Source organism: Cyrtonyx montezumae, unplaced genomic scaffold, assembly GCF_038088225.1.
Source record: "Cyrtonyx montezumae isolate F1298 unplaced genomic scaffold, pur_monq_1.0 scaffold_10, whole genome shotgun sequence".
NCBI classification, from domain to species: Eukaryota; Metazoa; Chordata; class Aves; order Galliformes; family Odontophoridae; genus Cyrtonyx; species Cyrtonyx montezumae.
Window position 1 is genome coordinate 51,675,233 of NW_027071826.1, and position 71,519 is coordinate 51,746,751.

The 71,519-nt window shown below is 42.0% G+C and overlaps 5 protein-coding genes, 1 long non-coding RNA gene and 1 pseudogene across 6 annotated transcripts; 4 read left to right on the forward strand and 3 right to left on the reverse strand.

Annotated features, from left to right (window-relative positions):
- Nucleotides 1-5,071: 5,071 nt before the first annotated feature.
- On the forward strand, nt 5,072-6,043 carry LOC136060813 (olfactory receptor-like protein COR4). The gene has a single exon (XM_065755611.1). It carries the CDS (start codon nt 5,072-5,074, stop codon nt 6,041-6,043), a length of 972 nt encoding a protein of 323 aa, XP_065611683.1.
- A 3,191-nt stretch (nt 6,044-9,234) lies between these two features.
- LOC136060814 (dnaJ homolog subfamily C member 17-like) lies at nt 9,235-15,890 on the reverse strand. The gene is made up of 8 exons (XM_065755612.1): nt 15,786-15,890; nt 14,187-14,256; nt 12,957-13,015; nt 11,567-11,654; nt 11,277-11,359; nt 10,785-10,881; nt 9,796-9,845; nt 9,235-9,291 (listed from the first exon to the last, which is right to left on the reverse strand). Exons 1-8 carry the CDS (start codon nt 15,861-15,863, stop codon nt 9,235-9,237), a joined length of 582 nt encoding a protein of 193 aa, XP_065611684.1. The 5' UTR covers nt 15,864-15,890.
- A 1,939-nt stretch (nt 15,891-17,829) lies between these two features.
- On the reverse strand, nt 17,830-19,287 carry LOC136060648 (olfactory receptor 5J3-like; annotated as a pseudogene).
- A 3,310-nt stretch (nt 19,288-22,597) lies between these two features.
- LOC136060815 (transcription factor E2F8-like) lies at nt 22,598-28,330 on the forward strand. Its single transcript, XM_065755613.1, has 7 exons — nt 22,598-22,632; nt 24,920-25,496; nt 25,616-25,772; nt 26,226-26,531; nt 26,847-27,005; nt 27,631-27,863; nt 28,181-28,330. The coding sequence occupies exons 1-7, from the start codon at nt 22,598-22,600 to the stop codon at nt 28,328-28,330; spliced, it is 1,617 nt and encodes a 538-aa protein (XP_065611685.1).
- A 158-nt stretch (nt 28,331-28,488) lies between these two features.
- Nucleotides 28,489-34,208, forward strand: LOC136060816 (olfactory receptor-like protein COR8). Its single transcript, XM_065755614.1, has 2 exons — nt 28,489-28,503; nt 33,273-34,208. The coding sequence occupies exons 1-2, from the start codon at nt 28,489-28,491 to the stop codon at nt 34,206-34,208; spliced, it is 951 nt and encodes a 316-aa protein (XP_065611686.1).
- Nucleotides 34,209-61,810: 27,602 nt separating this feature from the next.
- Nucleotides 61,811-62,782, forward strand: LOC136060817 (olfactory receptor-like protein COR4). The gene has a single exon (XM_065755615.1). The coding sequence runs from the start codon at nt 61,811-61,813 to the stop codon at nt 62,780-62,782; it is 972 nt and encodes a 323-aa protein (XP_065611687.1).
- A 3,230-nt stretch (nt 62,783-66,012) lies between these two features.
- Nucleotides 66,013-66,987, reverse strand: LOC136060948 (uncharacterized). Its single transcript, XR_010623406.1, has 3 exons — nt 66,919-66,987; nt 66,527-66,576; nt 66,013-66,030 (listed from the first exon to the last, which is right to left on the reverse strand). It is a non-coding gene; the product is annotated as an uncharacterized LOC136060948 (long non-coding RNA).
- Between the last annotated feature and the right edge of the window lie 4,532 nt (nt 66,988-71,519).

A 71,519-nucleotide genomic window follows, 5' to 3' on the forward strand; every position in this document is an offset into this window, starting at 1 on the left:
CTATGCTTTTGTTTGACTGCTTAACGCTAGCTGGCAGCTCCTGCTTCATTTTCCAACCTAATGAACTTATGAACTTATGAACTTATGAACTTATGAACTTATGTGGCTTCAGCGTAGGAATCAGGCCCCAGCACATGACATGTGCATCCTGAGCCCTACAGGTCTTTTTCTGATGTGTAAAACACCTGGACAAACACATGGATTACTAGGAAAATGAGCTGCAATGACTGACTCTACCCCTTAGAGGAAAGGTGGCTCTCTCTAGCATGTCTGAATTTCCAACCTTTGCCTTCAAAGCTTTAATTAAGCTTGATAGGAGCTTAATGGCTGGATCTCTACATGCTGTGATTTAAGTACAAGTGATAACCCATCATTTCTGTTTTTCCTCTCCCTGCTCAGGATGATGCTAAGAACGCTTGCCTAGCAATGCAAGTGGAGGTGATGGGAGAAAGCATGCCAATATCTCTGCTTTGACATTTCAATTCATCTCAGTGTGAGACCAGCCCACAGCTCTGCTGTTCCAACGCCTCAACAGCGAGCTGATCTCACTGGCATGCTCGCCTCACCTTGTGAACACAGCTTTCTGACATCTGAGCCTTCCTTTCATTAGGAGAGAGGCGTGCTGGGACAGCAACCAATTTAAAATACCTCTACTCGACTGCAATAGATGATGAAAGATAAAGAGAGAAGCAGGGTGTGACTAAAAACACCTTGAAAAATGACACCAGAGACACCACCGATGTACATACGTACTGTAAAATGACAGCTTGAATCACCCGCCTTGCAGCTCCTTCTATGGAGTAAGACACATGGAAAGAAAGAGTAAAATGAATTCTTCAGCTATACAGAATGAACACGGAGAGAGACAATTCCTATAATTTATCATCTGGTTTTAATCACAGAACAGTAGAGTCATTAAAGGTTGAAAAAGACCACAAATACCATCTAGTCCAACCGTTAACTGCTCCCCACTGTGCCCACGAAACCACATTCCACATCGAATCCTAGAATTATTGAGGTCAGAACACTAAGATGACCCAGCCCAACCTCAACCCATCCCCATTGTACCCACAAACCACGTCCCACTGGTGCCACATCTCCATGGTTCTTGAACACCTCCAGGGACTTCACCACCTCCCTGGGCAGCATGCTCCAATGTGTGAGCACCCTCTCCTAGAAGAGATATTTCCAAACATCCAACTTGAATGTCTCCTGAACAATGACAGTAAGTATCAGACTAGAAAAGCATTTATCACACCGAGGTGGATTTTTATTTATTAATCTATTTATTTATTTTTTTTACCTTGTTTTCTGGCTTTTTTCTTGCCTCCTCTACATTCTACCCTTCTGCAGTCTCCTCACCAAGACTTTTCCTTTGGCCACGTAACCACCAACAAGCAGTAATAGCTGCTCACTGACTGTGCAGCCTACTCTCTACTCCACAATCTGGTTGGTTTCCTGTGAGAGCACTAAGATTTGCCTACTGAATAAAAGCCAATTTTCCCAAAGTTAATCTTATTGTTTGGTTATTGTTGACTGCTGATGTCAAAGTTATTAAATTACTTACACACTATTGGATGAAGTGTGGAATGGTTTGTGGTTGGATGTGGGCACATTGCTTTTAACAACTGCATTTACAAGTTAAAAATAGATGGCAAAGTATACAGGATATACGTATCAGATTGCTCATGTGTATCGACACATTTCAAAGTTCTTTCCCACGCTCCTTCTGGATTTGTGGATGTTGGACCGTGGACCGTAATCCTGATAGAGTAAGTACCTGATGTATATCGTAAGCTCTCAAAAACAGCACCAGAGAGGTACACAAGTACACTGGTAGCAACATTCCATAGATACGAGGGTCAAGACAGAAGACACCCAGTTTATGAATTGATTATTACACTCCAAAACTTTGAACAACAGTTTCCGCCATCACGTGCTTCCATTGCAGCTGTGTCAGCAGTAGCAAAAAATAGTAGGTGAGATAAAGAAGACCCAGAAAACTATACTGGAGGAACTGTCATTACTGATGAATAGGGATGAACCTGTGTCAGTATTGGAAACACCTGATGAAGACGAGCATGACCCAAAGAATCTGATGAAGCAATTGATCAAACTGATGAAAGTCTCGGCCACCAAAGGCAACCGCCTCTCTGCTCGAGCAAATGACAGCAGTAACATCGTGTCACGTGTGGCCATGTGGAGCTTCTTAGGAGAAAACGGAGAGGACATGAGGAAGTGGCATAAAAAACCCACTCCTGCACTGCGAGCGCAGGTGAGAGAACTACAGCAGAGATCAGCCACCAATGAAATTGCTCCCGTCACTGCAGGTAACCAATAGAGGGGCCCTGCCCTCCGCTGGGGGGGGGAAAGGGATAATAGAGTGTATTGGACTGTGTGGATTAGATGGCCTGGCACATTAGAGCCACAAAGATATAAGGCACTGGTGGACACTGGTGCACAGTGCACTCTTAATTCCCTCGAGTTATAAAGGGACAGAATTGATTCATATTTCTGGAGTGACTGGGGGTTCTCAGGAACTGTCTGTGTTGGAGGCAGAAATAAGCCTCACCGGTAAAACCTGGCAGAAGCATCCCATACTGACTGGACAGGGGGCTCCATGCATACTCGGTATTGACTATCTCAGAAGGGGACATTTCAAGGATCCCAAGGGATACCGATGGGCTTTTGGAATAGCTGCTGTAGATGCAGACAACATTCAGCAGCTGTCTATTTTACCTGGCCTGTCAGAAGATCCGTCTGTTGTGGGGGTATTGAAAGTGAAAGAGCAGCAGGTACCTATTGCTACAAAAACAGTCCACAGAGGGCAGTACCGCACCAACAGGGATTCCTTGCTCCCCATTCATAACTTGATCCGTCAGCTAGAGAGCCAGGGAGTGATCAGCAAAACTCACTCACCGTTTAACAGCCCCATATGGCCAGTGCGTAAAGCCAGTGGAGAATGGAGGCTGACGATAGATTACCGTGGCCTGAATGAAGTCACACCCCCACTGAGTGCTGCTGTGCCAGATATGTTGGAGCTGCAATAGGAACTGGAGTCAAAAGCAGCCAAGTGGTATGCCACCACTGACATTGCCAATGAATTCTTCTCTATTCCTTTGGCCACAGAGTGCAGACCACAGTTTGCTTTCACCTGGAGGGGCGTTCAGTACACCTGGAACCGTTTGCCCCAGGGGTGGAAACACAGCCCAACCATCTGCCATGGGCTGATTCAAACCACACCGGAACAGGGTGGGGCACCTGAGCACCTCCAGTACATTGATGACATTGTTGTGTGGGGTGATACAGCAGAGGAAGTTCTTAAAAAAGGAGAGCAAATAATCCAAATTCTTCTGGGTGCTGGTTTTGCTATTAAACGGAACAAAGTGAAGGGACCTGCCCAAGAAATGCAGTTCCTAGGAGTAAAATGGCAAGATGGACGTCGTCACATTCCAGGAGATGTGATTGACAAAATCACCAGTATGTCACCACCCACTAGCAAGAAAGAGACACAGTCTTTTCTGGGTGTAGTAGGTTTTTGGAGGATGCACATCCCAAACTACAGCCTCACAGTAAGCCCCCTCTTTCAAGTGACCCAAAAAAAGAATAATTTTGCATGGGGTCCTGAACAGCAGCAGGCCTTTGAGCAAATTAAGCAGGAGATAGCCTGTGCTGTGGCCCTGGGGCCAGTACGGTTGGGACAGTACATAAAAAACATCCTCTACACTGCTGCTGGAGAGAAAGGTCCCACTTGGAGTCTGTGGCAAAGAGCCTCTGGAGAGACCCGAGGCCGACCCCTTGGATTTTGGAGCAAAGCATACAGGCTGTAGTGCTGTGTTAGAGAGACAGGAGCTAATTACATCACAATGACATCTTAGGAAGCTTTACAGTATTTCTGATGCATAAAGGTGCTGCTTGTTAGGGCATGTACTTGATCTCATCGATGCCGTGCTCTCAGGAGACAGAAAGTACAGTATAATTGCCATGCTACTGTGGTCTGGCTGTCAAACATATAATTGCTTCAGACTTTCTCTGAGTGTACTAACACCGCACTACGGCTAAGTGCCTGCCTTCTGGAAATAAGGATTAAAAATCAGAGGAAACGAGCAAGGCATGAATAAGCTGGATAACTCTTGTTACTCCCTGTAAAAACTAGTCCTTACTGAAGTTTGCTTTACAAAGTAAGTACCTGCTGAATGTTGCATGTTGGTTGATTCTCCAAAACTACGGGGCTGAGCAGAGTCCTAGTGACAAAGGCGTGACTCTGAATTAAGTGGTCTGAGACACATTAGAAGAGAATAAAGAGATTTGTCTTATTTTCTAGAAAGGCTCTAATCAGTAACTGGGAACCTTCTGGGCTTTTTTCCTTTCCAGCTTGGATTGCTTAAATGTTTTTCCTGTGCAACTAAAAGGAATAAGCACAGGATAAGAACAGCTACGGAAAAGCACGAGGCTTTAAGATTGATCTCAGCTGTCTTGTCGCTGAGCTTCATAGGCAAATGTTGTAGGCTTTATGACCTTAGATTCTCATTCTCAGATACGTATCACAGGATTACATGGTGTAGATGCCACCCTACTGGTGCCTAACTTCCCACTGGTAAATACAAGAAGCTTAAAAAGTCTTTGAAGACAAATAATTTTGGCTGCCTGTATACACAGAGTGGGCTTTATATTGATTTGATGACAGATAAAATCACATCCCGTCCAGGTTCTTCTCTTCTCAATAAATCACTTTTGTTTTCACCCAAGAACATGATTCGTCTGAAGTCTCCACTCACTGTGGAGAAAAAGAGCCTATGCCACTGTCTCCTATTAACCATCAAGATTTTAGATAACTGGTTCAAGTGGAATAAATGAATGGGTAAATAAGATTGCATTATCTAGGAGGAGCTATTTCTCTTATATAGCAAAATGCATTTTAGGCAGGGACTTGGGGTTTTCTCTAGTCTCTGCTACGTGCTTGGATGTGAGCATTACATGTTTCTCTATCCCATTAATTTTGAAGCATTTAGAAACCCTTTATCACCTCTCTTCCAGCTTCTGTCGGCGGCCAGCACACCAGTGAAACCCAATGGCTTCAGGAAACTGCACCACACCAACCACGTTCACTCTGTCTGGGCTGACAGACAATCCAAGGCTGCAGATCCCTCTCTTCATGGTGTTTTTAGCCATCTACACCACCACTTTGCTGACAAATCTGGGTCTGATTGCGTTAATCAGCATCGATCTCCAGCTTCAAACCCCGATGTATTTTTTCCTCCAAAATCTCTCTTTCACAGATGCTGTTTATTCCACAGTCATCACTCCTAAAATGTTGGTGATGTTCCTGGGAGGAGCAAAAACAATCTCATATGCAGGTTGCATTATGCAGTATTTTAGCTTTGTTTTGTTGACAATCTCAGAGTGCTTGCTGCTAGCTGTGATGGCATATGACCGGTGTGTGGCCATCTGTAAACCTCTGCTTTATACTGTCATCATGACCAAGGAGCTCTGCTGGAACCTGGTGAAAGGTTCGTACTTCTTGGCCTTCCTGAACTCTCTGCTACACACCAGTGGCATGCTGAAACTATCCTTTTGCTCTTCAAATGTGGTGAAGCATTTCTTCTGTGATAACAGCCCGCTCTTCCAGATTTCTTCTTCCAGTATCGCCCTCAATGAGCTGCTGATTTTCATTACCGGCAGCTTTTTTCTGATGAGCAGCATCATTGCCATCCTCATCTCGTATATTTTCATTATTCTGACTGTGCTGAGGATCCGCTCTACTGAGAAGAAATACAAGGCCTTTTCCACCTGCACCTCTCACCTGATGGCTGTCTCCTTGTTCCACGGAACCGTTGTCTTCATGTATTTGCGACCAGTCAGCAGTTTCTCTCTGGACACAGACAAAATTGCGTCGTTGTTCTACACTGTGGTGATCCCTGTGCTGAACCCCCTCATCTACAGCTGGAGGAACAAGGAGGTAAAGGATGCTCTACAGAAAACCATAGACACCAGCACGTGGCTTCACTTTCTCTTGGGTCTGTCCAGTGTGATTTCATTTTGATTTTTAAGGGATTATTCAGAAAAAGTCAATATTGGAGACCACATAAACACATATTCAATTTTTAAATGTCCATTCTTTTTGCATATTAAATGAGTTTTGTATGTATTTAAGTGCTATGTAACAGCATTCATTTTACTGTACCCATGTCAAAACATATCAATAATTTCAACATATGTTGAAAGAGGGTTAGTGAAATCTTAACATGATTGATAATTAAAATTGCTGAAAAGAATGCAATGAAGTCATTCTGCACTCAAAAATTAGCTACAAAAAAGATGATTATTACAAAATAAACAAAATATTTGCTCTATGTTCTTAATGTTTAATTAGATGCCTTTCCACACCTTTGAGTTTGCTTAGATCTGTCAAATTTGTTTCATATCACAGCCCTACATAAGGCTGTCTTGAAGTTCAGCAAAGAGTGTTATCTATCATGAATTGAATATTCCTCAGTATCACACCTTTTTTTACTTCTGACACAATTTGAGGTACTGTTTTCATTTTTAAGTTTCAGGTGGACAGTATTCTTTAATGCGCAGAAGAGCACGAACCCTCCTCTCTGCTAATGTAGGAGGTATTTTTCTGGTCCCAGTTCCCTACTGTATCCAAGGAAAGTCTCAGAGGATATGCTGTCATTGCTGTGTCCAACTCTGTGTTCAGTGCAACAGAAGTGAAATGAGTCTCTACAAGTCTTGGACATCTCTAGTGAGAAGAAAACTGGAGGCACTCAAATCTTAACCAGGAAGCTCAGCGTAGTGATGCAGAGGAGAGGTGAGTACATCCACAAAAACAGCTTGTCTGTAAACAGAGATGAGAAGCAGAGATCTCCGGATTGAGATACAGAGCGAAGAAAGGGAAAGAAGAAAATAGATTCATATAGATTTTGTTTTTGTATTTTGTATGTAACGCCATTGCACTTGCAATGCCAGGAAATCCCAAGCCTCTTCATCGCAGAGTTCACCCATCCCCTCTTTGAAGACTTTAGACACCAATGTGGGATTAACCCTTCGTAATTACATGTTTACATTTGGATATGTCTTGCAAACTTGCTCCATTTTTGTAACCAATGAAGAGAAATAGGCACACTAAAATTTGTCTTGCCAAGAAAGGTGTCTCAAAACAGATTAGATGCACTTGTCTTTGAAGCTGCCTATTTCCTCTGTGGGCTGTAGTGATCAGCCAAGGTCAACATTTTGGATTTTTGACTGCCCAAATTTAGGTAACTTGATTTCAGGCTTTAACTATTCCTTGTGATTGCTGTCATCATTAATAGCTGCTGTCCCTAGAACTAATGCAAAGCTAGAGTTACTATTGGCAGTACATTCAAAGTATTTGGGAATGTTTTGAAAATACAGCAACTGGGTGATGAAAAAGTTGACCCAAGCTGTCTAAGAGGGAAATAAAGAGAGGAAACTCCATCTTACTTACCTTGGAAGCAGGAGACATGGGCAATTATAGTGGAAACCTTCCAGAAAGTGGAGGCTTATACAGTGGGGTGTTGCTTTGCTCACAGCATGCGTGCTTCGAGGACCACTGTGTGATTTCTTTCTCATACACACATCAAAGCTTCAGTGAGGAAAAAGAACAACCTCTGTCTTGCTGAAGTCTCAGAAACTGAATCTTTACCATCTTGGTCCACAGCAGCTGGACTAAAGCTGTTGAAGAGGTTGCTAGAGGTCAAATGGAATCTGCTGATGAAAGGAATGAACCATATGTGAAACATGTCCACCTCTTCCCTGTGGATTTTTTCACTACAACAGAGTTTGTGTTCTGCTTTCTCTTTGCTGTACTTCCTACATACAGAGTAAGCCTGGCTTTCCAGCACATAGTCTAAGAGGTCTCAAAGGCTCCTGACAGTGAGAGCCCCCATTTCTTTCCCTGCCACTGGGACCCCCAGATTTCAAAACATTTCCATGACTGAGGTTTCTCAGGAGCATTCCTTCCTCCTCCTCAAACTCTGCATCAGGCAACTGTATGCAAAAGCAAGCAGTACAAAGAGCTATCGAAGAGAGATTGCTTCTGAAGGTCACTGAAAAGGGACTAAGGAAAAATAGAAAGGTAATGACTAATATTACGTTTGGGCTGGAAACATGATCTTCAAGGTCCCTTCCAACCCAAACCAACCTATGGTTCTCTGATTCTATGCAATGCTTTATAAATGCTTTTTCTTCCTATTTCAAATGAGAATGTTTCTTGGGCTTTGTGAATTTTGTTGGTGTACGTCTCTGCTTTACCTCTGCTCAGCTCATCAGACATCTATTTACACCTTCTTTACTCTGCCTTAGACTCTTGGTATTTCAAGAGACAGCCAGATCTCACCTGAATGAGAGAAATGTAATGTGAAAGTAACATGAATCATCCCTTCAACTTTTCCATCTTTCCGTTTTTTTCTGAGCAGACCTGTATGAGACTTGTGGTGGTTTGCTTGACAACAAATCTTTTCTTTTTGTCCTGTGGTCACCTGTAGGTTCCTAACTCAGGGGTACACATGCACTTCATAAATGTGAGCAGTTTGGTGATTCTCAGCGGGATGAATAAAATCTGTAAAATATTCTTTTTGTTATTTTCCAAAAGAGAACATCTTTTCTCTTACACAGTCAGCCTGGGAAACAGACGTTTCTGAAATTACACGCTGTTTTGCATGGTTTCAGCAGTACCTGTAATCAACCAAGTACAACCTTCCACTTCTAATGGATTCTCCATCAGCTGAAGATCTTAATTTAGGATGGTCTGAAAAGTGACCACCGCCAGTTTAATAGCCCTAAATGTCTGTGCTCCTTAGTGTTCCATTGATTTCCAGTGTCCTACAGACATACAATATTCCTCAGGTATCTTTCACTCGTCCTTTCCCTTAGTAAAGCAAAAAGGATTTGCCCTAAGTGGGGCTGTAGAGGACTGTAAGCAGCTGTGGGAGACAAGACCTCTGTCTGCCTATTAGAGGAGTCCCACGAGGACACTGTAATTATAACCTTTGTGTTTGATCTGAAAAATATTAGCCAAAGAGGACTCAGCTGTTTTTTCAGTTCCTAAGAGCCAAAGGAGCTAATTTTTGCAGAAGTGGGTCCTGACGTGGTCTCTCAGGCTTGAGGGATGAGTGGCTTCTCTGTGCAACACGCCAAAGGACAGTATTTCTTCTTTTCTGTGGAGGATTATTGTCTCTCTCCCCTGATGTCTTTAGACACCTCTCACTATCACGTCAATGCAGTGAACTGGTCACACACATCTTCCTTCCTGCATTTCCATTTTAGCTGGGAAATAAATGTGAGAAGTTAATTTTGTCCATTTGAACACGTTTCCATGCTGAACACGGCTCACGCCACCTGCAGACTAGTCAAGTTTGCTACTTACAGCTACAGTCCCAGAATGGCCAAGACAATCAACATCAGAGCATGCGAAGGGAACAAATTATTTGGGGAACAGTGAGGAAGGACTCACGGGAGTTAAAAATTGCACCTGAAGGGATATTAATGGCCATATTGGGGTAATAAACAGAAGTTTCTCAGGGCCTAAAGCACAGATGACACAATTTCAGGCTCAAACGTTTAAATGAGAAAGTAAGTGAAGGACAGGGGAGGAAGGGTATTTTAAAGGCAGGGACAGGAGGTGTTGGTGTGTATAACGTGCATTAAATAGAGGAGCTTCACTGCCACTGTGCAAAGGAGCATGCCAGCTCAGCAAAGGAGTCCTTTCTGTTTTCCAAAGATGCAAATACTCTGTTTTTAGTCAAATCTGTTTTCGTAGGGATGTCTTACTTTGAGTTTGGGAGTTATTCTGCCTTCTGCTCCACTGTCTTCTCGCTTATCTAAAGAGTGAAAAGAAAAAAAAAAAAAAAGCCACAAAAAAAGATGTAAGAACACAGGTGAATGGGTGAAAATTCATCAGCTAAAAAGCATAAGCACAAAATTTGCCCTGAGAATGCACTTATGGAAACAATAAGTGCACAGCTTAATTTTTGTTGCACTTGATTTCAGCACCCCAAAAGTCTTATATGACAGTATCAGTAGACATTGTAGTGTAAAGCGAATACTGGGTGTTATCGTCCTTCCCTCACATGATTACGAGACATCCCATGATCAAGGGTAGAAAACTGCTAAAGAAGAAAACCCCAAGAAGGAGATCTGTTAGATACTGTGCCATTTCTCCCTCTAAAGGGGTTGGTAGGGACAAGCATGGAAAACCAAGGACAGAAAAGCCCACCAACATAAAGACATTGCCTAACAATTTAATCTGGTCTTACAACTCAGTAGCCAAATACTTAATAGTGATCTGCTCCTGATCCAAAGACCTCCTTGAGGTCTCAGCCAGAACGATCGCAGTAGGAAGCAAGAGACAATAAACTTCTCTACTGAACTGAAACAGCAAGCAGAACAAAACTTTCTGAAACAAGGATGTGAACTGGTCCCTGTTTTGTGCGCAACACTGACTGTTCTCATTACGATGGACAAGTAAGACTTCAGGCTCCCTTCCAGTACAGCTGTGGGCTCCACATCAGGCCACCTACATTCAAAGCTTTAGAATATTTATTGAAGAGGAGCAGCGATAAATTAAAGAGCAATCTGTCACATATAAGAAAAAAAGCCTCACAGAAATGCTACTCTTATTCTCAATAAAAGTCTAGGCAGGGTCCTATATGTGGCAAGGTGACCAAAACAGAAGTACGCAACCCCTGCTCCATCAATAGAGAATTTGGAGACCTAGGGGCACTTAGTTTGGCTAAGCACTCCAGCCTCACCTATCTCACCTTGGAAGCGCTGCTGTCTCTCAAGCTGGATCTGCTCTCGAATGAGTCTCTGCTGCTCTTCAAGCTGACGAGAGCCTTCTTCACGCAACCGTATTATCTAGAGCAAAGGTAAGACAGCACAGGAACACTTCCATGCTTGACTCATGGCAGCTGAAGACTGCCAAGGATGGTTTTTAACTTAGCCCCATCTTCTGACATAAACCTTCTGCCAGCTCCCCTGTGCCAGCTCCAGTGCTCATTTTAGTTCCCTCCCGTTCCTAGTGACACAGATAGCCAGCATCCAATTAGTTATTTTCTGCTACACCAAAAAGCAGGAAAGCCATTTGCCAGACTGTCCCGCATGCCTCTCTTTTCAGAGCCCACTAACCCTAAAGTCTGAGGGACAGAGAGCTACACAGAGTTGCCACAACTCATGTGGTTTGAATTATGAACATGAAAACTTTCAGTAGTTACTCTCAAAAGCAGTATACAACTCTAAGAACGGATCGTTACTTCTTGTTCTAAGGTCCTCGTTATCCGGATCTCTTCTTCTTCACTGTCACGGGCCTGGGCCTCCCGTTCCCTAGCTTCAAGATCTGCAGAGAAAGAAACAAAATGAAAACAAACCAAAGAGAATTTTCACTGCTGACACTGCTGTCCAGAGGAGGGTGCAATGATCCAATACTTGGCTATATCTGTAACAAACTCAAAGTAGAGCCCTAGGTATTCTCTGCTGTCCCTCCTCCACCCAAGCACAGCAATATATTAGCAGTCCAAAGAAAATGAAGTTTTGATTTCATTACCAAGCTTTACTTTCTTTCGCTTCTCATCAAGCTTTTGTGTCCTTTCTGCTGCTTGCTTTTTGGCTTTTCTCACTTTGTCGTATGCCGCCTGTCAAAGAACCAGCAGAACAGTGTAACTATGTAAAGCAAAAGGGATCAAACACAAAGCTGTGAGTAGAGGGGAGGTCAGCTACTGAAACGCTCTAAGAAGAGGTGAGGCGTTTTCTGCTTCTTGCTAGTACTTTCAAAATGCTGGAGTTAACACAAATATCCTAAGAACATGAGAAGGACCTCCAGATTGAGCCCGGAAGAGCGAAGAAATCTAGGAGTAACTGTGAAGTGTACTGTAGAAAAAAAATCTCACCCATCTTCAGAGGTGAGAAGAAAAGTTTGTTTTTCCCTCTGAACAGGTCAAAAGTAAATTCAGGGGCACCGGAAGCAAAGCAACTTTGATTCAGAGCACATCTTCATGATGAGAAAGGTTTATTTTATGTAGAAGATTTACTGATAAGACAGATGGTTGACTCACAGGAACATATCAGAGCAAAGAACACCAGAATTCCTCAGTTGCAATAACACAGTTACATTCACTCAGTGACTTAAGAACTGGGGTAAACTAGCAACTCTACTGACATCTGTTCAAACCATTATCGTTATCCCTCATATCATTATCCTTTACAATTTCTGGCAACATTTGAAAAGAAGGGTTAATTCATGCTTTTAAATCTCATCTGAAATTTTAATACGCCTTCTCTCCTGAGATTATCTAGATGGTATTACTTGCTCATGCTGACCCGCTTTCATGCCTTTCACATGTCTGTATTACTTTCAGGCCTTGCAGCAGGCACTCACCTTCCTTTCAGGAAGAACAACAGCCCAAGCTACATATGGCAGCCTGAAAAGCTTGTGTAGCAGAAGGACAGAGATCGCGACTACAGTTCAGCTTTGCTGTTCACAAGCCTCTTGTGCCCCACTGAAAGAAGGGCTCTGAGCCTTAGCAATCCCATATCTAGATGCTATTTACTTGTCACATCTTGATTTCGAGGGAACCACAAATGCACTGCTGCCACAGAAACTGAAAGCATCCCTGAATCAATCACTGGTGGATATTTAATTCTGTAAAAGAGATACGTCCCAGCTGAGCACGTTATTAAAGCCAGCATCTCTTACTCACTGCAAACAGAGCTACTCCCAGCACGTCAGATCAGAAAAAACATTTATCAAAGCTCTTATCTGGCACCCACTATTACATCTCCTGGAGAGATACAGGGAGCAACAGACAAGACTTGCACTCACAAGGGCTCAACTGGAGAAGAGATCAGGGCAGATGGGATGAGAGTTTCCACTATTTCTCCAGCATGTAGAGTAACACCACACAGTCCCAATATAACTAATGGATAGGCATCCTTACCCTTGCTGCTGCATCAGTCAGCACAGCTAAGGCCTGAGACAGCTGGTGGAACACTTCCGCTGGGAATGAGAAGAAAAAAGGGTAAGATGCAGAAAACCACGCTAGTGGACTGGAGACCATCCAGAAAACACAATCCCTTCTGAAAGAGACCTGCAGAACATCAGAAAGAAAAAGGATCCTTTCAAAGTGTTATGCAAGCCAGCTTGTAAACAAAACCTGCACAGTTGGAAGAACACTTGTTATATAGACTTTAGTGTAGATTAAGATACAAAACCAGCAGATGTTTCATTTTAAAAGAAACCATGCAAACATGCCTCAATAGAACCCATCTACAAGCTTGAAATTCTTCAACCTGCAGTCAGCCGGAGTGTTACGAACAACCTCTCCATCTCATTAACAGCTTTTTAGCCTGAGCTACAAACTTCCCCTTTTACATCAGTTTTGCTGACCCATTTGCTGGAGGGATACACGTATTTGCTGGAGGCCTCTCCACATGCTTCAGACCACCTCCCAGCCTTCTGCTTACATCCAAACCTCCCGCTCTACTCTCACTTCTGCTGAAGACCTTTTTTCTTCATAGTGGCAATCCCCATACCACATCTACAAACCTTCAGTTTGTAAGACTGTAGCCTATCAATCTGGAAAATGGAAGATACAGAATAATGTTGATTTTCAGGAGTCTTTGAGGAACAACGTCCTTCCAGTTATCAAAGTTATTTGCTACCTATAGCTACAAAACTTAAACAGGTGTAGAAAGAACAGACCTTACTGAAATTTTGGATGCACTCAGTTCCACAGCATTAAGGCTAATAGACAATAATGAGTAACGCTGATATGAAATACTGATCGATAAGTTTGCTACTGAAGTTTTGACTGAGAGAGGTATCGATTAAAATACTGACTTACCAGTAAACATTTAGAACAGCCTCCATTCTACAGTTCAGGTACCACGTGGGCAGATTTTGAGAGGTGCAAACAAAGTTTCGGTATTCACATAACACTCCTATTTTTAAAACCAACATGCATGCACATTCAACTTTAAAAACCAGAGCTGGCTAACAGTGATGCAAGTAACTCCTACTCTTGCATACACGTACATTACATGACACAAATCCAGGCATTCTCCTAATTGCATGCAAAGACAGACCTGAAGCTAAATAAAGACACTTCCACGAGTCTGTATGTGTAAAAACAAACTGTATGGCTTGCAGCCATACAGTTCCATCTCACCTGCTCGGGGATTATCTGGGTTCTTATCTGGGTGACAAGTCAGGGCCTTCTGGCGGTACGCTTTCTTAACCTACAAGAGTCAGAGATCCGTCAGTTGGTATCATTTACTCCATGCTGAGAAACACAATTTGGCTAAAAAAATAAAGTTATGCTACAGGAACAAGAGTTACAACTCAGCGGGCGTTTCCATTTCTCTGTTTTTGTTGCTCTTTCTTTTGTTTAGTTTAAACCACATCTCTCCCACGCAGAAGGCTTGGTTGAATCAACCTTTACCTGCATGACTCCCCATGCCTGATAGAAAAGTCCACTTCTAGAGTGCTGACAGCATTATTAGTCCATCGTGTCAGAATACCTTCCACTAGTATACCGTAATAGCAGGAGACTTCTGAAAAGCTGTTTTCAACCTCAGTTCAGCAGCCTGTCCTTTCTAATCACACTGTACTACAAGGACAAGCGTCTGAGCCCGGGACACATAGTAGGCAGGCAGCCACGTTTTGAAAGAGCTCTCTGCTTTATGAAGCTTGATGTTTTACTTCAAGGTACACTGTATTACAGCAGTTAAACCTCATGATCATCAAGGTCAAGTCTGGATCACAGATGCAGCTTTCTAGCCAGAGGGATGCTCTATTCTTCGCAGTGATATGAGACAGTGTTGTTCACTGCGTAACAGCTGAACTTGGTAAGGTGAAGAAATGTTGACCAAAGGCTGTTTACTCGCTTCTACACATTAGAGAAAAAAAAATACAGCTTTATGGGCCAAGCCACTAGTAAAAGTTTTATTATGAGAAGTATAAAGATATATAAAGACAGATATATAAAGTTTTATTATTTCCTTCCTTAGTGGAACAAGAAAGTGGTATGCAAGAAAGGAAAAGTTCAGCTGCCAAACAGAACTTTCAGATGGGATGGAATAAGAGATGTCTCAGCACCGCCTAGTGGATAAAACAGATGGAAGGGAAACGCAGCTGAAGTCTTACAGACATCATCCCGTCTTTTCCATAAGCAAGTAAAGAAAGTCAGGTCTCCTCAACATGCCATAAAGCAGATATGAGTGGTTGAGGCTGCGAGTTTAGATAAGTCTTCTCTAAAATATGAAGTTATTCAGCATTCGTACTTCCCTTTGTTTGTCCCTTTTGGCAAAGCACCTCCGAATAGAAAGGGGCTCTGCATCACTTCAAGTATTCTACATCAAGGACCAGCGCTCTACATTACACTTGTCAATTTATGTCACATCGCAACACTCGCTTTCGTCACTTCCTCATCCTTTTTTCCCATCCTAGCAATCACCTCGACAGCAATGTCCTTCCTGGGGCAATTAGCCCCGACCTAACTATTAAATTAAGGAGAAAGCATTAAACGCGTCATTCAACAAGCCACAAAATGAACACGCTGGCTTATGACGTCAGGTACCCAAAACGCCCTGTAGTCACTGGATTTCTGCTAAACGCAGCGGAGCCCTGAGAGCTAAGGCAGGAAACAAATGGCTGAGAGCAGCCCTGCAGCGCACGACAGCTGATTTCACCTTCCCAAACCGAGATCCAGCCCCACGGCTCTGAGGTGAGAAAAGAGAAGGGCAACGTGATGCAATCGAGCCCTGACCTCCTTCTCCGACGCCTTCTCGCCGACCCCCAGGATGCCGTACAGATCCAGCTGCACCAAGTCCTTATCGACCGCCATTTCGTCGCCGAGTGGCTTCTGCCCGCGCCGCGCGCATTGCCTGCCGGGAAACGGAGTCTTTCCTCACCGCCTCCCCGCGCTCGGGGCTTGGAGGGGTCGGGGAGCTTGACTATGCGTACCAGAATGCACCGCGGCAACGGGATGGGGCGGCCCCTCCCAGCGGGCAAAGCGCGGCGCGAGGCATGCTGGGGGGATGTAGTTTCGTGCTGGCTGCCGCCATGGGGGCGGGGCGGCAGGGGAACTACGAGTAGTTTGGGGGGCGGGGGGCCGGTTTCGTTCGGTGGCGTAGCCGCTCGCCGTGAAGTTTTGTGTCATGGAAATAAGAAAAAGCAAACCTACCCTGCGAACCAAACCGACTAACCAAAACCGAAAAATACATTAAACGAAAGCGTGAAGAGACATCCATCCAGAAGGTGTGCCCTGCGTCTTTTGGGTAATGGATGCGAGTGCTAGCACCTCTAATGGCAGTTGCATTATGAAACATGCTCTTTTGCCAGGCTCTCACACAGTGTGCATACAGTCATTTTATTTCTATACAGCGACCATAAAGCAGGGAGGAGCAAGAGATGGGTATAGAGGCAGATATGGGCTGTGATTTTGGAAGAACTTCTCAAAACTAACTTCAAATTTGAATCAATCTTCCCACCTTTGGCTAACCAGTTCCCTTACGATTGAGTTTCCCTCTTACTGTTAAATGAAGGAGTGATATTCTTGTCCTTAGGGATTGTTTTCTTGGCACACACACCACCCTTTGCAGGAATTGCGTGTCACTGTGTTTTGTTGCACTGTACCACGAGCAGACTGTGGCTCCAGCCAACAGTGCAATTTGGGGAACATCACTGAAGATGCTGATTAAATAGGGATGGCTGGTTACCTTCCAGACAACATGGCCCTGTGAACAAGTTATAGACCTTGAACAACGCAAACACAAATACACAACCTACTCTTGGATGCCAGGCATTGTCATGGTGACAAGGCAGTCCAAGTCCAATTCACAAGTCAGGGTTAGGATTAGACCTAGGAATTGCCAAGCGTGTTCAGAGGAACAAGGCATGCCTAGGGTCAAGCTAGAAACTCAGCTCACATGTTGAAGTCTGGATCAAGAGGCTTCATAAGGTATGCAGAGTTCAGTGCTCCTGGGACACGAGTCAAAAGCAGAATAGAAGCCCGGAGCTGAGTAAAAGCACCGGAGCCTGTGACAGTGGGAGAAAGGTCCCTGATGAGGCTGATCAGGTCACTGAAGACATGTACGCACACTGTGGGTCTTAACCTTTGCGGTGGCTGATGCAATTCCTCTTGATCTGAGGTGTGAGTCATGAGGGCACATCATCACCACAGGAGATCCCTGTGTTTCTCACCTTGTTCAAAAGAGAGGAAAGCAGGAGGAAAGGCTGAGGAACCAAGAATGAGCAGCCAGCAGTAGATCTTCCTTATTTCAAGGACTAGGTAGAAATATCTGAAATAAATGTTCCTGTGCACATTTGTTCAACCTGGGTGTTCTCCCTGGCCAACGTGCCTCATTGCTCAGCAGTTTGCATAGTTTTGATAATAACACTGACAAATAACATAGACTGGATTCTCAAATGAGGGTAGAACACCTCTGTGCAGGGATGAGACCTCCTTCAACATGCTGCACTTTCAGCTATACTTATGAAACCCTTTAAGATAATCACAAAAAGTGCAAATGTACACAGCCAAGTTTTTAACAGAGATTATTTCACTCCTACTGAAAGGGATTTATGAATTTTTTAATACAACATTTGTTTCAATTAACAGTATAATTGACAACGTATTATGAAATAGTTAAGAGCTTGAGTTGAGCGGCATTGGGATACCACAGAAGAAAATTAAATATGGTATGCACAGTATAATCATGTACGTTTTGCCATTGAATTTTGCTATTTGGAACCATAACCCCAAAGTCCTTTCTCTCAGCTTAGCATATTATGCAAGGTGCACGCAGTAATTAGTGGAAAAGCACTCTCAGCCTTAAAGTCCTTCCGAAGCTGCTCCTCACCTTCTTGTTTCTCAGGCTGTAGATCAAGGGGTTCAGCATAGGGACCAGCATAGGGTGCATAGAAAACCGCTGAGACTTTCTCCTCGTCTGTTGAGTAGCTGGAGCTGGGCTGGATGTAGCTGAAAGGGATCCAAAGAAAATAGTGGTGGCCGCCAAGTGAGAGGCGCAGGTGTGGAAGGCTTTCTTCCTGCCATCATCTGACTTGATCTTCAGGATGACAGATAGGATAAGCATATAGGAAACAGTGATGACAAAGAGAGTGAAGCTGATGATGACTGTAGAGAAAGCTAATAGCAAAGTCTCATTATGATGGGTATCAGAGCATGCAAGTTGCAGCAAGGGAGGAATGTCACAAAAGTAATGATTGATGACACTGGGACCACAGAACGTCAGCCCAGGCAAGCCGCAGGTGTGTGTCAGTGAGTTCAGGAGTCTCATGACTTATGATCCCACCACAAACTGTGTACAGACTCTCTTGGTCATAACAGTGCTATAGAGCAGTGGGCTGCAGATGGCTACATAACGGTCATATGCCATTGCAGTTAGCAAAAAGCCCTCCGTGGTGATGAAAACAGTAAAAAAGAAAGTCTGGGAAAGGCATGCAGAGTAGGAAATGGTTTTCCTCTGCGTGAAGAAGTTCCCCAGCATCGTTGGAGGAAAGATAGTAGAAGAACAGAGGTTGATCACAGACAAGTTACTGAGAAAGAAATACATGGGAGTGTGGAGCTGGAGGTGAGTTCAAATCAAAATGATCATCCCAAGGTTCCCCAGCACAGTGATGTTAACTATCAAGGGGTTAGCTGAACATCCAAAGCCATTTTCTGACATTAATAATAACAGAAGAAAAGATTCTGTCCGCCAGTGTGTGTAGAGCTACCTTTATAATAGAGCTCTTTGTGACCAAAGTGCATAATAAACACGAAAAGAGAACTCACAGCTCAGGAACAACAAAACCCACAAAACTGAAGGAAATAGGAAACTTCTGTTTCACAGAGTCAATGCAAAGCAAAGAACTAGAGGGAAAGAAAGGCAAAAGTAGAAAGAGCTTTGCATCCTGGGAGGGAATTATCTTAGCAGCACATCAAGAATATTGCAGCCACACTGCTCTCAGACATAGAGAAGGTTGGACCAGATGATCCTTGTGATCAACTCAGGATATTCTATGATTTTAGGAGTGATGACTGTGGAATAAGCAGCATCTGTGAGAGAGAGATTTTGGAGGAAAAAATACATCGGGGTTTGAAGCTGGAGATCGATGCTGATTAACGCAATCAGACCCAGATTTGTCAGCAAAGTGGTGGTGTAGGTGGCTAAAAACACCATGAAGAGAGGGATCTGCAGCCTTGGATTGTCTGTCAGCCCAGACAGAGTGAACGTGGTTGGTGTGGTGCAGTTTCCTGAAGCCATTGGGTTTCACTGGTGTCCTATCATACATCAGGTGCAAGAGGTCATCTGATATAGATTTTATTAGTGCTTAGAAATTAATGGGGTAAGGAAAAATGCAATGCTCTCATCCATTATCAGTGATCTGGTAGAAGGGACTTGAGAAAACCCCAAGGTCCTAAAATGCTTTTAGAGAATGAGCACTAGCCAGATACTAAATTTTTATTGTTCATTGTGATGCATCTACCAAGTCATGCATGTTCTTCATTAAGATACTGAAAACTTCAGTACTGAGAACCTTTAATTAATTCTGTGGTGAAGGCATCTGCTGTGTCACCAGTCTTATACAGTGGAAAACAGAAGAAAGACCATGAAAGGTTTTATAATTTGCTAATGCTTGCCACTATGATCCCGTCATCAAAAGTTCAAGACAGAGAGGACTGACTTCCTGGATGTCTTCCTTAAGTCAGTGTCCTGTAAAATAAACATAGTTAATGTCAGAGACCCACACTGGCAAAACGTCACGCACACACACAAATCAATCACAGAAAAGAAATGGGTTCTCTTTTTCCTGTTTTTTTTTTTTTTGTTTGTTTCAGAACTGGTTCTGTACCTGTGTTTGAGAAAACAAGTTCATTTGAGAAACTGCACATAGTAGAGGAGTTCTGTATGCTTTTTCTCTGGAAACACTCAGCATGTTTGGGAAGAAAACAATTCCCAGAGACAGAGGGAGACAGGGAGAGGGAATGGATGGATAGAATTGAAATTCAGTGCTTGTTTTGGTTGCACAAAACTTAAATGAATTTCTTACCTCTCTACAGTCATGTCTAGGACAAGAAATATCAGGACACAACAGTTATGTCATTCGCTGGTCACCTGTGATTCATACTTCCTGCTGTAAGTCCTTGCTGCTGGATGGAGGGAACCAGTCCCAAACTGCCTTTAGAAAATCCCCATCTCGGATGAAAAAGCGATGAGGTGTAAATAAATGCAAAACCGCAATTGAAATTCTCCATTCAGATACCTGAAACAACTGGCCTGTACAAATGAAGATTACTGTTTGAAAGCATGCTTTTATTGCAGAGCAATTGCTCTCAGTTGAATTGTCCCACGAGAAAAACAAGCAATGTTTACAACTGCTTTTGTTATTATCAAGCGTCTTGAGATTCTTTTTCCACAAGATAGAACTAGTCAATACAGTCAAAGCCACTTGGACACTGAGACAACTCATTTATAAGCAACGGCCATGAGTACACTGAGGTCATATGCATCTTGGTGACATATAGACACCTACATGTCCCTTCCCAAATACGTTTGTTGTTTGAGCTGAGTCACAAACCACGAGGTGTGACTATACCCTGAGCATGCCTCTAGCACTGATTTTCTGGCATTGGAAGTGCAACGGTATTACAGAAACATTAATACCACACCCCTGTGAGTCTATACTCTTCCTTACGTTTCTTTGCTCTGTCTCGAGCCCAAGGTCTCCACTTCTCAAGCCTGTTTATAGACAAGTTTTTTTTTTTAGATACTTGCTTAACATCTGAATGCCTCCAGTATCCTTTTCACATCCCTGGTGTGAAGAGAAGAGATTGACTTCACATATGTTGGATTAAACAGGAGGGTGTGTGCACCAAGAAGAGTTACCTTCACTGAGACTTACCTTGGAGAAAGCAATGAACTTGTGGCAGAAAAATTCTTAGCTGCTATGCTAGTAAAGTGGGTTTGTGCTCTTCTACACGTTTAAGGATAGAGTTCATAATACCAATACTTTAAAATTAAAAGAGTGTCTCAAATTGTGTCTAGGGGGAAACACAGAATATTCATTTGGAATACAAACACACAGGGGGATGAGAGAGAGAAATTGGCTGATACAAAATGGATTTCCATCAGGCCAGTGGCCGCTCACCAGAGGGATTCCCCAGAGCTCCTTTCAGGTTCAGTTCTCTTTAACGTTTTCATTAATGACTTGGAGGTAGGACTAGGAAGTGTCTTGAGCATGTTCGTTGATGATACTAAATTGGGAGGAACTGTTGACACCACTGAGGGCGGAGAGCCCTTGGAGAGAGATCTAGAAAAAAATTAGAGAGCTGAGCAATTACCAACCGCGTGAAGTTTAACAAGAGTGCCAGATTCTGCACCCGGGAAGAGGCAGCCCTGGCTACGCAATATAGACAGGCAGGAGAGATGCTGGAGAGCAGCCCTGCTCAAAGAGATCTGAGGGTCCTAGTGAACAGCAAGGTGAATATGTGTCAGCAGCGTGCCTTGGAGCCAGGAAGACCAACCATATCCTGGAGCAAATCAAGCATGGCGTTACTAGCCAGGCAAACTAGAGGATTTTCCTGCTCTACGGTACACCAGTGCAGCTTTGCCTCAAGTCCTGGGTACAATTGTAGGTGTGCAGTACGAAAAGGACATAAAACTACTAAAGAGTGTCCAAGGGAGGGTTGCAGGCAAAGTGAATGGACTTGAGGGAGAAACATGTGAAGAGCAGGTGAAGTCCCTTGATTTTTTAAGCCCATAAAAGAGCAGACTGAGGAGAAACCTCTTGGCAGCCCACTGCTTCCTCAGTGGGGGGCTACGGGGGGAAGCACTGTTCTGCTCTCTCTGGAGATAGTGAGAGAGCTCAATGGAATGGCATGGAGCTGTAGTAGGGGAGGTTCAGTTTGGATTTCAGGATAAAGTTCTTCTCCAGCAAGGTGATCGGGTACTGGAACAAGCCTCCCAGAGAAGTGATCGTGGCACTGAGCTTGCCAGAGTTCAAGATGCAACTGGGTGACTCTTCCAGACATTTGGTTTAATTCTTAAGTAGCCCTGTGTGGAGCCAGGGGCTGGACTTGATGATCCCTTACAGGTCCCTTCCAACTCGGGATATTCCTTAATTCTATGATTCTAACGTTCACTGATCTTTAAAGCAGCTTTCTTTAAAGCAGCTTTACAAAGAGCCATGATATTAATCCAGTTTAAGGGAAATAAGCAAACATAGAAGCGTAGAAAAGCTCTGGTCAAAACTGTCTTCAGACTCCACATCCTTAGTAAAGCACTTATAATTGAGTTTTTCTTTAAGGAAATCTCTGGCTTATAGATGGATACACAGCTCCTGCTTCTCGTTCATCTGCTAAATGAAAAAGATTGCAGTGTCCCTGAAACACCACATGTGTAGAATTAGCTCAGATGCAACTGCCTGTGGGACTGTTAATAGGTGCAGATGCTTTGTTTTCTTCTTTTTTCCCTTAAGTCAGGCAGACCCTCATTCTTCACGTCTGCCCTCTTTCCTACCAGTTAAATCAATCGATTCACTGAGAATTGGCCTCTTCACCATCCCTCTTAGACTATGTCTGTGGAAATCCACATAGAAGACTGCAAGATGTATTGTTCCAACAGCTCTTTGATGTGGGGATGCGGTTTCAGAGCTGCAAGTCATCGCAAATCTATGATGTACATAAGCAAACCAGAAAACACTACTTCCCAAATCTACTTGGACAGCATAACTGAATTGCACTTCTACCATCCTTATGACTAATATTAGTAGTAATAATCATTATTAATAATAATTTCTGCAAAATAGGAAGGCCTTCAGGGAAAACAACTGCAAGCAAATTGCGTTCTTATTCTTCACTACAGACACCTTCCATTAACTGCTCTGTATATTTAACAGAATGATCAATTCCAAGTAGTAACGTAGTTCTGATGGCATTCCACAGATTGCATAACTAGATAACCTTTCTAGTTAAAGTTTCTACTGGAAAGAGAAAATATAAAACAAAGGAAAGCTCACCTGGGGCATAGGCTCACAATAGAAAACTCCAGAGGGAGTGATCTCCAGAAAGAGATTGAATTCCAACAAGATGACCTTCCCCAGTGCTAGTCAGACCTTAAATGGGGTCTAGGAGAGGTAGAGCCAAGTTCCACCCTTTCCAGTCACACAGGTGCATTGCCTTCCACCTGTGCTCCTGCAATTGACTCAGTGCTCACCTCAGGTGATCAATCAGTGGATCGGGCCATGATTCAACAGTTCCCATACACTGCTATAAAAGAGAACATTTCTTGCTTTGACGCATATGTTCTGATGCTGTTATAGTACAGAGAAATGAATTGCGTGTGTTTTGCTGTCACAGTGGAAAGCAGCTCTGCTAATGCTATAGGTACAAACACAAAACTAAAGCTCCTTCTCTTTCACGCTGCATTTACTTTTCAACCAGCATGATTAACAACTAATCCACTTGAAGTATTTTCACCTTAGTCATAAGCAATCTTATCACAAATAAAGAAAAGCAAGAAATATTTTATTAACGATCTCAATAATATGTTGTTTCTATAGCTCATCCCTGATTGCAGCATGAATTCACTGCATTCTTCTCAGCAATTCACCTAATAAGTAAACCTTGGTAACATTTTACAACATACATCGAAATGGTTTTCATATTTTGAACAAGGTTAAAGAAAACAAATGCTGTTCTATATACAATAAACTTCAGATCAGGAAATGTTCTCATGAAAATAGCACTTTAATACAGATAAAATGTATGTGCCTTTGCATATAGGAAGAGACTAAAAATTGAATATGTGCTCAAGGGGTTTCTTAATTTGATTTTTTTAAGTGAATCATCCTTTAAAAGTCAAAATGGGATCTCACTGGACAGATGAAGGATCAGTGAAATCACGTGTTGGTGGCTATGGCTCTGCATAGGGCACCATTTACCTCCTTGTTCCTCCAGCTGTAGATGAGAGGCACTGCCTTCTGGTTCCTCAATTTCACACTTTGCTAGAAGCACAGAGCAGCAGCGAGTTTCAATTACTCACATCTAAAACACTTATCAATACTGGCGAGCCTCAACTGCGACATTTGGAGCTCTGCTTCTGACACAGAGGCTGCATCCTTTTGAATTTGTTACCGCTGCCTGGTTATTGCTATTTTGACCACCACTTCTCCATCCTAAAGAGATATGTTAAAGGAGGAACATGGCAACCGACACATCGTTTACTACAAATAACACAAGCAGTAGCTTTCCTCAGCAAAGGAAAGAAACGTTTTTCCCTTTAACCTTAGAAGAAACGAAACGCATCCCCTGCTGCCCTAAGTAATGGCAGAAAGGACCCTTTGAAAATACTAAGAGCTCGCTGTGTTTATTCACACCCACAGAAATCACATTCGTTTGACACGTGCACGAATGGATTAACAACCACAAATGGCGAGCGACTCGGTAAACTTCAACTCTGCAGAGTGAACTCATTTTTTGGCCTGTCAGCTCTGTTAGCATCACATGCATTGCCTGAGAAAACGGGAGATCATCTGAGGGAGCACAGTCATACAAGGAATCACTCCAGCAGCTCCTGAGCTGCAATAGCAGCAGTAACATGGACCAACCTCAGCCCCGCAACCTTTTCTACATCAACACACGCACTTACAGTCACGGTCCAACTCGCTCCCTGCTTGCATCCAGAAGCAGCTCACAACCAGGAACACTCGGGGCCTTTTTTCTTATTTGATAGCATCAAGGACGGCTCAGCTCCAAATCTTTCCTCAATTCTTTTCCTCTAATATGAAGAAATGACTTTTAGTAACGTATATACTGTCAGCAGAGACCCAAGGACTGTGCATATGGTCACGTTCGCGGGCTTCTTGCAGTTATGGCTCCTATTACATATAAAGCAGATATGCTCGCCTCAGGTGCAGCAAGGCGGGAACGGGGCCGCCCCGTGCGCCGCAGCCGTTGGGGCGGACGGCGGGAGAGGCACGCGCCGCCGGCCCACCAACCCGCCGCTCTGATTGGCCGAGCGGTGCGCGAGGCCGCCAGCTGATCGGTCGGGCCCGCCCCAACCGGAGGCTCCGCGCTCTCGGTTCAAACGTCCGTGCGGAGCTGCAGAGACCGCCTCAGAGCATCTCAGATGAGTTCCGCCCGTCGACGGAGCGGAGCGGGGCGGTCCCCCGCGGCCGAGATGGGCTCCGGAAACAAGGTACCGCGGCCGAGGCCCCTCCTCCCCGGCGCCGTAACGCTCGCTCGGCCCCGTCCCTCCCGTCTCCCCGCTTCTCTCCGCAGGAGAACCGTCCCGACGCGCCGCTGCGGACTCCCCCGAAGCAGGCGGGCTGCTGTCAGCCGCTCGCCACGCCCCCCAAGCCCGGGGCGGCCCTTCCCGCCGAGCCCTGGACGCCCACCGCTAACCTGAAGCTGCTGATCAGAGCCGCCAGCCTCGAGATCCGCTGCCGCGAGCGGAGCCGGTCTCAGGTACCCGTGGGCCGTTTGCTTTGCCTCTTGGCAGCGGGCCATGCGAGGCCGTCCCTCGCAGCCCTCCCGCCGGCAGGAAAGCTCTTTAACGTCTCTACACCGGACTCTCGTCTCGCTCTGCGTAGGAGCACTCACCGGGAGACGAGCGAGGAAGGGCTCCGACGACGCGCAGGGAGAAGAGCCTGGGATCCCTGTGCCGCAGATTCCTGGCTCGGTACCCCGATTACCCCAGCGCTGAGGAGAACTACTGCATTTGCCTCGATGAAGTAGCTGAGGAGCTCAGTAAGTTGGTGGATGTGCTATTGCACGAGCCCATCGAGCACCCTGACATCGTGCCACACTCTGTCGCAGCCGGAACACTTAAACCCTCCACCTCCTCACTCCTCCCACAGTTCTTTTAAACCAGCTTCTCCAGCGTGCTGAACTTAGCAAATAAACTTAACATTCGTGGAGAGCACAAGTAAACCTGTTGGTTTGTAGAGTTTTTTTTTGACATGGAAATGATGGCTTAGAGTCCAAATCGCTAACACAAAGCTGAAGCTTTCCTGCTGTCAGAATGGTGAAATTCCAATATTCTGCTGTTTTATGAAGCCCATCGTAGTTACGAACCACACTGCTGTAACGGTGTTTGAATTGTTACAGCAAACTGTAGGATAGCACCTAAAAGACAATTATAAAGCAATTGTGGAGCAGGAGTTTCCAAGAACGTTTCGTTTCTGCCTTTCATTTCTGCAGAGTGTGAACGCAGACGTATCTATGACATTGTGAATGTGTTGGAGAGCCTGCACATGCTGAGCCGCCTTGCCCAAAACAAATACATCTGGCACGGGAGGCATAACCTTGCCAAAACCCTGCAGACCTTGAAGAAAGCTGGAGAAGAGAACAAATACATGCTCCTAATTGAGACGATCAAGAAAAGAGAGTACAAGAATGAGTTTGATTTGGATGGGAAAAGAAGTCAAGAAGTGGTAAGATCTTTCAGCACCAGTGAGCAAACAGAAATGTGTTCCGTGGAGCACCCAGGAATGGAGTTCCGTGCTGGTAAGGTTTCCCTGTAACGCCAAGAACAACATGCACTCATGATGATGAATATCTATAACAAATAGATAAATCACAGGGTAGGTGATAGGAGAGATGCATGGGAATATATCACAGTTTTATAGTCAGATGTGGCATCCACCTGATTTCCCAATGCTAGCTGTGTAGAAACTCAATTCTGGGCTCAGTGCTGGCCCTGCCTAGTTGTTGTGTTGTTTGCTCTCATCCTTGTTGCTGACAAATTTCTACAGCGTTATACAAATGTTTGTGGCTGGCATGTCACTTGATGCTTTAATCCTCTTTTCCTGTCTGCTGCAGCCTCTGTAATTAGCAAGAAAGACAAATCTCTGCGACTGATGAGTCAGAAATTTGTGATGCTGTTTCTTGTATCAACCCCACAAATAATAAGCCTTGAAGTCGCTGCTGAAATCTTAATTGTAGATCAGTTGGAAGTCTCTGATAAAAGCAAGTTTAAAAGTAAGTAAAAGGCTGCTGTTCCCATCTGCTTCTTGATCCTTCTCTAAACTCAAGTGTGAGCTAAATGAGCAAATCTGGTACAAGACTGCAGTGTGAAGTGCTGTCACCTTCACCTTGCAGTGTTGGAACCTCCAAAGCAACGATCGATGGAAGCCTAAAGAAATACTGTCCAAGTCCTTAAAGATTAAGCACATGAGGAAGCGACACCCAATGTTGTAACTGCCAATTGTTTCTTCATTATTTTACCCTTCTTTCAGTTCCCTGTGCATTTCCTCCCCATTCATATGTAAAGGTGCTTCGAGGTCTAGGCTTGGGTGTTCTAATAGTTGAGAACATGTGCTTGCTCTTGAGGGATCTACAATTCATCTCGCGTTTCCTTCTTAATTATACTTTTCTTTGGTTCTCAAGCTCACCTTTTATTTTTTATTCTTTTCTTTTGCATGAAATAGTACAAATGCAACAAAAAAGCTGTCATGTCTGTGATGTTAAGTCATAACACACCAAAACAGTTCTCATAAATGAAGACTTGTCCTTTCAACCGCTAAAAATACACCACAGCTTTTGTAATCAGATCAGTTGTAGCTCGTTATTAAAAATTGCTCTGCTTTACATGCATTTGTTTCAGCCAAAATCAGGAGGGTTTACGACATAGCAAATGTTCTCAGCAGCCTTCAGCTTATCAAGAAGCTTTACATCACAGAGGAGAGAGGCAGAAAACCAGCATTTATATGGACAGGACCTGAAGTCACACCAAACACCCAGGGTACATATGTGTCACTTTCTTTTGTTTTGCTGATGGCTGTGACTCCTCTGTTTTCACTCCCAGAAAGCTGTGAACCGAAATACCGAGTAAAAGCAGCACCAAGTCCTCCACACGCACCTCACTGCACTTGGTTCTCAGCAGCACAGCAATTCTTGGAGTAGCACATATGAGCCACACAGTATAGAGCCACACAGTATATGTTCTTATTCTGAGACTCCCATTTCCATTTCTACCACTGCTGATACTTCAGTAGTTATAAGCCAGGCTCAAGTAATTGCTTTTAATTACTGCATATGTGACTACATATATATCATACAGACCCTTCTGTTTGTTCTGCCTTCTAACTACAAAGCTTGAAACAACACCTGCAGCCTGCAGCTCACATATTTCAGAATCCACCGCCACCGTACAGCAATGTGCCAAAAATCTTTTTCCTTCAAGAGGAAAGCAACACTTCACTCGGCATCTATCCGTGATAAAGTTACTTAAAAGTACAGAAAGCGACAGAAGGAAGATCCAGTCTGCTCCAACCAGTCCACTTAAAATAAGCACAAGTACATAGCTGCAAACTGTATTTGTCCATCTCTTTCTAGTCACGTTTTTCTCTTGTATGTGTAGTTTTGTATTAGACATGCAGGCTGGCCACCCTACGATAGAAGATGTGGATGGGTCGATACGCCTCTTTACAACAACTACATTTGAAAATAAGAAAGCAACAAGATGGGGGGAAATGAAATGTATGTTGTCTGTCAATCTTGAGGCCTTAAAAGAATAATAGCAAAAACAAATCTAAATTAATCTGTATTCAAAGAAGAAGCTCTGCAATTAGTGGCAATAACGGTAGAAATAACACAGTCTGAAGGTAGTATTTCACTTAAACGTTTTGAGACATTATCAGTTATGTTCCTTTTTTGTTTTCTCCCTTGAAGCAGGTACAGATGAAAATGTATCAGTGCTCAGCTTGCAGCAGTCCCTTGGCATCAGCTGGAAGGAGCACCAAAGTAAGTTTGCACATGTTGTGTTTGGAAGCTTTTGGTCACTGGCTGTTAAGTTTAATCTATACTTATTTGGAGTTGGGCAGTGATCTGCAAAAACCCTGTCACCTCTGACTGTACGCTATTTTTTCCACTTATTCTGTTCAGAAAAACACAGATAGAACTGGAAATCTGGAATACTAGAAGTAAAAAATCCCAGCCAGGTGAAATACATCAAAAAGATCAGAATAAGCACAACAGAAAAGACATCCTACAACATTTTTGGAGATATTTGTTGAATTGGACAACAGTTTTCCAGTGTATCAGCATTTGAAATGCAATAACACAGCAGTTTAATTCTACTATCTAAAAAGGCTCAAAAGATGGGACACTGGAGAGTATTAAATGAAGTTACAAGACAGGGAAATATATTGAGTTAGATGTATTATTCTAGAAAAGCTATTGTGAAACGATAAACGTCAAGCTGAATCCTTCATGCTAGCAAAATCAAGCCCAGAAAATTTAACAAGTTGTAGCATAATTATTCTTCTCTATAAAAGCATTGGCATCTTGCCATTTGGATGAATACAGAACTTCCTTCAATTTTACATTTTTGCTAATACAGCTGCTATTAAAAATGAATAAGCAATTAAAAGAATAGAGTTGTCCTTATCTTATGTTGTGAATTAATGAAAAATCCTAGGCTCTGTGACTGAATACAGTTTAACCAGTATTATCCAGGCACAGTTTTAAGAAGGAATTTGACTCATATTTCAGCCTGGAGTGGAGAGAGCTCAGGGGAGACCTGAGAGAGGCCTTTTAGAATCCAAAGTGGAGCCATAACAAACAAGGGGAAACAATTTTGTCAACTGGAAACCCATTGTATGTGCATACTAGCAAGTCCATTGTTGTTATGCTTTCATCTTGTTCAGGAATTTTATCTAACGGCTTGTATTAATTCTAATGTATTTATTCTAATGGCTTGTATTATTGTAATAATTTATATTAAAGCAGAAGTGAAATTATGCTAATAACACTGACTTTGCATGCCATCCCAAACGCTGTAAATTACTGTGTGTGTACAGTTTCAGGAAGTAAAGCTGTGCCAACTGACATGCAGAGTCTTAGAGAAAAAAATGATTTTGCCATTTCAGATGGTGACTCAAGATTGCAAAGCTCTTACATAAGTAAAAATAGCACTACAAATACAGTTTATCAGTGGCCCAGAAACAGCACCAAAGAGGTCAAACAGAAAAGGATAAAGAGTTAACAAGAAAGTGATAACTTAAGTTTCAGCTGTTTCTAAGTCTGCATAATGCCTCTCTGTTTATGTGGCAGGTCCCGTACTGGGAAGCTATGAAGATTTTTAATGAAAGAACAGTGATAATTATTCCCTTAACGAAAGACAAACACGGATTTTAAATACAAGTAACAAGCGTAGGTACCGTAAGAGTAACAGAAGAAAATACCTTGAGAATTACTACTGGCAATTCCCATTTCATGAGCTCAAAATAAAGACAATTAAGAAAATTGCTGTTTACAGAGTCACATCTACTTACGTTTTCCATGTAGGCTGAGATAATAGGAATGGCAATACTATCAGAGCAGCCTTGATTCAGTGAAAGTTGTGACACACAAAGCCTTAGGTATTTCAGAGCATGGTTGCAGAAGTAGTAAGTCAACAAGCTTAGACCTATTTTCCACTTGACTTCCCCACCCTTACCAAGCTGTCAGCTTCTGCACATTATGCCCACTTCTGCAGTCTTTACTGTCAAATCCAAAGTAATAGAAGAGTTTTCTAATGTAGTAGTTTTTAACGTAAATAATGTAAATAACTTCCTTGCATGTCAAACCAGGCACGCTCCAAAAAGCTGTTAAAACCATTAAAACACAGCATAGTGTTACAAGGTACTTTGCGAATCTTTGTTCCTTGTCTAGCCTAGAACTCCAAAAACATTTAAAATAATAAGTTTTCAAGAACCATAAGGATTCAATGAACATACACTGGTGGCAACCTTGATAATGGCTATTTCTAAACAGTTGTGTTCCTTGAAGACCTATAGGTGTTCTTTTTTTAATAGCACTAAGAAAACTTTTTTTAAAGCTTCAGTCAAGAAACAAATATTCTACCATCAGAGAACGCAATTTTCACTATTTTTTCTCATAGAATAAACTTTCATGAGAAGTGGTCAAACTTCTCATGACTAAGCTTCCATCTCTTTCTGCTACGCCTTCTGATATTAACTATGTAATGTCACAATGCTGATCTCAGATTTTAGCATAGGCATACGCTGCAAGAGCACAGCCATGTTAAACTTTTCCATCAGATCTTTCTGCTGATTCAATCTTATCAAAGACTACATTTTGATGGCTATTTATTGTGCGACTCTAAGTAAGATTTGACTTTTTCTTATTAGAGTCTAAGTTTGAAGAAGGAATAACCAACCAAGGGACTTGAAACTTCTTGATGTCACATATCGGCAGGACACTGATACAGCAAAACTATTAGCTGCTGGAGTCATTTGAATTAATACAACCTCAAATTCAGTTCCCTGAATCATATCCTTACTTTGTTTTGTTTTTGGAGCAAAATAATCAGTTTGACTCAAACATTCCAAAACTTGATTTGATATAAACTGCTCTTCCAAAATGCAGCTGGATAGATGGTATTGCATCCGAACCATTTGTCCATTTTTACCATGTGCAAGAACTGAATTTTTAAGGACTGATTCAAAAAGTTTGTTACAGATGTCAGTTTATTGAAGATGTCACTTAATTACATCTTCCCCCACTTCAGCTGAGTCTCAGTCTTTCATCCAGTGGTCATAGACATATGAAAAAAACTATAAAAAACAGATTACTCCTCAGGAGTTGTTCATCACAATATGTGACGTGGTCTTTTCAGAAGCAGGAACAAGTATCTGTCGGGATCTGTTGGGAAATGGCTGCAGGAGCAGGGAAGTCACGGTGATATGTACGAGCACAGTTTGCACTGCAGCACAGACTATATGCTCATGGAAAGGTATTAGATGTTGATAGGAGGTCATGATGCTCCTGGGCCAAGTGACAAACAACTCAAAGCGGACATGAACTGCTTCAGCTGAGCAACCCAAGCTGCCAAGACATCTATGGGAAACTTCTGTGATTATGTTATTCACCACCAGTTTCATAGCCCTAAATGTCTGTGCTCCTCAGTGTTCCATTGATTTCCAGTGTCCTACAGACATACAATATTCCTCAGGCTTCTTTCACTCATCTTTACTTTTTTTCTCTAAAAAATCTGGGTATGATTGCACAAGAAAGACTGGAAAAAAAATTATTTGTATTTCACACACAGAGACCTCTAAAGCTTCTTTCTTTTTTGCTGTTTTTAGGATATCAGCTTTCATGTCAGCAAGGTGGTCAGGTTAGCTTAAACCATTATGCTCAACAGTTGTACAGAAAAATAGGAATTTCCTCTGTTACGGAACTTTAGAATTCTCCATTAAACACAGTCAAGCTAAACATCTCAGCTGCTTTTTTAGTTAATGGAAGAAGATGGGACTCCCCAGAGGGTAATTCAACCTATTGGTAGGCTTCTAGCCTGCTCACTCCCTTCACAACAGGCTGAAATAAACAGGATGACTCGTTGCCTCTACTGCTGCTTAATCTTGCATGGATTGCAGGAGCACCCTTGCTGACTTGAATGTCTGGATTACATTTAGACATGGAAATGAAACTGGAAATTGTCTGTTATCTGAGTCTCCTCTGATTCAACAACAGACCCAGATATCTAAAAATGTAAGTTATTTATCTATTTTGTGTGAATAGTTTCCAAATAAAATATAGTTTGTGTCTTGGGAAGGGAACCACCCAATTATGTGCTCTGCTTCACAGAGCAGCTTGGGAACTGCATCAGTTTATCATAAAAGAGACCCAAACCTGCCCCTTTCCCACTCCCTTTGTTAGCATTTTAAATAGTTGTGTAGTCTGGCTGCCTCTCCTAGTGACTGAAAAGGAAAAGTCTCTTCCATAGACTAAAGAGACACCCACTGGTTTTAGTGAGAAGCTTCTCCTCCAGATGAAATATACTCCGGTGAGTTTAATTCTTTCCTGGTGAAGAGATAATATGCAATGCTTAGCTGAAAAGATGAAGGAAGTTGCAGAACTCATTCAGCATTTACCATATGTGTTTCTGAAGCCACTGCTGATACACCTGCACATCAAAATTAGCATCACCAAAGTAGCTGTGTTGTTGCAGATGTACGCAGCTGTCCCTCAAAGAAAGATCACTGGGCACCTCACTATTATTTTCCTCCTTGAGGATGCTCCCAATTCTGAAAATATTATCAACGTTTTTGAGGATGCTTTAAGGAATCATAGCTGAACTAAAGGGAAGCAAGGTCCAGATACGTAATCTCAGCCTCTGTGCTACTTAATGGTAGCACTACTCATGAATAATGTTTCTTTCTCTCTTAGCTATATAGTCATCACACACCTCATCTCTGCAGGTAAACTGTTACAGAGGAGAGGATGACTGTAATCAATCACACCACAGTCACCTACTTCATCCTCTTGGGACTGACGGATTGCCCGAAACTACAGCACCCTCTCTTTGTGATGATTCTGCTAATCTATGTCATCACCCTGCTGGGCAACCTCGGCATGATCAGCTTGATCACAGTTGACTTCCAGCTGCAAACACCCATGTATTTCTTCCTCCTTAATTTGTCCATTGTGGATCTCTGCTATTCTTCTGTTTTTATTCCGAGGATGCTGGTAAACATCTTAGTGGAGATTAAGACTATTTCTTACTCAGAATGTCTTGCCCAGCATTTTTCATTTGTTCTGTTTGTGACCACAGAAGGATTTCTGCTGGCTGCGATGGCTTATGACCGCTACATTGCTATATGCAACCCACTGCTTTATACCTCTCTTATGGCCAGGAGAGTCTGTGTTTGCTTGGTGACTGGGTCATATTTAGGTGGTCTCTGTAACTCATTGGTACATACTTGTGGCTTACTGAAATTGTCCTTCTGTGGCCCTAACACCATCAATCACTTTTTTTGTGACACAAACCCACTGCTACAACTCACTTGCTCTGATAACCATCTCAATGAACTGGTGCTTGTAACCTTCTCAGGGATTATAGCTATGTCAACACTTCTATTCATTATCATCTCCTACCTCTACATCCTCTCCTCTGTTCTGAGCATGGGCTCTACAAGCAGGTACAAAGCTTTATCCACCTGTGCCTCCCATCTGACAACTGTAACACTCTTCTATGGGCCTGTGAGTTTGAGCCACGTGCAGCCCAGTTCAAGATACTCACTGGAACAGGAGAAAATTTCTGCAGTATTTTACACCCTGGTTGTTCCTATGCTGAATCCCCTGATCTACAGCCTTCGGAACAAGGAGGTGAAAAATGCACTTAGGAGGTTGATGGTGAGGAAAAAATGCTGTGCATCAGCTTGCATGTCAGAATAATAAACAGTTCCCTAGGAGATTTGGACAGAGAAGGAGATACCACTTTGGTACTAATTATGAACGCTTACGAAGAGAAGATGAAAACTGCCTCCTTCTAGTGTTTGATTCGGTAACATACCTCCATGTTTTTGGTGGGATCTTCAAGGAAAATACTGTAATTATTTACTTCAAGAGCAGGGACTTAAATTCACATGCATGCCTGTAGTGTTAGCTTCCAGTGGAAAATCCTGTGATGTCTCAGCTTAACCATGCAGTGTCTGTTGGCAAATTAAGAAAAAAAAAAAGACAAAATCCCCCAATCTAAGCATCATCTGTGCTGACATGAATTCTCACCTGAGAACTTGGTTTGTCCTTTTTCTTTCTGTGGAGCTTTGCTTTGCAAAACAAGTGTATTCCATAGAGGAGGTACCTAGAATCACTGGAGCAATCTACAAGTCACAAAGTGATGCTTTTCTGTTGCACCACTATGGTCAGAAAGGTGCAAGAGGGAATTTTATCCAGGTTTTATCTGAATTGAGCTACAGGGGACACAATCTGATGTTCAGCAACATCAGGTTACATTCGTACACACTTGGATTTGGTGGGTATAAAACGGTATTTTTTGTGTGAGCTTTCACATGTTATTTGACATCATCAAACATGAAAGATGAAAGAAACAAACAACTGGAAAATGCTACTTTTAAGCCGTTTCAGTCACTGCCCCTTATGAACAGATGTGTGCTGATTTTTGCATGAAAACTCTTGAACAAATGTCCCAAAGCAACTCAGCTGGAGTTCTTCACTCATACCTTACACAGTTGTCATTCATGCTGAAAATAGAAACAAACCATAGTAAAAAGAATTCACATTTCAGGAGGAACTAAAATGTTTAAAAATTTGGCTGCGCATGTGTGTACTTTTTTGTGGAACAATAGTATTTTATGCACTTAAAGAGCTTCTCAGACATAACTAAAAATGCAGTGTGACGGAGGAGGCCTCAATCATGCACTGAAGTGAATCATCCCTTCTCATTTAGAAAGGAGAATCCAGCCTGCGTTATCTGACAGTGTCACTAGCCATTGACATAGCCACAGCTATGGGAATTGCTGAGCAATAGTTTTATTCCTCCTGTTTCTTACGAAGCCCGGGCACATGGGCAGAGGCAGAGAACACTAAATATTCCCAGATATGCACAGAAACATCTATTTTAGATATTTCTGCCTGGTTCCTGCTCAGACCTTGAACCACAGGAGTTCTCCCTACCAGCCTCTCATGCTTGGTTCCTCAGTGTCTCTTTCTGCTATCAACTCTTCTACACAAGGTGAGGAACACAGGATCCCCTCTTTGGTGATGAAGTGCCCTCATGATTAACACCTCAAATCAACACCTCAACACGTGAGCTCAGTTTCTAACTTGATGATAGTCATGCCTTGTCCCTCTGAATGTGCCTGGCAATGACCTGACCTGTGAGTTGGCTTCTGGCCTTGGACTTGCCTCATCAGCAGATGTTTAAGAGTAGGTTTCATATTAGTGTTTATATTGCTCAAGACCTTTAACTTGTTCTTAAAACTATGTTGTCATACCCGTGTCACCTGCTATCCGTATTTTCTCAGTAACTTCAGCAAGGTCCGCCAAATTGCACTGCGTATGGCAGACAGTACAACGCCCAGTGATGTGCAATTGTTTTCTTGCAGTCCTATTACAGTCCAAGTGACAGGACAACCTTGTTCGACATCACACTTCCATAACAGACATCTACCTGTCTATAACTCCCGCTCTTAACTCCCTTCATAACGAAGACTACAGAATCGCATGGATGTCAGGAATTGGTAGAGACCTTGAAAGATCATCTAGTCCAATCCCCCTGCCAGAGCAGGAACACCTAGACTAGGTCACACACAAACGCATCTAGGCAGGTTTTGAAAGGAGACCCCACAACCTCTGTAGGCACCCTGCTCTAAAGGCTGTGTCCAAAACCAAGCATTTACGCTTCTGGGTCTCAATCACGTAACTGGTTTTATACTTCCACTCACTTTAGGGGAGATGAACGAGCCCCAGAAATGCTCTGTTCCTTTGCTTTGGTTTTCCCTTGACCGAAGAGGATGTCAAAGAGAACTCATGTAGACATATATACTAGACAAAGAAAGTTAAATCTGGGAAGAGTCAGATGCTCATGTTTGTGGTAACCACTGTAGATGTCTACATCTGTACAGGTGAACCCCCGTTATTGTTTTAAGCATAGTGGAAAGGTTCATTGATATTTAATATTTTCACATAGGGGGCAGAAATATGTGAAATACCAAGACCAAAAATTACACCAGAAAACTCCACTAAGGGCTTACTGGTTATAAATGTTGATAACGCCTGGTTTTGAAAGACAAGCCTAAGGACAAAACTTTGGCATTATGGTCCCAAATAGCAAATTCCTTCGTGTCTTGCAACAAGTAAATAGTATAAACGGTATTATCAAGAACACTTGTCTTCTGTAGAATTACTCAAAGTACAGTGAAATAACCACTTATGTGGGGAGTCTGCTCACCAGTTATTCTCTCTGTGAATAACTTTTTCCTCATATTCGAAGTAAACCTCTGCTGCTGCAGCTCTGTTTCATTCTCCTTTTGTTTCTATTGCTCTCATCAGAGAGAGGAGAACAGTGCTTGCCCCTCCACTGAAACTATAGCTTGTAGCAACAGAACAAAACACAGACAGAACTGGAAATCTGGAATATTAGAAGTAAAAAATCCCAGCCAGGTGAAATACATCAAAAAGATCAGAATAAGCACAACAGAAAAGACATCCTACAACATTTTTGGAGATATTTGTTGAATTGGACAACAGTTTTCCAGTGTATCAGCATTTGAAATGCAATAACACAGCAGTTTAATTCTACTATCTAAAAAGGCTCAAAAGATGGGACACTGGAGAGTATTAAATGAAGTTACAAGACAGGGAAATATATTGAGTTAGATGTATTATTCTAGAAAAGCTATTGTGAAACGATAAACGTCAAGCTGAATCCTTCATGCTAGCAAAATCAAGCCCAGAAAATTTAACAAGTTGTAGCATAATTATTCTTCTCTATAAAAGCATTGGCATCTTGCCATTTGGATGAATACAGAACTTCCTTCAATTTTACATTTTTGCTAATACAGCTGCTATTAAAAATGAATAAGCAATTAAAAGAATAGAGTTGTCCTTATCTTATGTTGTGAATTAATGAAAAATCCTAGGCTCTGTGACTGAATACAGTTTAACCAGTATTATCCAGACACAGTTTTAAGAAGGAATTTGACTCATATTTCAGCCTGGAGTGGAGAGAGCTCAGGGGAGACCTGAGAGAGGCCTTTTAGAATCCAAAGTGGAGCCATAACAAACAAGGGGAAACAATTTTGTCAACTGGAAACCCATTGTATGTGCATACTAGCAAGTCCATTGTTGTTATGCTTTCATCTTGTTCAGGAATTTTATCTAATGGCATGTGTTAATTCTAATGTATTTATTCTAATGGCTTGTATTATTGTAATAATTTATATTAAAGCAGAAGTGAAATTATGCTAATAACACTGACTTTGCATGCCATCCCAAACGCTGTAAATTACTGCGTGTGTACAGTTTCAGGAAGTAAAGCTGTGCCAACTGACATGCAGAGTCTTAGAGAAAAAAATGATTTTGCCATTTCAGATGGTGACTCAAGATTGCAAAGCTCTTACATAAGTAAAAATAGCACTACAAATACAGTTTATCAGTGGCCCAGAAACAGCACCAAAGAGGTCAAACAGAAAAGGATAAAGAGTTAACAAGAAAGTGATAACTTAAGTTTCAGCTGTTTCTAAGTCTGCATAATGCCTCTCTGTTTATGTGGCAGGTCCCGTACTGGGAAGCTATGAAGATTTTTAATGAAAGAACAGTGATAATTATTCCCTTAACGAAAGACAAACACGGATTTTAAATACAAGTAACAAGCGTAGGTACCGTAAGAGTAACAGAAGAAAATACCTTGAGAATTACTACTGGCAATTCCCATTTCATGAGCTCAAAATAAAGACAATTAAGAAAATTGCTGTTTACAGAGTCACATCTACTTATGTTTTCCATGTAGGCTGAGATAATAGGAATGGCAATACTATCAGAGCAGCCTTGATTCAGTGAAAGTTGTGACACACAAAGCCTTAGGTATTTCAGAGCATGGTTGCAGAAGTAGTAAGTCAACAAGCTTAGACCTATTTTCCACTTGACTTCCCCACCCTTACCAAGCTGTCAGCTTCTGCACATTATGCCCACTTCTGCAGTCTTTACTGTCAAATCCAAAGTAATAGAAGAGTTTTCTAATGTAGTAGTTTTTAACGTAAATAATGTAAATAACTTCCTTGCATGTCAAACCAGGCATGCTCCAAAAAGCTGTTAAAACCATTAAAACACAGCATAGTGTTACAAGGTACTTTGCAAATCTTTGTTCCTTGTCTAGCCTAGAACTCCAAAAACATTTAAAATAATAAAAGTTTTCAAGAACCATAAGGATTCAATGAACATACACTGGTGGCAACCTTGATAATGGCTATTTCTAAACAGTTGTGTTCCTTGAAGACCTATAGGTGTTCTTTTTTTAATAGCACTAAGAAAACTTTTTTTAAAGCTTCAGTCAAGAAACAAATATTCTACCATCAGAGAACGCAATTTTCACTATTTTTTCTCATAGAATAAACTTTCATGAGAAGTGGTCAAACTTCTCATGACTAAGCTTCCATCTCTTTCTGCTACGCCTTCTGATATTAACTATGTAATGTCACAATGCTGATCTCAGATTTTAGCATAGGCATACGCTGCAAGAGCACAGCCATGTTAAACTTTTCCATCAGATCTTTCTGCTGATTCAATCTTATCAAAGACTACATTTTGATGGCTATTTATTGTGCGACTCTAAGTAAGATTTGACTTTTTCTTATTAGAGTCTAAGTTTGAAGAAGGAATAACCAACCAAGGGACTTGAAACTTCTTGATGTCACATATCGGCAGGACACTGATACAGCAAAACTATTAGCTGCTGGAGTCATTTGAATTAATAGAACCCCAAATTCAGTTCCCTGAATCATATCCTTACTTTGTTTTGTTTTTGGAGCAAAATAATCAGTTTGACTCAAACATTCCAAAACTTGATTTGATATAAACTGCTCTTCCAAAATGCAGTTGGATAGATGGTATTGCATCCGAACCATTTGTCCATTTTTTCCATGTGCAAGAACTGAATTTTTAAGGACTGATTCAAAAAGTTTGTTACAGATGTCAGTTTATTGAAGATGTCACTTAATTACATCTTCCCCCACTTCAGCTGAGTCTCAGTCTTTCATCCAGTGGTCATAGACATATGAAAAAAACTATAAAACACAGATTACTCCTCAGGAGTTGTTCATCACAATATGTGACGTGGTCTTTTCAGAAGCAGGAACATAAGGAGGTCTATAATCTTCAACTCTTCTCATATATAAGTGAACTTGCTGCAGCATCAGATCTTTACTGTGGTAACAGTCTGCTTCCTTAACATGCTACAAAGCTTTTGTTTTACCAGTTGTACTTCTGTACAGTACTTCTGCAGTCCAACAAAAACTGTTGTGGTTCATGCACTATGCTGTTTCTACCACGTTGGCTTCAGCCTAAATTTAAGGCTAGAAGGCCAATAAAAAAAGCAAAGAGTCTTGCCCAGTTAAGGAATTAACTGCTCTTTTTTACGTGATACCACAATCAACATGCTTTTAGAACTGCACCAGCCTCAATTCTCTTGATTAATATGACCAACTTAGAATTCAAAGGGCAACTTACTCCCCCCATATTTTCTTCCTCTCCCATTTCTTCAATTTTCTTAGGGAACATATCTTTTGTCTACATGATCTGTCCTCATTCTATGATGAAACAGGAGTTACAAATTGCATCTACCATAAAACTGATTATTTCTTACAAATATAATATTCACCTCTTTATAAAGATCAAACATTGCACAAAATTCAAAACTGGGTGGAAGATATAACCCCAACTTCATACTGTGTACAGCCTTCATGATTTAAACAGGTGGAAATAGTCATCATCAAGTTTCCAGTGTTTTTTAATTTGTATAGTACTGACAAGATGAAGGAAAGATGATGTATACACTACATGCAAACCGCAACGAAGCCTTTTAAGGCACGTGGTCAGCAGATCTCTTAAGTACAAGTGCACTTTCAGAAGCTAAATGCTTCGCTAATGTAAAACCTCCAAACACATACGCATCAAATGAAAAAGAGGAAAGAGACTTTTTAAATTAAACCTCTCTTCTTTCATTAAGTGTATAATAGAAGCCCATATAAAACCTTCACCTGAGTTTTATTAGAGATTGTAAATAGCACCCTTCTTGGCATTCAGTAACAATTTCCTTAAAATCAAAGCAGGGCATCAAGAGTACTATTTCTTAAATGTCATCTGTAGTGGGAATATACAAAAATAAGAATGACAGGGTCCAAGCATTTCGTTTGTTACTTTTGAAGGTCCACACGGACAACTGTACATTGTACCAAGCAGTAACTGCAAGCATGTAAATTGCAGATTCACTCCATGAACAAGCCACTAGGTGTCTGACTTGCTTCATGATACTCTTGTAGCTGAACAGAAAGGAAATGGAAATTATCCAAGAGCAATTTGCCCTGCAAGATAACATCTATATACATGGGGAAAAAAAAATAAAAAGTGTATATAAATATGTGTGTAAATATATATTTCTAGAACATATATACACAATCTGGCCTGGCATTCCTGAACAGGAAAGCCTGGAGTAGGTACATATGAATTTTTAGGGGAACATTAAAGCCATGAGATTTTGTAGATCGGCTCTTTGCTTGTCATTTCCACTCTATGGATGACATACCAGTAGACAAATGTAAATGTCAGAGTCAGGCCTCGTTTTTCAGTGATGTTCTCACAAGTCCCAGCATGAAGGAACAGCAGCTTGATAAATTTCCTGTCCCTACCACCAGAACCATTGTGTCCGAAGAGCTATCAAAGTGCCAGCAACTGTGTCTTTTTTTGCTCCTTTCTCTCAGTTCATTGTCCAAGCAGCCTTAACTGTCAAAACCCTTCTCTAAATCAAAGTATACAAAAGAAATAATACAACAGTTTCCCCAGCAGCAGGTCCTCATTCAGTGACAGGACTGAACAACTGCTTATTTAATGGAACGTGGTATTTTTCTGTAATTCCACTAACCCACATCACGCCTTGGCTGAAGAAAAGAGCAAGTATCTACTCCTATATTTCTACAAAATTAGTGGTGTGTTACCCAAAAACAGATCAATTTTTACAACTACATTCTGGCTAGAGCTCTCTGATTAGAGACTCGGTCACAGTGAGTGGCAAAGTGCTTTTGTTAAAGGAAAGATTTCTGATAAGGTGAATTACGCAGTCCTTAAAACTTACTGTGCACAGTTTCACGGCATTCTCGAGTATTTTAAAAACTAATTCTATCACTACACATAGATCTGCCATGCCATGTGCATTGCCTGCCTGCAGCCCTCTCTTGCAAGTGGTGTTTCCCTGGAGAAGCAGCTCCCAGCAGGACTGGACCATGCACAGACATGGGACACAAGCTTGGGAATAGCAGAGCTGCAGCTCCACCACTGAATTCTATCCTGAAATAGAACAGCTGTCTGACGCTTAAAGATTAAAAACAAAGGAAAAGCATTCTCATTACCATTCTTAAGTTATGACCTCCAGTTTTGATGAAGTTGTCTTTGACTGCAGCCACTGATCTCACGCTGCAAAACATCAGATCAAATTCCTTCACTGTCATCTATTGAACAGAACATTTGTGTACAGCTTAACTCTGTAGAAGGGGATATTAAAAATGAATTACTGAAGAAAACAAAGCCAACAATTGAAGGTTGTCTCTCATCAAGAAATAACCCTTGGTTGCTCCCTGCAGCATAGTGCTTTTTTATTTTCCCCTCCCCTCTCCAAAGAGAAAAAAAAATCTAATTTCGCAAAAGAAGAGACACTTTGGGTACAAAACAAGCAATATATAGACAGATTCAGAACTTCAATATGCCTGAGATCTTTAATAAAGGAAACACAAATTCGTAAGACACCTGTGTCTATGAAATGAGGAGAAAAAGGCAAGTAGAAAGACAGTTTGCATATTCTATTTGTAGGTGGATGGATTCTATTTGTTAGAGGATGAACTCAGTATCTTTCTTGACTGAGACAAATAAGGAATGAAGAAGAGAAGGTTATAAAGCTATGAGGAGGGGGGAAGGTGACTCGTATAGTTTAAGTTAATTAGCACAAGAAATGAAAATGCTTTCAGGAATAACAGACTGAAAGAGCTTTGGAGAAAAATAATTAAAACATGTCTAATTCTTTGAATCGTCTTATATTTACTGAAAGCCACCCAAGGCATTTTGTATAAGCTAAGCTGACCGAGCTGACTCTCATTCAGTGACTGCAGCCTTCAAAGCAATCACAAGATTTGAAACAGAAGAACTTCAAAACCCTACCCAAATGTCTAAGGAAATCAAGATTCAGGAGTGACTCAGATGTTTAAGTGGCTCCCAAGAGGATCAATACTGTAGTTGAAACGTCTATTTTCAGAACTACATCTTCACCTCTGCAGCCGGAACGGAAACTGGAGTATGACAGGTTAGTCATGGCCAACAACACAGAACATCTAAGTTATCAAACCTGTGATCAGTGGTAGCCACTGTCAGAAAAAAAACATAGAATCATAATCACTTAATCAAAGTATTGCTTGGGTTGGAAGGGGCCTTAAGGACCAAAGACATGGTGAAATAATAATTGAGGATTTGTATGATCTATCATGCATCAAAAGGCAAGCTCTTTGTGAATACTGTAAGGCATAAGATAATCAGAATTACAGAGTGCAACGCTGCCGGATCCTTTCACTAACTTTTTGAAAATATTGCCTTTTCTCCAGAAGTTCACTGGTTTTGTCCTTTCCATTAAGTTACCTAGCTCTCCCTCTACACATCTCTGCCTCCAGTTCAGCCACTTGAAGATACAGGTGAGGCTACATGGTGCGATGACCAATTTTAGATTTCCTCTCGCGGCACTCGTCTTTCTTCACAAAAGGAGAGGGAAGCGCTAAGGAGAAACTGAGCGTCTCACATTCTGAAATGAAGCTAATCAAAGGATAATTTTCAGCTGCTAATGCGAGGAAGTTGTGAAAAGCACTAGTGTGTTCTTAGAGAACATTAAGCAAGGTTTTCCTGTTGAAGTCAGGGGACTGTTAGCGCTGTAGCTTAAGGCTTTTCAGCATCTGTTTTAAATATTGTGTTACAGCTTGGCTAAAATGTCCTTCAATAAATGCTTGCAAACAGGCTACTGAAGTAAGGAAACAGAATAAATGTGAAGTCCAGGAAGCTGACAGACTTGTCTTGGGTTAATAAAAGAGATAACTTTGCAAGCCAAATAGAATATGAGTGTTTGTACTAGAAGCGCACAATGAGAGAAGCTATTACTGCTGGCAGTACTTGTCTAACCCTTAGCCAGGCATGTCCAAACCATGATCCACAGTCTGCATGCAGCCTGGCATAGCTCGGAATGAACTTTCTGTAGCTGAGAATTTACTCTATCAAGTACTGTTACGGTGATCTTTGTATCTGTTGTATTTTCCATGGAAATAAACGAGGTATTACTTTTTAGAGAAACGTACATATTATGCCAAAAGAAAGAAAATCAAAAGAAGATATTGTACAGCCAGCATAATACTACTTCAGAAGTCAAATAGCCTCGGTGTTAGAGACACTAATTCTCTTGCTTTGTGTCACGGTGTTGTCCGTGACAGTGACCCAAGGGAAACCGAGAAGGGAGAGGGGAGAGAAAAAGAAACTGCGTCAGTGGCCGCGCGGCCGCCCGAGCAGAGCCGCGCTCCGGGAGAGGGAGGGGGAAACAGCGGGAAGAGATGGGTCTACAAGAAAAACAACGGCACGACCTGAGAAGGAACGGTAACTTTACTAAATCTAATAAAATTGAACAATTGAGAGAGAGAGCAAATTTCCAAACCAAAAGCTGTGAGCTTACGTTAAGGAGGACCTGCAGGGGAGGCACACGTGCTGAACCTCCACGGCAGCCCCGAGCAACGCGCCCAGACCGAGCGCCGCCTGCATCCGGTGCGGAGCTCCGCCCCTCTGCTGCTCCCACACCATTAACTCCTTCACTGCTGCATGATGCTCTGATGTGGAATACCGGCATCAACACCACAAAACCACAACATTCCACCCCTTATTCCACATCATCACATCATGCTTAACACATATCTGTACATAACCAAAACAGCAATAAGTTACATACAAACATATATATATATATACATACATACACACGTAATTACAGACTGCATTCCCCCAGCATCAAATTCCCTTGTGGGACACACTGGACGTCCCCATTTTTATCCATTACCCACCAGGTGCACCCAGGTCCCTGCGCAAAAACGGTTCCACGGAGGGGTTTGCCCTTCCCAGAGGCTGGAAGGACCCACACCGCTTTTCCCAACATGCTCCTCACATGTACCACAGGGACCTTATCTCCCTCTATGGTCTGTAGGGAGCTGGACTGTGTAGGACCCTCTCGGTTGACTGATCCCCTAGTGTTGACCAGCCAGGTGGCTTCTGCCAGATGCTTCTCCCAGTGCTTGAATGTCCCACCACCCATTGCTCTCAACGTGGTTTTTAACAACCCGTTGTAGCGCTCGATCTTACCAGCAGCTGGTGCATGGTAGGGGATATGGTAGATCCATTCAATGCTGTGTTCTTTGGCCCAGATATCCACAAGAGAATTTTTGAAATGAGTCCCATTATCGGACTCAATTCTCTCTGGAGTGCCGTGTCGCCATAGGACTTGTCTCTCGAGCCCTAAGATGGTGTTTCGGGTGGTAGCATGGGGTACTGCGTATGTCTCAAGCCACCCAGTGGTCGCCTCCACCATGGTGAGCACGTAACGCTTACCATCGCGAGTTGGTGGCAAGGTGATATAATCAACCTGCCACGCCTCCCCATATTTATACTTTTCCTATCGCCCTTCCTGACAGAGGGGTTTCATCCTCTTGGCCTGTTTAATTATGGCACATGTGTCACAGTCATGGATAACCTGTGCAACGGCATCCATAGTTAAGTCCACCCCTCGGTCTCTAGCCCACTTATAGGTCACATCCCTTCCTTGATGGCCTGAGGTCTCATGGGCCCACCGAGCTAAAAATAGCTCTCCTTTGTTCTGCCAGTCCAAATCGATCTGAGACACCTCAATTCTGGCAGCTCGATCTACCTGATGGTTATTTCTCTGCTCTTCAGTAGCTCGATTCTTGGGCACATGAGCATCTACATGGCGCACCTTTACACCCAACCTTTTTGTTCGGGCAGCAATGTCTTTCCACAGTTCAGCAGCCCAAATAGGTTTACCCTTCCGTTGCCAGTTGTCCTGTTCCCACTGCTGCAACCACCCCCATAAAGCATTTGCCACCATCCAAGAGTCAGTATAAAGATATAGCATGGGCCACCTCTCCCGTTCAGCCACATCTAAGGCCAGCTGGACAGCCTTTACCTCCGCAAATTGGCTTGACTCTCCTTCTCCTTCGGTGGCCTCTGCAACTCGTCGTGTGGGGCTCCACACAGCAGCCTTCCATCTACGATGCTTCCCAACAATACGACACGATCCATCAGTGAAGAGGGCATACGTCTTTTCATTCTCTAGTAGTTCGTTATATGGTGGGGCCTCTTTAGCATAAAACCACAACACTTTGTTTCTCCATTTTCCTAAAAGTTCTGTGTAAAATTATTTTTGTTGTCCTCCTCTTAATCCACACCTGACCAGCATTCGCTCATAACTTAACCTGAAAAACATCAAATGATGAACACTGATACTATCTCCTTCCCATGTTTGACCTGAAGGTATTCAGATTCAAAGTAAATAAGAAACTATTTTACACAGGTCACTTACCCTAAAGGATTCCTATGTGCTGTGCTACTCTGCACCCCCTGAACTTGCTTAGCTCACACCGAATAAACAATCATTCTCAAGAGAAAAGACAAACTGAAGTCAGTACACTGGGGATTTACACTGAGTCTGAAAAGAGTTTATTTCTATTTCTTGCCAGAAGGAAGTTTTAGAGTAAGGGCTGCCAGAACTCTATTCCCATAGATACTCAAACCTGAGAAGACTGTCGATTCCTGGCTTCAATGATCTTATTTTGTTAGCTTTGAGTTGAAACAAACACTTAACAGTCATTGTATCTTTTCTTGAGTAGTAAATGCAGAAAAGATATGACATAAGCATCTCAAATATGTCTGAATAAAGTGTACTCCACAGTTCAATTCCAATTTAAACTACTACCTTTTAGAGAAATCATATGGTGCCATAACCCAAGAGACGCAGTCTTACAGACCTATCAAAATAAGACTATTCTTATCCTTCATACTTTCATGACAGCAACAATTTACATAGCAATTCAACCCCCATCTGTCCATGACACCTGAACTTCATTTGTATTCTTAAAAGGGCCATTTTAATTGAGAGTGGTCCAAATTATTCAAGGTGGAAGGGAACAGGGCATGTGGGAGTGTCTTCCAGTGTGTAAATACTTCAAGAAGGGAGTGATTTTATTGCTTATGTACTTGTTGAGCACTTGGACAGACAGGCTCACAGCTCAGTAAGTATGACGTTCTGAAATAAGATGGTTTTGAGACAAATGTATTTTGTTAGCATAATAAGAAAGTTAAATAAAAGAAGAAAACTTTAAAATATCATATGCCACGCTTTCAAGAGTGGAAGAAAGAATAGACATAATATTTTGACTAATAATGTTAAATTCAAGCATAGTGTCCGAAATTAAAATCTGAAAGCCTATGCTTGTCAAGTACTGCAAAGGACTGGAGCCAGGATCCATCCTTTGCCATGCCATCCCACCAGGTGTTCAAGCACTGCTTTGAGCCCTGACTTACCACTTCTGCTACAAAGTTCATGTTGCCCAATGATCTAAAATCATTAACATCATTGTAGGAGTTCAACTTCTAAAGCATAGACTTGTCTTTAACGCAAATAAGTTATGGTTGAAACAGAAGGCTATGTGTTTGTTTTTTTTCCTTCAAATTCCATTTTTCACTATACAGAGGTACAAAAGGAAAAAAATGCTGAGACTTTCAGTTCTTCCAGAAGAAGCAGAACAGAATCTTATAGAAATAGATTCAGAGGGAAAGTACAACTATTTCAGCACCTCATGTATCACGTTCCCTGGAGACTTCACATTATTAGCTGGTGAGACATCGATCAAGCAGGCTACTCCTGGGGACCTATTGGAGGACCACTGTGCCTCTAAAATATAATTCCTCTCAGCTTACCCAAAGTCCTGGCCACATCTACAAAGGAAAAAGAGTGAAGATGTGGATCTGCTGGGGATAAAGAAGAGATGAGAATACTACTGTACATCTGTTCAGTTGTAGTTGCCTTTCTGAAGAAACTGATATCTATCTGAACTCACTACTGCATATGTGAAAGCAGTAACTCCGAATGAGCGAGGACTTCCAGATTTAACTTCTAAATGCTTCAACTCACCTCAAAAATGCTGAGCAATTGCATCACTAAACGCAAACAGCATTAACAGCATTAAACCTTCTGGTTAAAACACATCGTCTTTTGAAACCTGAAAAAAAAATCAAACTAAGAATGTCAAAGTTCCCACAGGTTTTCAGTGCTCTGGCATTTAAATACTTGTTTTCCTGCTGTAGTTTATAGCTAGAAGAATTAAGTCCTGGAGTGTTCATTTTCACAAGAGTTATATTGATGCTATTATCACTGTTGATGAATTTTCACATGAGATTGTGTATTCAAGCAAAAGCCTAATTAAGTGAATATTTACTAATTACAGATTGGTATTATGAACCACAAGCACAACCAAAAAGCCAAGGTAGGATAAAATACTAGAAAAAGAAGAAAGGGATAGAAAAACTGTCACACAGTGGAAAAACGAGCAAAGCAGTCTTCCGGCAGAATACACAGCAGTGCATCTGGATGGCTGAGGGCTGGCTTCTCTAACTATGCTTTTTCCAGTCCTGTCCGTTATCATCATGCTGAACAAGGGATGCTGTTTGCCACACGTCAGCTTGTCCATCACCCTTCTCACTTGGGTTTGATCTCCAGCTCAAAAATGCAGGCAGAGATTGCGAGCTCCATGTGTCAAACCATCACATTGTGCAATATGGAGAGCGGAGCTTTGAGTGATCAAAATCTGACATGGAAATGAATAAACAAAGCTGGCTAGAACTCAGCTGGGTAGCAAGTACCTGGACTACAAAATGAACAGTAAGAAATAATTCACAGGCACGTGAAACAAGGAGGCAATAAGAATGTGCTAAAATCACTTCTCGACTTTTCAACAGCCAACATCATCAGCTATTATTGTCTTATCTTTTTATACTGCCAAGAGCTGCTGTTTTCTGCTTTTATTTTTAATGACAGATGAATCACTAGGCTCAAATTTAATAACAGACAATACCATTAGATGGGTAACAGATATAAAGTATAATTTGATTTAAAGTATAATTTGGGAGGGGAAAATAACACTGACCTGATGAAAATCATGAAAGGTTGATAAGCTGCCTTCATCTGTTGGAAGAGTAAAACACAGTAGCAATTCTCCATTTGTAGAAAGCAACTTCATTATTTTGGACAAAGCTTGATAGTTTGACTATTAGTACTGGATGTATCCACTTCCCTTAGAAACTGGTTCTCCTGGGTTGAAGATTTGGTGGACAGAGTAGACCAGGGCACAAAGATTAATAATAAGAAAGAAAGACACAGTAAGAAAGCAAGAGGGAAAAGAGCAAGACATCCCAAAGATGTGCAGCACATAAGGTAACTATATAACCTTCAGTAAAGAATGTAATTCCTAGGCTGTCACTCCATATTAAGGAATGGAAGAAGGTAGAGAATGCAATAGAACATTAGAAAACTCACAGAACTGCTGTGAAACTTGCAATACAGGAAGTAAAATGTAAATGCAGTCTAGATCTTGGTGCTGAAGTTGAGCTTTTTCTGTACACAGAGTTGATTACATGATCAAATATAGTAAAGAGGAGGTGAATTTTGACTTCAGTTCCCCAGCATATTTTATCATTTTATCTCCACCACCACAACATCAGTACCTTATGGAAGAGTTATGTCATCATTCTTTAGTCTTAACTGCTTTCCTGTTCTTCCTCTTATCAGTGCCAGTGCAATATATACAGTATATGGAAATACCATTTACTTGATATATTAATACAACTTTCAAATTCATATCTAACCAGCACACCTTCAACTGAATATAAATTAACTTCCTTTAAAAAGCGAGACTTGAAAAATACTGTTTTATTCTCTTCCTTAAAGATATTTTGGAGAATGCCAATGAATCATGCTTAGAAGCTAAAGACTACAAGTAGACTGTTTTCTCCCTCAGTCCAGAAGCACAAATGGCTGTAGGAAAGAAGGTTGTGTATAAAACTATCAAGATCATCTGTAATTTGCTCATTTTTACTACTACTATATCATGACCAAAGTATGATTTATCCTGAAACATCCTGTTGTAAATAATAACCATGAGAAGGTTCAATCTCTCCTGCCATATCTACCAACATCCACCCCTGACATTATGGGCCAACGTAATAAAATAGGAGGCATTACTTTTGGAGTAGTCACAATAAAATGTATGATATCATTCACATGCAAGTAACAAAGCATTCGAATTTTTAATATTTTTCTTAAAGGGTTAATAAAAAAAGAGGAATAAAAGGCATAAAACTAGTAGGATATGTGACATTGTTTTTGTGAAATGGGTGCATCACCCTGGTTCAATGAAAGTGGTTGAAATTCTTTGTGAAGTCTCAAGGTGTTCATCAGAGATTTTTTATGAAATTGTTCTGTACTTCATCCCTAGCAACTGTTTGCGGATGTCTGCACTGCCAAAAAGTGGTGACATGGATAAGGCATGATTGTGAAGTAAAGGCACTTTTAGAGAAGAGTGAGAGAAGGATTGTGACAGTCTGATAAAATCAGATTTTTAACAGATTATCTCACCGCAGCTCCATACATTCCATTTGAAAATCTGCAGATAATTTATAACATCTGAAAATGGAGTAGCAAACATAAATTGAGGTTAGCTTAGCTTTTCACATGCTGCTTTGTCATCCCTTTTCTGCCAGTTTCAAATATGGTAATGTGATAAAAGCACTTCTGTCAAATTACAGTTTACTAAATGCTCTACAAATCACTGCTGAAACTGTCAAAGTCAGTCATGTTTGATTGATTTGTCAAAATCACAGTTAGAGAAAAGGAAAGCTTGCATGAGGCTCTGTCAGCTAAAATTGCTGCTGTGCTGAAGCATCTTACACAGCTTACTGAAGATTTCCCAGATTTAGGGAAAACAAACCATTAGACAGGATCGTCTAGTTTCAGAAGTACTCCATCTTCCTCTGAGGAAATGCAAAACAATGTTATGACAAATATTCCTTCAGTAGATATCTGCAGAAATCTTCATTAATACTTATTTACACATACAAGTTACATAGGCAAGATACATACAAGTTTTATTACCACAAAAGCAAATTGTACACACTGAGATGAAGTAATTTAAACTCTAGTTCTTCAGTTAAGATGATAATTCCATTAACTTCTCATTGTACCTTGCCATGCTACCACAAGCATAACAAGTTTGAGATTAGAAATAGTTGTTTGACAACAATTTATAAGAACAAGTCATGAGACATTTATCAATGGATTATTCTATTAAAAAAAAAGACATAACTAAAAGAACAAATTGTGTAATTAACCATATCCTTTGTTTTTTTTTCCAACTGCTTTGCAATAATCCCCAGAAGTTTAATTCTCAGCATATCCATGTTACAGAGGATACTAATTTTCTGTTTCAACACACCGAACTTGTCAACACTAATCTTCCACTACAAATCAAAACCCAATTTTCAGCAACGACTGCTCATCAAGTGGCAGCTATCAGTTAGAGCTCTGCAATTCATTTTGGCAAATACAAACAAGATTTCCCCAGGGCTGTTTAGAACACATATATTTATTTACACCATAATTGCAAGGCAAATATATTTTAGCCACTTGTTCAGTAAGAAAGGAAGATATGTTCTACATCTCAAACCCATATCAGAAATATAAAGGAGTACAAACTGCTCCCTCCTGCAGAGCTAGATGCAAAAACAATTGATCCAGAGGCCTTTCAGAATTCCAGGCTTCTCGTTCTACTACACAGTTCCAGTCACAAAACAGAACAACAGTTTTGAAATGTAATTCAGTTTTTTTTTGTTTTTTTTTTTTCCTGAAGAGTACTGAATTGAGAAAGACAAGAAGAAACACTTTTCTTCCTCAAAAATCTGCTGTTGGAGTTGTAAAAGTTGGCATGAAAGATACAGTGCAAGCAGTGATGAAAGTAATTATCACATTTCTGTAGGCAAGAAGCAGTTTCCAATCAACTCCCCACTTAAAGAAGGAATAAAATCTGACTTCACAGGTGTTGGGGATGACCTTAGAACCTCACAGTCAAAGGAAATTCAGGCTTGCAAAGAAAATCAACCTTAGTGATGAATCGATCTATGATTATATCATTGCAACACTATTGAGGAATGCCTTCCTTCAGCTTGACCCTCAGGTTGTGACCAAGAAGGATGATCAGATCCACCCAACAGCTTCTACAGCTTCTTCTGGATCCACTGTCATCATCATACTTATCTTCCACAGAAGCGAAACTACACACAACCTTGACTGGCTATCCATGAGAAGAACTTCTAAGAGAACTGTAGCATCAGCAAACTTATTCTAGCTGTAGAAAATAGATAAACACTCTACTCAAATTCAATTTTATATACATATATGGATCAACAGAATCCAAAGTGGAGGAGTCACTGCATGAAGTCTTCCAGAAGGATCTGGAGACCAAAGAACACTCATAACCTTGAGGAATGTTAAGATGTAGAAAGAAACAAAAATATTTCTCCCCTGAGTGAATTAAAATTAATTCAACCAACGACATATACAACCAGTAGGAAAAGAACAAAAACTCATGTAGTTCCTGGCATGCCAACCAAATGTAAGAGCTCCATAGTTGCTGTGCTAATCTGAAATCAGTTTAAAATGCTGTCACCTGTAGAATGGGTACCAGTTAACTGAAGTTTTCATATGCATTGATACACTGGAAAAATGCAAACTGCTATCTATTGCACAACTTAAAAGAGATGCAGTAGTTGGAAGCTGCAGGAAAGGGAAAAATCCCCTTTGGAATGACAAGAATTCCTCAAACACTGCAATAGTTGTTGTTTTTTTTTTTTTTATTTTATTTTATTTTATTTTATTTTATTTTATTTTATTTTATTTTATTTTATTTTATTTTATTTTATTTTATTTTATTTTATTTTATTTTATTTTATTTTTTAACAGGAGTAATTCCTCTCATGCCATCTCCACTTTGAAAACTCAGAATTTAACTGTACAATACCTTCAGCATCATAAACAGTTTTCAGTTTGGCCCAGTGTAACAAACTGGGCAGGACCAGATGATCTCCAATGGAATCTTAAAGCCTAAAAAACTTACCAGGGCTCCAAGAAAATTGGTTCTTTCTATTTATAACTAGGGTCACTCTTAACTGAACGTGCACTTCTTAAAATTTTTAATAAAAACTAGATATACATATTGGATTCACCATGAACTGCCAAAGAAGATAATGCAGATATAAAAAAATATGCTTTTGAGCTTAAGCTACATCTGCAGCTGCTTGCAATGTGGTTATTACAGATGAGATTTATGGCTCACACCAAAGCATTCACATCACTGCCTTCAATGTCAGTAAATAAAAAGGAAAAATTATATATTCTCAATTAGATGTACTTTGGGGCTTCAAGGCAATATTAATGAGATATATATCAATTTCTTTTGTTAAGAATAACTTAATTAGCCTCTTGAATCATTTTGAAAGTTATTTTTGTGTCAGAATCAATAGTGCTTCCCATCTTCTGTTGACTGCTATCTTAATTGAGGCTGAAGATAGGGAAGAATTATTTCACTTAAGAACCCCTTACAGTTACAGTTTAGCATTGTATTTGAAGTGTAAGGCCTGGGCTGATGTGCCTTGATTAAGCACATAATAAGTTATAAACACACTGAATACTGCAGTTAGTGTTACCTCTTCATTTAAAGGATCACTGATGCTAACATTTTATTCACAGAGCATACAGATAGCCATAGGAGGGAGTAAACTGAGTGTCCTGTACAACATCAGGGAACAGGACGGTCATGAGCTCCCTGCAAGAGGGTTGGGCTCACATTTCTCACTGGCAATGTCCTGCTACATGGAGATGGAAATCTCACTCTCTCCATGTAAAGTAAGGGGAGTTTCAGTAAGACAATTCTTCTGTTCAATTCCTGTTCTCTTTGCTAGCTTGTACCACAGTGCAGAGATGTCAGGCAGTTGAGAGTGGGCATCAGGCCATCGCTGTTCAGAATACTTAAAACAAATGGTTGTCTTGGATGGCTACTTTGGAAACTGGGCTTCCAGTTGGTTCTGCTTAGGACTTTCCAAGAACTGACACAACGGTTGTGTGTATTAAGAAACGAGAATTTTTCTCCAGCATTCTACAAGAATCTAGAGGACTCATGTCTGCCACAGCTAGTACAAAAAATTCATTTTAATCACCACACTGAAAGACAAATGATTGGTTGGGCATTAGGAAACACTACTCTGAAAGATTGGTCAGGTGCTGGAGTGGGCTGCCCAGGAAGGTGGTGGAGTCACTGACCCTGGAAGTGTTCAAGGAACATTTAGACGCGTCGAGGGATGTAGCTTAGCGAGAGATGGAGAGGAAAGGGTTCTTTCATCCTGTGTCCTTAAACACCTAACATTTTTATACATAGGTATATAAACATACATATATATATATACACTCTTCTATATATTTAAATACTACATACTGAAGACATGGCTGGAGTTGCTGAGATTTATTTTTTAACTTGTCACAGTGAGTGCAGTGCCAAGTTATGCACAGCCAGAGAGAAACAAAATTTATCCTTGATAGCAAAATAAAGACAGAAACAGCTACCTGAACATTTTTTGGGATGACTCTGAGGCAATTTTGTCTCTGCAGGCAGCTTCTCCTGCTGTTATTTCACTTCTTCATGCAGCTGTTCTCCCCAGGATAAAAACCTCTCCATCACGTCACAAGCACAGTTCTTCCCCTGCAAATTATTTTATTATACTCATGCATAGAGTGAGGTTGTGTCAAGAGAACAATGTCTGTTCCCACTGAAATACACTTCTTTTAGTGTTGGTGCTGTCAGATGCTGGGTGAGGGACATGACACATATAAGATCTCAACAACTGGTATTACAGCCACATTTTCAGAACCCTATACCAAACTCACTAAAATCCCTACAAAGGTTTCAACAGGTCTAAATCAAGAGAAATAAGATGAGGATATATGTGTATATATGTACACACAACACAGAATCATAGAATGGCCTGAGTTGGAAGGGACCCCAGGGATCATCAAGTTCCAATCCCTCTGCCACAGGCAGGGCCACCATTCTCCAGATCTGGTGCAAGACCAGGTTGCCCAGGATCTTGAGCATCTCCAGGGATGGAGCATTGATTTCATTGGAGCATGAAACCATTCCCCCTTGTCCTATCACCATCTACCCCTATAAAAAGTTGATTCCTCTCCTGTTTACAATCCCCGAACACAGCTGTTTTGGAGGGTTAAATTAACCATGCAAACTCGTATACTAATACGTTTATGTACTTGAAAATACATGTAAATAAATATCAAGACATGCAACAACTCCTCGAATAAGCATAATATCCTTATCATAAATCTTTTAAATGTCTTCTTAATCACAAATTAGATACCAGAAAAGAAATGTCAGATTAAAGCCCTCCTTTCCAGCCTAATACATTGCTTTGTTTTTTAATCAGTTATCCCGTTAATGAAGGCCAAGCTCTTAAATGCAAAAATGTACTGTAAAAACAACTGGGATTTGGATTGTACGTGGCCTTAGATATTATTTTAGTCCTTGCTGCCACCTCTAAGACAGTTTAAAAGAAGAAAATGAAAATATAAGCTGATGGTAAGGACATTGTGATATTTCTTCATCATTTTTATTGACTTTCTGATGGATTTACAGTTTTCCCTGTGATTAAAGTAATTGATATTGGAGAATTGGTACATTGCAGAATAAACAAGAGGGACTATAAAAGAACCCTGGCTACTCAAACCAACCTAGAAACTGAAATGCAGCTTCCTCCTCAGTGTTACATCCATCCAACAGCAGCAGCAGCATCCGTCAAGCTTTTCTAAGTGATGACGAACGAGAAAGAGAAAGCAACATTGTATGCTTATAACAAACACAGTGAACAACAGGCTTTGGTTTGATGTCTACAGAAGTTCTCTTCAATGCAAAACCACTGAGAAATATCAGAAAGCCCTTTCTGGAGGTTGGTGGCCCTGCCTGCAGCAGGCAGGTTGGAACTTGATGATCCTTGGAGTCCTTTCCAACCCAGGCCGTTCTATGATTCTAAAGTGCTGATCCAACACTTGGCCATCTGACCCATTCCTGAATGGAGGACCTTCTTTCTGCACGTTATCAGGGTTTAGGTGCAAAAGCAAGACCCTTACAGCAGACACTAAGATGATTAAGTCATCTTCAGGAATAGTGGTAGACATAAGTGACATACCAATGCTGAGTATCAGAAAGAAGAATAGCAGGTATCGTATTGGAAAAAGATCAGGAAGCAGATGAGGTTTAATGTTTAATGAACACTCATGAGAGGGTGTTATAAGCTGTATTATTTCCTGGAACTCAAAAGTAATATCGGTGATCCTTGTGTAAATCAGGGGTTATAAAGCACTGTATATAAACCAGCTGAGACCTCCTAAATGTCATGCTGAAATCAGGATATGAACAGCACGGCAGTAGCAAAACTAAGAGTACAGTAGGTGAAATCAGATGCTGTGCCATGTGAACAGCTGTTTGTATAGTGTTCTAACAGTTTAAAGGCGTCTGTTCTTCTGCAGCCCATCCTCTATTGCTAATGTCCACAGTATCAAAAATCAAGCCTCCTTCATGTGCAGTTTGCATCTCTCATTCCTGTTGCTTATTTCAGAGCTGCTCTCTGAGCACTGGAGGAAACACGCTGAAATTCTGGTCACGTAGGCTGAAGCAGCATGAAGCAACTTTCGTTTTTCACTTCCTCATCACTGAAGTCTAATGTGTCTTCGCATCTAAATAAACTATTTGCATGATAAGCAGACATCTGTACGATATCGTTAGGGCTCAGTTAGCTAATATGCTTCTGAGGTATTTCAAATGCTGAATCTCCTATTGCATATTAGAAAGGCCCAACTGGAGCAACAGATTAAAACGGATTTTTAAGAATGTTCACTCTATTTGGATAAATAAAGGGAAAAAAAAGAGAAGAAATGCTCGTCATTTGTTTTCAAAATGTTATGCAAATATTCTCAGAACACAGTACATTTTTTGTCCTACTTTTCAGTTCTCTTTTCATTGCTGTATGCCTTAGATTGTTAAACAGCTTAGTGCTATGCTTTTGTTTGACTGCTTAACGCTAGCTGGCAGCTCCTGCTTCATTTATGCGGCTTCAGCGTAGGAATCAGGCCCCAGCACATGACATGTGCATCCTGAGCCCTACAGGTCTTTTTCTGATGTGTAAAACACCTGGACAAAGACATGGATTACTAGGAAAATGAGCTGCAATGACTGACTCTACCCCTTAGAGGAAAGGTGGCTCTCTCTAGCATGTCTGAATTTCCAACCTTTGCCTTCAAAGCTTTAATTAAGCTTGATAGGAGCTTAATGGCTGGATCTCTACATGCTGTGATTTAAGTACAAGTGATAACCCATCATTTCTGTTTTTCCTCTCCCTGCTCAGGATGATGCTAAGAACGCTTGCCTAGCAATGCAAGTGGAGGTGATGGGAGAAAGCATGCCAATATCTCTGCTTTGACATTTCAATTCATCTCAGTGTGACACCAGCCCACAGCTCTGCTGTCCCAACGCCTCAACAGCGAGCTGATCTCACTGGCATGCTCGCCTCACCTTGTGAACACAGCTTTCTGACATCTGAGCCTTCCTTTCATTAGGAGAGAGGCGTGCTGGGACAGCAACCAATTTAAAATACCTCTACTCGACTGCAACAGATGATGAAAGATAAAGAGAGAAGCAGGGTGTGACTAAAAACACCTTGAAAATGACACCAGAGACACCACCGATGTACATACGTACTGTAAAATGACAGCTTGAATCACCCACCTTGCAGCTCCTTCTATGGAGTAAGACACATGGAAAGAAAGAGTAAAATGAATTCTTCAGCTATACAGAATGAACACGGAGAGAGACAATTCCTATAATTTATCATCTGGTTTTAATCACAGAACAGTAGAGTCATTAAAGGTTGAAAAAGACCACAAATACCATCTAGTCCAACCGTTGACTGCTCCCCACTGTGCCCACGAAACCACATTCCACATCGAATCCTAGAATTATTGAGGTCAGAACACTAAGATGACCCAGCCCAACCTCAACCCATCCCCATTGTACCCACAAACCACGTCCCACTGGTGCCACATCTCCATGGTTCTTGAACACCTCCAGGGACTTCACCACCTCCCTGGGCAGCATGCTCCAATGTGTGAGCACCCTCTCCTAGAAGAGATATTTCCAAACATCCAACTTGAATGTCTCCTGAACAATGACAGTAAGTATCAGACTAGAAAAGCATTTATCACACCGAGGTGGATTTTTATTTATTAATCTATTTATTTATTTTTTTTACCTTGTTTTCTGGCTTTTTTCTTGCCTCCTCTACATTCTACCCTTCTGCAGTCTCCTCACCAAGACTTTTCCTTTGGCCACGTAACCACCAACAAGCAGTAATAGCTGCTCACTGACTGTGCAGCCTACTCTCTACTCCACAATCTGGTTGGTTTCCTGTGAGAGCACTAAGATTTGCCTACTGAATAAAAGCCAATTTTCCCAAAGTTAATCTTATTGTTTGGTTATTGTTGACTGCTGATGTCAAAGTTATTAAATTACTTACACACTATTGGATGAAGTGTGGAATGGTTTGTGGTTGGATGTGGGCACATTGCTTTTAACAACTGCATTTACAAGTTAAAAATAGATGGCAAAGTATACAGGATATACGTATCAGATTGCTCATGTGTATCGACACATTTCAAAGTTCTTTCCCACGCTCCTTCTGGATTTGTGGATGTTGGACCGTGGACCGTGATCCTGATAGAGTAAGGTACCTGATGTATATCGTAAGCTCTCAAAAACAGCACCAGAGAGGTACACAAGTACACTGGTAGCAACATTCCATAGATACGAGGGTCAAGACAGAAGACACCCAGTTTATGAATTGATTATTACACTCCAAAACTTTGAACAACAGTTTCTGCCATCACGTGCTTCCATTGCAGCTGTGTCAGCAGTAGCAAAAAAAGTAGGTGAGATAAAGAAGACACAGAAAACTATACTGGAGGAACTGTCATTACTGATGAATAGGGACGAACCTGTGTCAGTATTGGAAACACCTGATGAAGACGAGCATGACCCAAAGAATCTGATGAAGCAATTGATCAAACTGATGAAAGTCTCGGCCACCAAAGGCAACCGCCTCTCTGCTTGAGCAAATGACAGCAGTAACACCATGTCACGTGTGGCCATGTGGAGCTTCTTAGGAGAAAACGGAGAGGACATGAGGAAGTGGCATAAAAAACCCACTCCTGCACTGCGAGCACGGGTGAGAGAACTACAGCAGAGATCAGCCACCAACGAAATTGCTCCCGTCACTGCAGGTAACCAATAGAGGGGCCCTGCCCTCCGCTGGGGGGGGGAAAGGGATAATAGAGTGTATTGGACTGTGTGGATTAGATGGCCTGGCACATTAGAGCCACAAAGATATAAGGCACTGGTGGACACTGGTGCACAGTGCACTCTTAATTCCCTCGAGTTATAAAGGGACAGAATTGATTCATATTTCTGGAGTGACTGGGGGTTCTCAGGAACTGTCTGTGTTGGAGGCAGAAATAAGCCTCACCGGTAAAACCTGGCAGAAGCATCCCATAGTGACTGGACAGGGGGCTCCATGCATACTCGGTATTGATTATCTCAGAAGGGGACATTTCAAGGATCCCAAGGGATACCGATGGGCTTTTGGAATAGCTGCTGTAGATGCAGACAACATTCAGCAGCTGTCTATTTTACCTGGCCTGTCAGAAGATCCATCTGTTGTGGGGGTACTGAAAGTGAAAGAGCAGCAGGTACCTATTGCTACAAAAACAGTCCACAGACGGCAGTACCGCACCAACAGGGATTCCTTGCTCCCCATTCATAACTTGATCCGTCAGCTAGAGAGCCAGGGAGTGATCAGCAACACCCATTCACTGTTTAACAGCCCCATATGGCCGGTGCGTAAAGCCAGTGGAGAATGGAGGCTGACGGTAGATTACCGTGGCCTGAATGAAGTCACAGCCCCACTGAGTGCTGCTGTGCCAGATACGTTGGAGCTGCAGTATGAACTGGAGTCAAAAGCAGCCAAGTGGTATGCCACTATAGACATTGCCAATGCATTCTTTTCTATTCCTTTGGCCACAGAGTGCAGACCACAGTTTGCTTTCACCTGGAGGGGCGTTCAGTACACCTGGAACCGTTTGCCCCAGGGGTGGAAACACAGCCCAACCATCTGCCATGGGCTGATTCAAACCACACTGGAACAGGGTGGGGCACCTGAGCACCTCCAGTACATTGATGACATTGTTGTGTGGGGTGATACAGCAGAAGTTTTTAAAAAAGGAGAGCAAATAATCCAAATTCTCCTGGGTGTGATTTTGCTATTAAACGGAACAAAGTGAAGGGACCTGCCCAAGAAATTCAATTCCTGGGAGTAAAATGGCAAGATGGGCATCGTCACATTCCAGGAGATGTGATTGACAAAATCACCAGTATGTCACCACCCACTAGCAAGAAAGAGACACAGTCTTTTCTGGGTGTAGTAGGTTTTTGGAGGATGCACATCCCAAACTACAGCCTCACAGTAAGCCCCCTCTTTCAAGTGACCCAAAAAAAGAATAATTTTGCATGGGGTCCTGAACAGCAGCAGGCCTTGGAGCAAATTAAGCAGGAGATAGCCTGTGCTGTGGCCCTGGGGCCAGTACGGTTGGGACAGTACGTAAAAAACATCCTCTACACAGCTGCTGGAGAGAAAGGTCCCACTTGGAGTCTGTGGCAAAGAGCCTCTGGAGAGACCCGAGGCCGACCCCTTGGATTTTGGAGCAGAGCATACAGGCTGTAGTGCTGTGTTAGAGAGACAGGAGCTAATTACATCACAATGACATCTTAGGAAGCTTTACAGTATTTCTGATGCATAAAGGTGCTGCTTGTTAGGGCATGTACTCGATCTCATCAATGCTGTGCTCTCAGGAGACAGAAAGTACAGTATAATTGCCATGCTACTGTGGTCTGGCTGTCAAACATATAATTGCTTCAGACTTTCTCTGAGTGTACTAACACCGCACTACAGCTAAGTGCCTGCCTTCTGGAAATAAGGATTAAAAATCAGAGGAAACGAGCAAGGCATGAATAAGCTGGATAACTCTTGTTACTCCCTGTAAAAATTAGTCCTTACTGAAGTTTGCTTTACAAAGTAAGTACCTGCTGAATGTTGCATGTTGGTTGATTCTCCAAAACTACGGGGCTGAGCAGAGTCCTAGTGACAAAGGCGTGACTCTGAATTAAGTGGTCTGAGACACATTAGAAGAGAATAAAGAGATTTGTCTTATTTTCTAGAAAGGCTCTAATCAGTAACTGGGAACCTTCTGGGCTTTTTTCCTTTCCAGCTTGGATTGCTTAAATGTTTTTCCTGTGCAACTAAAAGGAATAAGCACAGGATAAGAACAGCTACGGAAAAGCACGAGGCTTTAAGATTGATCTCAGCTGTCTTGTCGCTGAGCTTCATAGGCAAATGTTGTAGGCTTTATGACCTTAGATTCTCATCCTCAGATACGTATCACAGGATTACATGGTGTAGATGCCACCCTACTGGTGCCTAACTTCCCACTGGTAAATACAAGAAGCTTAAAAAGTCTTTGAAGACAAATAATTTTGGCTGCCTGTATACACAGAGTGGGCTTTATATTGATTTGATGACAGATAAAATCACATCCCGTCCAGGTTCTTCTCTTCTCAATAAATCACTTTTGTTTTCACCCAAGAACATGATTCGTCTGAAGTCTCCACTCACTGTGGAGAAAAAGAGCCTATGCCACTGTCTCCTATTAACCATCAAGATTTTAGATAGCTGGTTCAAGTGGAATAAATGAATGGGTAAATAAGATTGCATTATCAAGGAGGAGCTATTTCTCTTATATAGCAAAATGCATTTTAGGCAGGGACTTGGGGTTTTCTCTAGTCTCTGCTACGTGCTTGGATGTGAGCATTACATGTTTCTCTATCCCATTAATTTTGAAGCATTTAGAAACCCTTTATCACCTCTCTTCCTGCTTCCGTCGGCGGCCAGCACACCAGTGAAACCCAATGGCTTCAGGAAACTGCACCACACCAACCACGTTCACTCTGTCTGGGTTGACAGACAATCCAAGGCTGCAGATCCCTCTCTTCATGGTGTTTTTAGCCATCTACACCACCACTTTGCTGACAAATCTGGGTCTGATTGCGTTAATCAGCATCGATCTCCAGCTTCAAACCCCGATGTATTTTTTCCTCCAAAATCTCTCTCTCACAGATGCTGTTTATTCCACAGTCATCACTCCTAAAATGTTGGTGATGTTCCTGGGAGGAGCAAAAACAATCTCATATGCAGGTTGCATTATGCAGTATTTTAGCTTTGTTTTGTTGACAGCCTCAGAGTGCTTGCTGCTAGCTGTGATGGCATATGACCGGTGTGTGGCCATCTGTAAACCTCTGCTTTATACTGTCATCATGACCAAGGAGCTCTGCTGGAACCTGGTGAAAGGTTCGTACTTCTTGGCCTTCCTGAACTCTCTGCTACACACCAGTGGCTTGCTGAAACTATCCTTTTGCTCTTCAAATGTGGTGAAGCATTTCTTCTGTGATAACAGCCCGCTCTTCCAGATTTCTTCTTCCAGTATCACCCTCAATGAGCTGCTGGTTTTCATTACCGGCAGCTTTTTTCTGATGAGCAGCATCATTGCCATCCTCATCTCGTATATTTTCATTATTCTGACTGTGCTGAGGATCCGCTCCACTGAGAAGAAATACAAGGCCTTTTCCACCTGCACCTCTCACCTGGTGGCTGTCTCCTTGTTCCACGGAACCGTTGTCTTCATGTATTTGCGTCCAGTCAGCAGTTTCTCTCTGGACACAGACAAAATTGCGTCGTTGTTCTACACTGTGGTGATCCCTGTGCTGAACCCCCTCATCTACAGCTGGAGGAACAAGGAGGTAAAGGATGCTCTACAGAAAGCCATAGACACCAGCACGTGGCTTCACTTTCTCTTGGGTCTGTCCAGTGTGATTTCATTTTGATTTTTAAGGGATTATTCAGAAAAAGTCAATATTGGAGACCACATAAACACATATTCAATTTTTAAATGTCCATTCTTTTTGCATATTAAATGAGTTTTGTATGTATTTAAGTGCTATGTAACAGCATTCATTTTACTGTACCCATGTCAAAACATATCAATAATTTCAACATATGTTGAAAGAGGGTTAGTGAAATCTTAACATGATTGATAATTAAAATTGCTGAAAAGAATGCAATGAAGTCATTCTGCACTCAAAAATTAGCTACAAAAAAGATGATTATTACAAAATAAACAAAATATTTGCTCTATGTTCTTAATGTTTAATTAGATGCCTTTCCACACCTTTGAGTTTGCTTAGATCTGTCAAATTTGTTTCATATCACAGCCCTACATAAGGCTGTCTTGAAGTTCAGCAAAGAGTGTTATCTATCATGAATTGAATATTCCTCAGTATCACACCTTTTTTTACTTCTGACACAATTTGAGGTACTGTTTTCATTTTTAAGTTTCAGGTGGACAGTATTCTTTAATGCGCAGAAGAGCACGAACCCTCCTCTCTGCTAATGTAGGAGGTATTTTTCTGGTCCCAGTTCCCTACTGTATCCAAGGAAAGTCTCAGAGGATATGCTGTCATTGCTGTGTCCAACTCTGTGTTCAGTGCAACAGAAGTGAAATGAGTCTCTACAAGTCTTGGACATCTCTAGTGAGAAGAAAACTGGAGGCACTCAAATCTTAACCAGGAAGCTCAGCGTAGTGATGCAGAGGAGAGCTGAGTACATCCACAAAAACAGCTTGTCTGTAAACAGAGATGAGAAGCAGAGATCTCCGGATTGAGATACAGAGCGAAGAAAGGGAAAGAAGAAAATAGATTCATATAGATTTTGTTTTTGTATTTTGTATGTAACGCCATTGCACTTGCAATGCCAGGAAATCCCAAGCCTCTTCATCGCAGAGTTCACCCATCCCCTCTTTGAAGACTTTAGACACCAATGTGGGATTAACCCTTCGTAATTACATGTTTACATTTGGATATGTCTTGCAAACTTGCTCCATTTTTGTAACCAATGAAGAGAAATAGGCACACTAAAATTTGTCTTGCCAAGAAAGGTGTCTCAAAACAGATTAGATGCACTTGTCTTTGAAGCTGCCTATTTCCTCTGTGGGCTGTAGTGATCAGCCAAGGTCAACATTTTGGATTTTTGACTGCCCAAATTTAGGTAACTTGATTTCAGGCTTTAACTATTCCTTGTGATTGCTGTCATCATTAATAGCTGCTGTCCCTAGAACTAATGCAAAGCTAGAGTTACTATTGGCAGTACATTCAAAGTATTTGGGAATGTTTTGAAAATACAGCAACTGGGTGATGAAAAAGTTGACCCAAGCTGTCTAAGAGGGAAATAAAGAGAGGAAACTCCATCTTACTTACCTTGGAAGCAGGAGACATGGGCAATTATAGTGGAAACCTTCCAGAAAGTGGAGGCTTATACAGTGGGGTGTTGCTTTGCTCACAGCATGCGTGCTTCGAGGACCACTGTGTGATTTCTTTCTCATACACACATCAAAGCTTCAGTGAGGAAAAAGAACAACCTCTGTCTTGCTGAAGTCTCAGAAACTGAATCTTTACCATCTTGGTCCACAGCAGCTGGACTAAAGCTGTTGACGAGGTTGCTAGAGGTCAAATGGAATCTGCTGATGAAAGGAATGAACCATATGTGAAACATGTCCACCTCTTCCCTGTGGATTTTTTCACTACAACAGGGTTTGTGTTCTGCTTTCTCTTTGCTGTACTTCCTACATACAGAGTAAGCCTGGCTTTCCAGCACATAGTCTAAGAGGTCTCAAAGGCTCCTGACAGTGAGAGCCCCCATTTCTTTCCCTGCCACTGGGACCCCCAGATTTCAAAACATTTCCATGACTGAGGTTTCTCAGGAGCATTCCTTCCTCCTCCTCAAACTCTGCATCAGGCAACTGTATGCAAAAGCAAGCAGTACAAAGAGCTATCGAAGAGAGATTGCTTCTGAAGGTCACTGAAAAGGGACTAAGAAAAAATAGAAAGGTAATGACTAATATTACGTTTGGGCTGGAAACATGATCTTCAAGGTCCCTTCCAACCCAAACCAACCTATGGTTCTCTGATTCTATGCAATGCTTTATAAATGCTTTTTCTTCCTATTTCAAATGAGAATGTTTCTTGGGCTTTGTGAATTTTGTTGGTGTACGTCTCTGCTTTACCTCTGCTCAGCTCATCAGACATCTATTTACACCTTCTTTACTCTGCCTCAGACTATTGGTATTTCAAGAGACAGCCAGATCTCACCTGAATGAGAGAAATGTAATGTGAAAGTAACATGAATCATCCCTTCAAATTTTCCATCTTTCCGTTTTTTTCTGAGCAGACCTGTATGAGACTTGTGGTGGTTTGCTTGACAACAAATCTTTTCTTTTTGTCCTGTGGTCACCTGTAGGTTCCTAACTCAGGGGTACACATGCACTTCATAAATGTGAGCAGTTTGGTGATTCTCAGCGGGATGAATAAAATCTGTAAAATATTCTTTTTGTTATTTTCCAAAAGAGAACACCTTTTCTCTTACACAGTCAGCCTGGGAAACAGACGTTTCTGAAATTACACGCTGTTTTGCATGGTTTCAGCAGTACCTGTAATCAACCAAGTACAACCTTCCACTTCTAATGGATTCTCCATCAGCTGAAGATCTTAATTTAGGATGGTCTGAAAAGTGACCACCGCCAGTTTAATAGCCCTAAATGTCTGTGCTCCTTAGTGTTCCATTGATTTCCAGTGTCCTACAGACATACAATATTCCTCAGGTATCTTTCACTCGTCCTTTCCCTTAGTAAAGCAAAAAGGATTTGCCCTAAGTGGGGCTGTAGAGGACTGTAAGCAGCTGTGGGAGACAAGACCTCTGTCTGCCTATTAGAGGAGTCCCACGAGGACACTGTAATTATAACCTTTGTGTTTGATCTGAAAAATATTAGCCAAAGAGGACTCAGCTGTTTTTTCAGTTCCTAAGAGCCAAAGGAGCTAATTTTTGCAGAAGTGGGTCCTGACGTGGTCTCTCAGGCTTGAGGGATGAGTGGCTTCTCTGTGCAACACGCCAAGGGACAGTATTTCTTCTTTTCTGTGAAGGATTACTGTCTCTCTCCCCTGATGTCTTTAGACATCTCTCACTATCACGTCAATGCAGTGAACTGGTCACACACATCTTCCTTCCTGCATTTCCATTTCAGCTGGGAAATAAATGTGAGAAGTTAATTTTGTCCATTTGAACACGTTACCATGCTGAACTCAGCTCACGCCACCTGCAGACTAGTCAAGTTTGCTACTTACAGCTACAGTCCCAGAATGGCCAAGACAATCAACATCAGAGCATGAGAAGGGAACAAATTATTTGGGGAACAGTGAGGAAGGACTCACGGGAGTTAAAAATTGCACCTGAAGGGATATTAATGGCCATACTGGGGTAATAAACAGAAGTTTCTCAGGGCCTAAAGCACAGATGACACAATTTCAGGCTCAAACGTTTAAATGAGAAAGTAAGTAAAGGACAGGGGAGGAAGGGTATTTTAAAGGCAGGGACAGGAGGTGTTGGTGTGTATAACGTGCATTAAATAGAGGAGCTTCACTGCCACTGTGCATGCCAGCTCAGCAAAGGAGTCCTTTCTGTTTTCCAAAGATGCAAATATTCTGTTTTTAGTCAAATCTGTTTTCGTAGGGATGTCTTACTTTGAGTTTGGGAGTTATTCTGCCTTCTGCTCCACTGTCTTCTCGCTTATCTAAAGAGTGAAAAGAAAAAAAACACAAAAAAAGATGTAAGAACACAGGTGAATGGGTGAAAATTCATCAGCTAAAAAGCATAAGCACAAAATTTGCCCTGAGAATGCACTTATGGATATAAGTGCATATATAAGCAGCAATAAATTAAAGAGCAATCTGTCACATATAAGAAAAAAAGCCTCACAGAAATGCTACTCTTATTCTCAATAAAAGTCTAGGCAGGGTCCTATATGTGGCAAGGTGACCAAAACAGAAGTACGCAACCCCTGCTCCATCAATAGAGAATTTGGAGACCTAGGGGCACTTAGTTTGGCTAAGCACTCCAGCCTCACCTATCTCACCTTGGAAGCGCTGCTGTCTCTCAAGCTGGATCTGCTCTCGAATGAGTCTCTGCTGCTCTTCAAGCTGACAAGAGCCTTCTACACGCAACCGTATTATCTAGAGCAAAGGTAAGACAGCACAGGAACACTTCCATGCTTGACTCATGGCAGCTGAAGACTGCCAAGGATGGTTTTTAACTTAGCCCCATCTTCTGACATAAACCTCCTGCCAGCTCCCCTGTGCCAGCTCCAGTGCTCATTTTAGTTCCCTCCCGTTCCTAGTGACACAGATAGCCAGCATCCAATTAGTTATTTTCTGCTACACCAAAAAGCAGGAAAGCCATTTGCCAGACTGTCCCGCATGCCTCTCTTTTCAGAGCCCACTAACCCTAAAGGCTGAGGGACAGAGAGCTACACAGAGTTGCCACAACTCATGTGGTTTGAATTGTGAACATGAAAACTTTCAGGAGTTACTCTCAAAAGCAGTATACAACTCTAAGAACGGATCGTTACTTCTTGTTCTAAGGTCCTCGTTATCCGGATCTCTTCTTCTTCACTGTCACGGGCCTGGGCCTCCCGTTCCCTAGCTTCAAGATCTGCAGAGAAAGAAACAAAATGAAAACAAACCAAAGAGAATTTTCACTGCTGACACTGCTGTCCAGAGGAGGGTGCAATGATCCGATACTTGGCTATATCTGTAACAAACTCAAAGTAGAGCCCTAGGTATTCTCTGCTGTCCCTCCTCCACCCAAGCACAGCAATATATTAGCAGTCCAAAGAAAATGAAGTTTTGATTTCATTACCAAGCTTTACTTTCTTTCGCTTCTCATCAAGCTTTTGTGTCCTTTCTGCTGCTTGCTTTTTGGCTTTTCTCACTTTGTCGTATGCCGCCTGTCAAAGAACCAGCAGAACAGTGTAACTATGTAAAGCAAAAGGGATCAAACACAAAGCTGTGAGTAGAGGGGAGGTCAGCTACTGAAACGCTCTAAGAAGAGGTGAGGTGTTTTCTGCTTCTTGCTAGTACTTTCAAAATGCTGGAGTTAACACAAATAACCTAAAAGATCCAAAGACCTCCGAGGGACCTTGACTGAACACAGAAAGAACAATAACTGAATTTAATTATTGATGTTTTGGTGATTACCATTGCAACATTCGGACAAAATGTCATTTTTATTATTTTGGGGTGTAGTATGTGTTGTAGCTCCTATAACAATTAGCTACCATCCCCAAAACTTTGGGGATGGGGGGGGTGGTATAAAAAACTCCTTTCTCCAGCTGGCTGAGCGAGTAGCAAATGTTTATAACCTGACTAACTGCTGGGTCTGTGGAGGACCCATGGGACTTGAAACTTGGCCTTGGGTCAAACTCCTATTGCCCCTAAGTGGCTGGCAAGCAACTACAGCACAGTTAACCACACTACCCACTGGGAAGTTAAGGATACAACTCCATGGCCAATCCAGTATCCCTCTATGGGAATTTATTGTCTGAATCGTACTCAGCCAGGTGGAACCTATGTCGGGACAAGCAACTGCACTTGGGTTTATCGTAAAATGGCTTATGAAATGGGATCCCGATGGGCTAGCCGTATTTTATATCAGTGGGGTGGTACGATCAGTCGGGGAGGGGACAAGGGTTCACTCACTTTTGGTCTTCCACCAACAACACACTGTTTGCTGAAGCTGGAGGTATGAAATGCACCTGGAGACCTGATGCTGGAGCTTGGAGGTGTAAGTGGTGCAGGAATGAGAGTGATACTGGTCATGGCTGGAACTGTAATGTGGCAGGACATCCTTTTGGACCTCTTAACACCACATACTTTCAAGCGAAGGAACATGTAAATAAACTGGCAGATGAATGGGATGGGCCTTTTGAAAGTGGATCAGTGGCCCTAAAAGGACATTATTGGATTTGTGGCTATCATGCATACAAGCAACTACTGGCAAACTGGACTGGGGTATGTTATGTGGAGGTAATCCGTCCACTATTTTTTCTGCTCCCAGGGGATGAGGGCAATAAATTAGGTACCAAGGTATATGATGATCCCAAACGACAACGAAGGTCTATTGACACTTCCTTAACAAGTGGTAGTGGCCAGACTTGGGGTAAAGACGAGTGGCCTCCTCAGCGAATAATTAAACACTATGGGCCAGCTACCTGGAATCCCAATGAAGTGATTAATGGTGCTCGAGAACCCATCTATAATCTTAACCGTATTATTAGATTACAAGCAGTCCTTGAAATCATTACTAATGAAACAGCTTATGCCCTTGACCTCCTTGCAGATCAAGCCACACAGATGCGAACAGCAATACTCCAACACCGCATGGTTCTTGATTACTTACTTGCTGAAGAAGGGGGTGTTTGTGGCAAACTGCACGACTCTAATTGTTGCCTAAAGATTGATGATAATGGAAAGGTTGTTAAACAAATTGCCCAGGGTATACGGAAAATAGCCCACGTTCCCGTTCAAACCTGGAAAGGTCTAAACTCTGATCTTTTTTCCCTGGCTTCCGGGTGGCCCATGGGTGAAACATATTCTATTTTATCTATTGTGTGTGATTGTAACGCTTCTGTTTATTCCTTGCATGATTCCGTGTTTTATTCAACTTATTCAACATGTTGTATCTTCAATGCACATTGTAACTGCCTCAAGTGATGATGGTCAAGTCCAACAGATCAGAGCAACATTTGTAACTAAGCCCAAGAAATCTATTATAGCAATTTTGTAACATTTAACTCCCCATTACCTCCTCCCCTCTTTTCCCTTATGCTTGTTTTTTGTTTTTTTTCCTCTCCTCCACCACCGTGGACAGATGTTTGCGCATCAGTTTCAAGCAATCTTTGAGCCACCGGGTGGTGTGAAAGACAGAAACTGTTTTCCTTTGTCTCAAAGTTTGCTTGGTAAGGATAACTGCCCGTTATCTGGATGGGTGTTATGGTGCCATTGTCTCTGCTTATGGTTGTAAAGATAAGTAGAAATAGGTGCAAATAGTCTTTTCTGTGGGAGTACGGCTTGGAGAAGCTTACCACCACAAAGACAATGCTCCTGCATGGCAATGAAGGCAACATCCTCTGCTGGCTTATCTGTTGGGCCAGACATGGCACACAAACTCCTGAGAAATGGGGGATAAAAGGCCTTCACTGAACTAAGGATTTTGGAGAAGAACTCCCAAAGAAGAAATCTTTGAGGAGAACTCCCAAGAGACTTAGGACGGACCCTGAGGACTGCTTGCTGCCATCTCCCATCCCCCGCGGTGACCAGACAGGTTCCTGAGATCAACGGACCTACTACGAACCTCGCTGGATCCACGGTGGTGATTATATCTCTCTTGCTTTATGCCAAGTCTCCTTGCTTTTCATCTCTTTTCTATCGCACACCTTCCCTTCCCCATATCCCTAAGCAACTAGTATTTGTAATAAACTGGTTGGGCTAACATTTGACCCGTTGTGTCTTAATCTCGCCATCGGGTATACATATACATATAAAGAACCTCGTCTCCCTCCTTTATATTGGAGCGTGACAGAGACACAGTCTTTTCTGGGTGTAGTAGGTTTTTGGAGGATGCACATCCCAAACTACAGCCTCACAGTAAGCCCCCTCTATCAAGTGACCCAAAAAAAGATTAATTTTGCATGGGGTCCTGAACAGCAGCAGGCCTTTGAGCAAATTAAGCAGGAGATAGCCCATGCTGTGGCCCTGGGGCCAGTACGGATGGGACAGTACGTAAAAAACACCCTCTACACTGCTGCTGGAGAGAAAGGTCCCACTTGGAGTCTGTGGCAAAGAGCCTCTGGGGAGACCCGAGGCCGATCCCTTGGATTTTGGAGCAGAGCGTACAGGGGTTCAGAGGAGTGCTACACTCCAACTGAGAAGGAGATTTTGGCAGCATACGAGGGGGTTCGGGCTGCCTCTGAAGTAACTGGCACTGAGCCACAGCTCCTCCTGGCACCTCGATTGCCAGTGCTGAACTGGATGTTCAAAGGAAAGGTTTCCTCCACCCATCATGCTACGGATGCCACCTGGAGTAAGTGGATCGCACTGATTACACAGCGAGTTTGGATGGGGAACCTCATCCGTCCAGGAATCCTGCAGATGATCATGGACTGGCCTGAAGGCAAGAAATTTGGAACATCGCCATCAGAGGAGGTACCACGTGCTAAAGAGGCCCCATCGTATAATGAACTAACAGGAAATGAAAAGATATATGCCCTCTTCACTGATGGAGCACGTCATATTGTTGGTAAGCGTCGCAGATGGAAGGCTGCTGTGTGGAGCCCCACACGATGAGTTGCAGAGGCCACCGAAGGAGAAGGAGAGTCAAGCCAATTTGCGGAGGTAAAGGCTGTCCAGCTGGCCTTAGATGTGGCTGAACGGGAGAGGTGGCCCATGCTATATCTGTATACTGACTCTTGGATGGTGGCAAATGCTTTATTGGGAGTGGTTGCAGCAGTGGGAACAGGACAACTGGCAACGGAAGGGTAAAGCTATTTGGGCTGCTGAACTGTGGAAAGACATTGCTGCCCGAACAAAAAAGTTGGGTGTAAAGGTGCGCCATGTAGATGCTCATGTGCCCAAGAATCGAGCTACTGAAGAGCAGAAAAATAACCATCAGGTAGATCGA

Bases quoted from the DNA above. Each gene is read 5' to 3' on its own strand.
- LOC136060813 (XM_065755611.1), top strand. From the start codon at position 5,072: ATGGCTTCAGGAAACTGCACCACACCAACCACGTTCACTCTGTCTGGG.
- LOC136060814 (XM_065755612.1), bottom strand. From the start codon at position 15,863: ATGGCGGTCGATAAGGACTTGGTGCAGCTGGATCTGTACGGCATCCTG. The intron at 14,257-15,785 runs GTCAGGGCTCGA...TGACTCTTGTAG, and splicing joins AGAAGGCGTCGGAGAAGGAG to GTTAAGAAAGCGTACCGCCA. The intron at 11,360-11,566 runs GTAATGAAATCA...CTTTCTCTGCAG, and splicing joins GCGAAAGAAAGTAAAGCTTG to ATCTTGAAGCTAGGGAACGG.
- LOC136060815 (XM_065755613.1), top strand. From the start codon at position 22,598: ATGTCTGTGGAAATCCACATAGAAGACTGCAAGAT. The intron at 25,497-25,615 runs GTGGGCCGTTTG...CGCTCTGCGTAG, and splicing joins GGAGCCGGTCTCAGGTACCC to GAGCACTCACCGGGAGACGA. The intron at 27,006-27,630 runs GTAAGTAAAAGG...CATTTGTTTCAG, and splicing joins TGATAAAAGCAAGTTTAAAA to CCAAAATCAGGAGGGTTTAC.
- LOC136060817 (XM_065755615.1), top strand. From the start codon at position 61,811: ATGGCTTCAGGAAACTGCACCACACCAACCACGTTCACTCTGTCTGGG.